The 72,089-nt window shown below is 35.0% G+C and overlaps 3 protein-coding genes across 13 annotated transcripts in view; all 3 read left to right on the top strand.

Annotated features, from left to right (window-relative positions):
• The window catches only part of LOC18445781 (Glycine cleavage T-protein family), a 13,671-nt gene extending 8,791 nt beyond the window's left edge, over positions 1-4,880 (top strand). For both annotated transcript variants that reach the window (XM_006855911.4, XM_011629325.3), the window contains one exon: positions 4,147-4,880. In XM_006855911.4, coding sequence (XP_006855973.2) covers positions 4,147-4,696 — 550 coding nt within the window. In that variant the 3' untranslated portion in view covers positions 4,697-4,880. The remainder of the gene's footprint in view (positions 1-4,146) is intronic.
• Positions 4,881-24,839: 19,959 nt separating this feature from the next.
• LOC18445783 (ATP-dependent helicase rhp16) lies at positions 24,840-43,472 on the top strand. Of its 9 annotated transcripts, none has more exons than XM_088858175.1 (18): positions 24,840-25,096; positions 25,199-25,237; positions 25,344-25,406; positions 25,612-26,540; positions 29,218-29,340; positions 29,441-29,514; positions 34,502-34,607; positions 35,921-35,999; positions 36,089-36,229; positions 36,371-36,456; positions 37,683-37,752; positions 38,510-38,626; positions 38,862-39,095; positions 41,136-41,240; positions 41,392-41,544; positions 42,572-42,660; positions 42,777-42,857; positions 42,948-43,472. In XM_088858175.1, the coding sequence occupies exons 1-7, from the start codon at positions 25,033-25,035 to the stop codon at positions 34,584-34,586; spliced, it is 1,377 nt and encodes a 458-aa protein (XP_088714301.1). In that variant the 5' UTR covers positions 24,840-25,032; the 3' UTR covers positions 34,587-34,607; positions 35,921-35,999; positions 36,089-36,229; positions 36,371-36,456; positions 37,683-37,752; positions 38,510-38,626; positions 38,862-39,095; positions 41,136-41,240; positions 41,392-41,544; positions 42,572-42,660; positions 42,777-42,857; positions 42,948-43,472. The 9 variants fall into 9 exon arrangements, with proteins under 9 accessions (XP_088714301.1, XP_088714302.1, XP_020530133.2 ...); XM_088858176.1 differs by having other exon boundaries at positions 37,678-37,752; XM_020674474.2 differs by lacking the exon at positions 34,502-34,607.
• Positions 43,473-64,173: 20,701 nt separating this feature from the next.
• LOC18445784 (DNA repair protein RAD16) overlaps positions 64,174-72,089 on the top strand; it is an 18,288-nt gene continuing 10,372 nt past the window's right edge. For both annotated transcript variants that reach the window (XM_006855914.4, XM_088858171.1), the window contains exons 1-5: positions 64,174-64,220; positions 64,442-64,540; positions 64,710-65,944; positions 69,414-69,536; positions 69,633-69,706. In XM_006855914.4, the coding sequence (XP_006855976.2) occupies positions 64,178-64,220; positions 64,442-64,540; positions 64,710-65,944; positions 69,414-69,536; positions 69,633-69,706 (1,574 nt within the window). In that variant the 5' untranslated portion in view covers positions 64,174-64,177. The remainder of the gene's footprint in view (positions 64,221-64,441; positions 64,541-64,709; positions 65,945-69,413; positions 69,537-69,632; positions 69,707-72,089) is intronic.

Raw genomic sequence — 72,089 nt, 5'->3', positions numbered from 1 at the left:
CTGTATAGAGATCGCATTACCTCAGTTGTTGATGCCCTGAGGTGACTATCTTCGTGTGCCACATACAGGCCCATAAACAACAATATCTTATTCTTTTGCTCGACTCTGATCTTCATGATTGCTCTTCATCCATCCTTTTGCTAATTCTTGCTGCAAACATAACGAACTTTTCTTGCCGACATGATTATCTTTGAGCAGCCTTCCAAATTGCTCCCAATGTGCCTGCCCAAGAGGTCAACTTTGAGAATGCAGCCCATGGAGAAGGCTTTCTTTTGTCTTCTTCCATGCATCACCATCTTTAGTACCTTCCACCACATGCTTCCTCTTGCTGCAACTGCAGATGACCTTCTCTTGATCTAGCCCAGAAGATGTCAACTTGTGGTCTTCCAACATGCCAACCCTAGAGTTATTGGAACTCCATGCAGTGCATGGACAATCAACTCTACCTTCTTTTCCATCATTCATCACGCATGGAGGACACTCTTATTCACGTGGTGATCACGTGAAACTTTACGTAGGCCCCACGGCCCTAAACATCTCACCCACAGTATGTATTTGTCTGATGAAATAGTTGGGCCAGCCCTTTATGTAAGCTTTTCTTGAGCTACAGTCTGAGTTGAATTTAGTCTTGTGCCTTTAATAGAAGATCTATGGGGTAAGAGAGGCATTAAAAAATCATATAGTTAGATTTCCCTGTATTTGCTTTTGAGATTTTTTTAATTTTATATATATATATATATATATATATATTAGAATAGTTAGATTTCCCTGTATTTTCCGATAAAAAGATTAATGATTCCAATTCAGTCCCTACTAAGAACAAAAATATATTTCCAAAAATACCCTTCTTTTTTTATATCACAAGGATACCCATTTGAGGTTGCTCTTTTCATAAAATATCAGCAAATTTATTCTTCTCAAGAAGGATCTTTAAAACATTGGGAAGATCTCTGGAAGACTGGGCATATGTCCTGGGTAGTGCACAAACTTATAAGTGGGCACTTCACAATAGCTAACCTTGCGGTCACTTTCCACCCTTCAAACTAATCCAACAAACCCATAACCTATTTGTCTCTTTGCAAGAGCTCATGATTGGTCTATCCAAGATAGCCAAGGTATAGAGCCGATTAGTCCTACATGGACCAATCTGTCCTCCCACTCAAAACTGGGATTGCTCCTTAATTACAAAAATAGCATGGGTGTTCTACATGGGGAAAGCAGGAGATATGTCCTTTGAAGAACACAATACCCAACATCTTTTCGGTTGAAAGTCACATGGGTTTATGGTTTTGGTTTCTTCCCAGAGTTGTAGAGACCAGAGTAATTATTTCCTAATTGGGTTCCATGATATCTGAATTTGGTTCTTTCTGACCATGGCTGGACGATTTGGACCCACCTGAGTCAATTGAACTTAGTACCTACCAAGTCTATCAAATCTCGACAAGACTTTGTGAGCTGTTGAGACTCGTTCATGCCTCAATGACCTTACTCAGATTGGGATTATGATGACCCCTGATCCAAGTCCATCTCTTTTAAATATGATAGTAACACCCATCATTCAGCTTATTATATTGTTTGTCCTTAATATCATCCTGAGAGGAAGTGGACGAGCAGAATTAAGTGGTAATCTTTATGTGTTTCAAGGAAGATTTTGACATCATCAGTGCTTTCAGTGGGACCTTTCAGCATACTTGGAGAGAGGCGACTGTGGAGGCTACTATGTTGGCCCAAAAGGGTGTGGGGAGACAAGTTCTTGCAATTACAAAGTTTTAGCTCCATCCATAAAATTGTTGTTCCATTTTGTATTAGGATATCTTAATTTTGTAAGCATACACGTGTATCCAATTTTTGTCTTTTGTATCAAGATATCTTAAATGTTTTAAGCACACACATGTATACCCAATTTTTGTCGGTGAGCCATATTATTTGTCATCAAATGTCAAGTTGGTGTTTCCCCTTTGGACAAGTACATTGACGGTACATCTCCTGAAGATTTCCTATTTTATCATGCTGCCATTGAGCAGCAAATTCCTGATTTAAACTGACCAAGTTGGGAAAAGAAAAAGTTGATATCCATCGTCTGGTACAACAATAGTTTTTTGATTTCATATTATTATTTTTGGCTAGGCGAGGATTTGTTGGTCGTGCTCCCTTATATTATTTCTAAAATGGTAGACTACACTGATTTAATGTCACAACTTTGGAGTCCGAGATGTACGCAAATCACTCAAAGCATAATAGTGCGACACAATACACATAATATAGTTTCCTACTATGCAATTCAAGTGCGGCATGTAGGGGCAAGAAAAGTTTGGTTGCTTGGATGCCTGCTGGGCTGCATGGTAGGGCATCCCATTTTCCTTTTATATCAATTCTTTGGGGATACCTTCCGTTCTATTAAAACCTGAACTGGAAGTTGAACCATTATGGGCTACCGTCTGTCTTGGACATGCTGATTCGTGTCACTTACTATGAAAAGATAGTAATATCATTATTGTTCTATAGGTATAAAGAGGTATATCTTTTTCTAAATCTGAACACCACGGGGGACCAGCACAGTTGGTAAGTGCCCTTTTATCATCTGAAGCATGGGTATGGATTCATGTCCAGCACTTGTCACTAATGCAAAATAATAGAAATATAATATCCCTAGGATCATATGACTTAGAAGGCTTGAAAAAGGCATGACAACTACACGAGCTGGCAATTTTTGCCTTACCTGGAAGATGTTGGGATTTCACCTCCCATCGGTTTTCTCTTTACTGAAAGAAGGCATGCTGATAGCCCTGATCTGTGGGAGAATGGGAGCTGACTGCTTAGCAGCTCAACTGGCAGCATCAGACCCAGTTCCACTCACTTTTTTGGTCTAATGCAGGACCACTAACAGACTCCAGACTCGTACGCTAAATGAGTTTTTGGTTGAGTTCGTAGGATATTTTTATGTATGATATGTGAAATTTTGAGATATTATATTACATTTAGGACAGTAGTATTTTTTTACAAGGTTTTTCAATAATAGCTTGAGTTTCCCAAGGTTTCTTAGAGAAACCACTTTTTATTTTGATGTTGCTGTTTCTATGAAAAACCAGTTTTACTTCACTCCAGTTTTGTTACTTCTATAATCTTATTTACTAGTGGTTCTATTGAGGTTTCTAAACTGATACCCCATTTCACTAAATTTTTTTTTTTTTATCTCCATTTTTTGTAGTTTTTAATCTTCATTGTGCATGTCGATCTACTTTACAATGGTGTCATACACACAGGCACCCAATGTCCTGAATGTCTAATGATGCATGAAAGTAATTGCGCACTGAGGACACATGAGTATCGCATAGAGGCATGTGTATTTGCTTATCTCTCTCACACACTCTCTCTCTCTGTGTTTGTGAGTGTGGTGCACGTGTGTGTGTGCAAGAGTGCGTGTGTGCATGTGTGTGACTTATTGATTGAAAACACATTCAAATATGGGCTATGTAACTTATTTAGTTCTCCTGATCTTTCTCGAAGTTTTTACGAGATTAAAGAAAAAAGTTGAGTGCTCATCTCTAGAGTAATGGCTGGATTATTTTTACATGACACTGAGCCAAACCAGACCTGGTTCTGGTTGAACCAGATCAGGTTTGAACTGGAAATTCCAGACTACTTTAATAATATTATCCTTTTATGACATGGAGCAGGCAATTTCCCCACATCATAGCAAATTTAATTTGGGAATATTGTGGAATATAACCTGTAATTTTCAAGAACAGAAACAGGTTTATAGCATATAGTTTCATTATAATACTATAGCTTGCTCTTCCTATCATCTAAACAACGGCTTGCTGAACTCTGGCTTCCATGTCTCCATTATTTTCCTCCAGGAAAAGTTGACCATGAAACTGTGAGATAGAGCACTTTGGGGTTAATGTCTCTAGATGTTTTTCCTCTGCTGGCACTAAAAATTGGTCAATGGAATGCTTACTGAGTTTTTCTTGGATCTCTTGCTGCTACATCTCAATCACTGGCTAATTGCATCCTCTTCCTTGTTTACACCCATCCATTTATTCTCTTGAAAGCAAAACAAATTTGATAATCACATCATATTGGTCTTATACAACTTTTTTGTTTATTTCGTAGTATAAAATAATAAGAAGAAAATTGGTGCAGGTACACTGGTGAAGATGGGTTTGAGATCTCAGTCCCCTCAGAGCATGCAGTTGACCTTGCAAAGGCCACCCTAGAGGGTTCCGGGGGCAAGGTTCGGCTCACAGGGCTAGGTGCACGAGATAGCCTTCGGCTTGAGGCCGGGCTCTGCCTCTACGGCAATGACATGGAGCAGCACACCACCCCCGTTGACGCTGGCCTCAACTGGGCCATTGGGAAGCGTCGTCGAGCTGAGGGGGGTTTCTTGGGGGCTGAAGTCATCCTCAAGCAGCTGGCAGAGGGCCCGCCTGTTCGGAGAGTGGGGTTCTTCTCAACTGGGCCACCAGCTAGGAGCCATAGTGAAATTTTGGAGAAGGAAGGTGGTGGGGCGCTTGGTGAAGTGACGAGTGGTGGCTTTAGCCCTTGCTTGAAGAAGAACATAGCCATGGGTTACGTGAAATCAGGGAGCCATAAGGCGGGGACTGAAGTGAAGATTGTGGTTCGAGGGAAGCCATATGATGGTGTTGTTACAAAGATGCCATTTGTGCCGACCAAGTACTACAAGCCATCATAGTTGATTGAACCAGGCTTCCCTAACTTCCCCCCTCTTCATCTTCTTTCTGATTGGCAACACTTTGTCTTCTATGTTTGCTACTTTCATCTTGTTTCTTAGACATTGTGATGGAAGTGAAAATTTATGTGGCAAGGTCTGGTGCATATTTGCATTTTTTATGACAATAATACCATAATTTTGCTAATTTATCTTGAACAGTCAGAAGGATGAATTTTACTGAATTGAAAAAAGTAACGCATATAGCTGCTATGTATCTTACACAAGTTTGTCCAAATGTATAGTTTTCCACCATTATTTTCTTCCCGAAGTCATGGTTGAAACAATTGTTAACCATTATTCATTCCTAAAATAACAGATAAATTATTGACTTTCCTATTGGCAAGGGTGGCTGAGGCTTGTGCTTTAAGCCACGAAGCTATTACTCTATTATAGGTAACTGGCAGTGGCCTCTCTTAGTTTGTCATCAAATGAAATTATCAGCTGCTATGAATTTGGCCTCTCTTGGTAACAATCAGTATTTAACGTAGAGCCATTGATTAACCATATTAAGAAAAAGAATCTTATCAGTCTATATTTAACAAAGAATGAAATAGATTTCTTTCATGAGCTTCATATTTCTGAACTGTGAAATACATTCTAATTATTAGGAGCTTCATAGAATTTGAATTTCCTGTCAATTATTTTCTGCCGATAACTACCACTATGCAATTATCTTATGTTGAGTCAATTCCTTACATTATTAATCGGCTCTTAAAATTTCAAACTTTCTTTAGGCTTTGTTTTCCAGTTACACATCGTAGGACTAGGTCTGCTATCAGGTTTTTACACGACGGTTTGCTAGCATTTGTCAAACATGAGTATGTTAATGGTTCTTGTGTTTATGGTCTTGAAATCACTTTTTCTTGATAAACGTTGTAAGAGAAAGGTCATCTAGTATATTTTGTTGATTATCCGATCTTTTATTATTTTGCAAAAATATCATTAAACGGCTTAAATTTATCTTACAATATCATTTAAGTGACTCAGATATCCAATTTATCAATGCATGGTTTGCTCCGCAATTCTCATTTTGTAAAACTACCTCAACTGAAAAATTGTTAAAACTTCTCAAAGTACCCACCCTTGTTCATGGTTTGGAATCGTGAACAATCAGGGCATTTTTTTGGGATTAGGCCTACTTAAATAGCTCGATCTAAATTGCAAAAATATTCGTGGTTGTTTATAATTGGTAAAATGAAACTAAAAATGATGAAAATACCCCTTGTGGTTTAGGATTAGTAATATGAAATAATAAGGAAAAATGAGGACAAATCGAGCTAGGCTGGCCATAGCCTAGTCCTCAGGTGGAGGTTGTTAGGCTTGGCCCAGCCCTCCCTCTAAATTCTATGGTCGCAGCCCTTATTTCTTGTCGGGGCAGGCGACCCCCTCCTATTGCCAGCCCTAACTATGATTTGAGGAAAATCTCTCTCTCTCTCTTGTTGATTAGCTGAGTCGCGGTTCATGACGATACTCTCACTCATTTTGTTAAAAACTTTCGAAGTACACTTCCTTGGGGGTTGTAATCTTGAACAATCAATGTATTTTTTTGTGATTTGGCCTACTTAAATAGCTCAATCTAAATTATAAAAATACCTATGGTTGTTCATGGTAAAATGAAACTGAAAATAATAAAAATTCCACGTTGTGACAATGCCTAATGGAACTAAAAGATAATAATAATGATAATATGGGAAACCAAGACAATTTCGGCTATACTGCCATAACTGCTACCTTGGGCCTAGCTTAGCCTAGTCCTCGGGTTGAGGTTGCTAGGCTTGGCCCCGCCCTTCCTCTAGATTCTATGGCCCCAGCCCTTTTTTCATGTCGGGGCAAGGCCAGGCCAGCCCCTTGCCATTGCCAGCACTAACTATGAATTGAGGAAAATCTCTCTCTCTCTCCCTCTCTTTTTCAAATCCAAGTAATTTACAATTGAACTCCTTAGGTTATCTGCTAAACATTCAATCAATTATTTCTTTGGAATGAGAAAAAAAGGGGTCACTTGGTTTTCTTTTTTTAGGCTATTCCTACATTTTCTTAAAATATCTCGGGCTTTATATTGAAACTCAATATTCGGATCAGCTATATATATATATATATATATATATATATATATATATATATATATATATATATATAGGTGCAGTTTATATAGAGCCACATGCTCTAAACAATCAAATTAGATCTTACCTTCAAATCGTGTCAAGAAATACGGTTTCAATACTAGAAATCCTTGTGATAGCCTTAAAATATATTTTCATCTTTATTTGTAAAGTTTATAGCTTCAAAAATAGTGTAGATCGATAGATATATGAAAACTTGAAAATCTTGAAAATTGACGGTCAAAAAATGCGTTACAAAATACACTATTTCCAAAATTTGTAATCCATGTTTTCTAATGTCCATGCATCTTGATGTCGAGATGATCAATTTGAGGATATTTGGGCATCAAAACAACCTCTTCTAGTAAAAGTTTTAAGGTAGGCTCTAATTTGATTGTTAAGAGTCTCGACTATATATATAACCTAGGCAAGTGTATATTGATTAAATTTTTATTTTTTTTCTTTATTTTTACCACTTGGATCACTTACAAGTGTCCAAACACATTATGAGAAACAATAAAAACATAAAGGATCTCATAGACTCTCACTTGCTGCCATTTTAATCATTCTGTTAAGGGTGTGATTTGTATAAGGCTTAGGCTTTAAAGAATCAAAGTAGGGCGCACTTCAAATTGTCGTAAGATGTTGTTTCAGTATTGGAATCTTTGTGCTTGCCCAAAAATTTATTTTCATCTCTAATTATAAAATTTGAAGTTTAAACATAGTGTAGATCGAGTAGATGAACACTTGAAAATCTTAAAAAATGACGATAAAAAAAATGCATTACAAATACACTATTTCCAAAACCCAAAGTCCATTTTTTCTCATGTCCATGCATCTTGAGGTTGAGATGTTCAATTTGAGGATTTTTGGGCATCAAAACAACCTCTTCTAGTGAAAATTTAGAGGTGCGCCTTAATTTGTTTGTTTAGAGCCTCGCACTTATATAGACTTTTTCCTTCTTTTATTGCACAAGAAAATTGCATAAACTTTATCTTTAGGAGCATAAAACATATAATTGTATAAACAAAAAATAAATTGCTAGAAGATTACCTCAACTGGACGTGGAAAACCTTATGCTACAACCCTTAATTAAAACAAAGAGCAATGGAACAAACTTTGAGCAAACCTAGACATTGAGATCTCAATGTTTAGTATAGGGCACGCTATTTCTTGACACCATAGGCTTGAGGCATGCCCCTTTTTTCAACCTCAATATTTTTTTAAGGGAAAGAGGGGATGGCGTGCCACCTAGAGAGAGATGAGAGATATTCAAAGTATAGAGAGTGAGCCACTATTTATAGACTTTCTATAGGGTTAGTCATCCTTGTGAAGATTAGATCAAGACCATTGATTATATGAACCCAGCGTTTTAAAAATCGCCGAGTCGAACCGGACTCGCCCGGTTCGACTCGAAATTCACGAAAATGGACCGGATCGGTTTAAAAAACGGGAATCGTCTGGTTCTAGAGAGAACCGGACGATTCCGCACAGTGACTCGCCGATTCACTGTGCGGAATCGGCGAGTCCGTGAAGAACACGGGTTGCACAATGTTCTTCACGGGATTCTTCGAAATTTGTCAGTTTTTGATCATTTTTCTTGTTTTTTTTGGCATGTGATCTGATTTTCAGGCTGTAAACAGCTTTATTCAGCTTTTTCAAGGATTAAATGGTGGAAAAATTGGTTGTTTTTGGATCACGAAAAAATCGGGGTTTAGGGTTTCCGCCTTTTCTGAAATTTCATGCCAAATAGGGCATGAATCTTTCAAAATTTGTAGGCATTTTGATCTTAAAGCTGTGAATCAAAACCTTTTGTTACTAATTTGTGATAATCGTTGAGAAAAACAGAGTTTTTTGGAGATTGAAGGCTTCGGTTCACAAAAACAGGTAAGAACTTTGGGTTTTTTCTTTTTTCCGCCATTTGATTTATTTCACGGCATATTTTGAACAAAATGAGTTCAACAATTAGGGTTTTTAATCTTTATTGTGTCTAGTATGATTTAAAATTTTCAATTTTACGTAATCTGGTCAATTACAGCAAGAAATTTGATATGAACAGTGACATGTCTGCGGAACCAAATTCCGCTGTTTTTTTTTTTTTTTTCCGCCTTTTGTTTTTGTTTTCATGATATATTAGAAATAATGTGTTAAAAATTCAGGTTTTTGATTCCTTATATTGTTGTTTATCAGAAAATATACTCAATTGGATGTAATTTATTCACTTAGAGGTGAATTTTTGAGTTAAAATCGCTTATGTAAAACGACTCTGTGAAGAACAAATTTTTTTTTTTTTTTTTTTTTGTAGCCCATGATAGAATTTTTTGTAATCCATGATCGAATTTTTTGTAATCCATGATCGAAATGTTTGTTTTTTTTTCTTGTAATCCATGATCGAATTTTATTTTTTATTTTTTATTTTTGTAACCCATGATAGAATTTTTTGTAATCCATGATCGAATGTTTTGTAATCCATGATCGAAATGTTTGTTTTTTTTTGTAATCCATGATCGAATTTTTTTTTTTTTGTTTTTTATGTAACCCATGATAGAGTTTTTTGTAATCTATGATTGAATTTTTTGTTATCCATGATGTAATTGTTTTTTTCTTTTTTTGTAATCCACGATCGAATTTTTTGTTTTTTTTTGTTTTTTTTTTTGTAATCCATGATCGAATTTTATGTAATCCATGATCGAATTTTTTGTAATCCATGATAGAATTTTCTGTAATCCATGATCGACTTTTTTGTAATCCATGATCGAAATGTTTGTTTTTTTTACTTGTAATCCATGATCGAATTTTTTGTAATCCATGATCGAAATGTTTGTTTTTTTTACTTGTAATCCATGATCGAATTGTTTTTTTCTGTTCTTGTAATCCACGAACGAATTTTTTGTTTTTTTATGTTTTTTTTTTGTTTGTAATCCATGATCGAATTTTATGTAATCCATGATCGAATTTTATGTAATCCATGATCGAATTTTATGTAATCCATGATCGAATTTTTTGTAATCCATGATCGAATTTTTTGTAATCCATGATTGAATTTTTTGTAATCCATGATCGAATTTTTAGAAAATTTGTGACTTTTTTTTTTTAATCCATGATCGAACTTTTTGAAAATTTGTTAATTTTTTTTTTTAATCCATGATCGAATTTTTTGAAAATTTGCTATACTTTTTTTTTTTTATTTCTTTTTATCCATGATCGAATTTTTTGAAAAATGATGATTTTTCGAAAAGATGTGAAAATCGTGATAAAGTTTTGATTATCATGATGTATTAAACCCAATTTTTAATTTTTATTGTTTGAGTTTGCCGTAAATTTTTTTTTTTTTTTCCCATGATCGAATTTTTTGAAAAATGATGATTTTCCGAAAAGATGTGAAAATCGTGACAAGGTTTTAATTATCATGAGGTATTAAACCATATTTTAAATTTTTATTGTTAAAGTTTTTGTTGAAAAAATTGTATGTTGATGGATTATTTAAGCAAAAAAATGCATGTTATTATATTTTCAATACAAAACTATATTTTTTTTATCTGTTGTTCATGGATTTTTTAGTTGGAATGACTGATGTTAGCCGGCTCTTTGAAGAATTATTTTTATTATTAATTTTTTAATGCAAAAAATGTATGTTCTTGATAATTGAGTTGTAGCCATGTTTGGAGCTTGCATTTTGTATTATTCTAAATGTTTGTAATTGATATGTACGAAAATATTATTGTCAAAAAAGGTATTTTGCAATAACAAATAACAACGAATATGACTACATGAACTACCGCAACATATTATCACTACATATGGTGATTATTTTTCTTTTTTAACTGTCAGGTTAATTTAAACTTTTTACATCTTAAAACAGTTGAATCATGTCAAGATCTACAGAAGACCCTGCATGGCAACATGGGGTCAGACTTGATCCCAACAAGAAAGACAAAATTATTTGTAATTACTGTCAAAGAGTGATAAGTAGTGGGGTACATAGGTTCAAGCAACACTTGGCAGGGGTTAAGGGAGAAGTTTCTGCATGCACTAGTGTCCCTAGTAATGTAAAAAAACAGATGGTGGCAATTCTTAATGCTAGCAAAGGTAAAAAAATTGCCAAACATAGGATGAATGAGGAGATAGCTAGTTTATATACACCATCAAGCAGGAATGATACAGAAAAGCAATATAATTATGACCTAGAAGAGCAATATAATAATGAGCTGAACATGGCCACAAGATTGAGTTTACATGAACAATATCAGAGGGAATGTGGGTTTAAAATGCCTGGTGGGCCTAGCTCCGATATGCATGGTGGGCCTAGTTCAGATATGCATGACGGGTCCAGCTCGAGCATGTATGGCGGGCCCAGCTCAAATATGTATGGAGGGGTTGGTGGCAATATGTATCAAGGAGAATCAGTTGTTGAAGAAATTGTTTCTAAGTTACCTAGGAGTGCCAGTATTGCAGGTCATGGTCGTAAGGACTCATTTCTCTCAAATCCTAAGTCACAACAGATGACCTTAAAAGGCATGGTTAAAGGTACAAGAAACATGTTAGGGACATATGTTGGTAAATGGTTCTACGATAAAGGGATTCCCTTTGATGCAGCCAATAGCCCATATTTTCCACATATGGTTAGTGCAATCCAGAGAGCCGGGCCCGGGGTAAAACCCCCGACGGCATATGAGCTCAGTGGGCCAATATTAGATGAAGAGGTAGAGGAAGTTAAAAAGTGGATTGAAGAATATAAACAGAGTTGGCCAAGGACAGGAATTACTCTCATGAGTGATGGTTGGTTGAATAAAGTTAGCAAAAAGGAGTTTTTAAACTTCTTGGCCTATTCCCCAAAAGGTACAGCTTTTTTGTCTAGCAAAGACGTATCAGGGACGAAGAAAGATGCAAACTTCCACGTACGACTATATGATCAGATAGTGGAGGAGGTGGGAGATAAGCATGTAGTCCAGTTTATTACGGACAATACGCGTGCATGTGTTTCTGCGGGCAGCAAGTTGATGGATAAGAGGAAGCATCTAGTATGGACCCCGTGTGCTGCACACAGCATCGATCTTATATTAGAGGAAATCGGTGAGATCAAAATTGTGAAGGAGACTCTAGATGAAGCAAGGTTGGTGTCGAGATTTATATACAACCACTCTAAAATATTATTTCTGTTTAGAGAACACTCTAAGAAAAAAGAGATAATCAGGCCTGCCATAACCCGCTTTGCGACCGATTACTTAGCTGTGGACTCCATTCGACAATCTGAAGGTGCATTAAAGAGATTGTTTACTTGTGAAGAGTGGTTAAATGACCGCCTCTCGAAGTCCAGTACCGGTATAAAAGTGGACAACATAATCTCAAATAGGCTGTTCTGGTCTCGATGTTCCAGTGTTGTAGAGGCCACTGCCCCTTTGGTCACGGTGTTAAGAATGGTGGATGCTGATAAGAAAGCTACCATGGGTATCCTTTATGAAGGTATTGAGAGGGCGAAATCAGCTATTGGGAAGAAGTGTAATTTTGCTAGCAAAGTGATCGAGATTATAGAAAAGAGGTGGAACACCAAATTCGGACGTCCAATTCATTATGCTGGTAAATATATATTTATATCATTACAATGTTTCAGTTTAAATCATTTTTTTATGAAATTGTAAATGACATTTTTCTACCTATATATTTTTTAGGTTACTACTTCAACCCAAAATTTTTCTATTTGACACCTGAACAATCCCACAAGATTATGGAAGGGGTCAGATACATTATTGCAAGGTTGGAGAGAAGCCATCGAAACCAAGTAGCAGCAATACAAGAGGTATTATTTAATATTTGGGTAAGAACTTCATTGAGTTGTTATATTTGTAAGGAATAATGCACTAAAACGTAATATATTTGTTTTAGCTTACTATGTATAAGGATGCTATAGGATCCTTCGGAACTAGACTTGCCAGAAATTCTCGAACTATGATGGATCCAGGTTATTCCCTCGCTAATATTTTGTTTATTCATATATTTAATCTTATGAATTGTTCTTGCCCTTACAATGCTTTTTACATTTTAATCCAGCTGAATGGTGGGAGATATATGGTACTGATGCACCTCACCTAAAGAGGATAGCAATCAAGGTGCTCTCCCAGACATGTTCTGCTACTGGCTGTGAGCGCAACTGGAGTACGTTCCAATGGTTGCACACTACTAGGAGGAATCGACTCGCTTCTGAGAAGCTTCATAAACTAGTTTACGTTCATTATAATTTAAACCTCAGAGAGCGATAACTAAGAAGGAAGCTTGAAGACTATGGGCCGATAGACTTAGACACAATATTTGTCACAGACACAGCAGACCGATGGGTAGTAGAAGAGGAGGAGCCAGTGTTGCACAAGAGAGCGTTCCTTGAGGCTATCGGTGATGAAGATATTGAAGAAAGTGATGAGCGGCATGAAAGAGGAAGCAGCCAGCCAATGTATCCACAATATGTCGGTGATATTGCATCTAATGAGGGAGAGTGGGAAGGGGGTCTAAGAGAAAATGAGAGAGATGATGATTCTGAGGCCACCCTATCCCAGCCATATTATTCACATATCGAGTCCCAACAGCAACAGTGTAGGGACAGTGCAGGTGAGCATGATGGATGGACAAGCTTCGGGGATTTTGGATTGGAAACACAATAAAACACTAACACTCAGGGATTGGGAATAGTCAGACGCCCGCTAATATCGATGATTCATTTTTAGATCGAATCAATGAATTGTCAAACGAATTCAATCAATGGCACCAGCGTGACCAAGAAGAACAACAACGTCGTCTATCATTTTATTTTTAGATCGTATGTTACTAATTTTATGCTTTATTGTAGTCCATGTATGTTGATATACTTATTCCATGATAATTCTATGTTTATCCTTTTGTGTGATGTAAATTAAATGTTGAATGGCGGTTCATGCAGGGAAAGAACATATCAATATTCGCATATTCATTCAAAAACATGAAAATTCTTAATGGAGTACCCTCATTTTTTATTGAATTCCTAAAAAATAATATTTATAATGAATTTTAATAATTTTTTCGGATTTTTTTGAAGCTTTATTCTGACCGATTCACCCGATTCTCGATCAGGATCGCCGATTCGCCGATCCGGATCGGTTTTTGGAAAGCCCGATCCGGGTCACCGATCCGGTTTTTAAACCATTGTATGAACCTGTAGGATGAGAGATCTGAGCTATACAATTTTTAAATCCACAATCATGATTCAAATGAAAGTGCTAGTACCTTATGCTTCAGCTTCCTCAACCCAATCTTATCAAATAAATAAAATACAAAAAATATAATATACTTATTTTTCTTTTTCATAATCTTCTTACACATACTTTAATTTAAAAATCAAATGACCCTAATTCTCGAGCCTTCCATTTTTATTTCAAGTAGATTGAGTGCTTTAGCAGACATCTCCACAAAATGGAAAGAAACCACACTAAGTGGGATGTGCCCGATGCATAGTTAGCAAGTTTTCGTTTAAAATGCGACGTTTTGAAATCCGTGTAGAACTCCGAGTTTTTCAAAATATCTTCAAAAAATCAAGTTTTTTTCATGGAACCATTGTGAACCAGTATTATATCTTTTTTCAAAAAAACTTCTTCTTTGTAATTTTATTTCTTCATTAACTTAATATTATTGAATTTTCATTTAAAGATAAGCAAATTAATAGTAGGAGTAAATTAAAAATCTTGATTTAAAGTAAAATTCCATAAAACGTTTCACCAATAATTTCCTTTAAAATTTTTTACAAAAATTACAAACAATATATTCCCCAAAAAATAAGATATCAGAACAATCTTATATCTCAAAATAATAGGCAGATTAGAAGACTAACCCAATGTTTTTGTTTTTTTCTTTAAACCCAATGCATCCTTATAAAGAGCATTTTATGTGCGATTCAAAATTGCTTAACGATTTTGTATACAAAAGATTTAAGCAACTAGAAATTTAGCGTGAGATTCGAATTGGCTTAAACAATTTGTTGCTTTTATATATATATATATATATGGAGAGAGAGAGAGAGAGAGAGAGAGAGAGAGAGAGAGAGAGAGAGAGAGAGAGAGAGAGAGATTGATTCATTTTATTTATTTTTATTTTATTGGTATATACAACATATCATTTTGGATGGACTACTATTTTACATATTTGGGTTTGTATTTTGTTTTAGTTAATTGTAATCCTATATTAAAGGTCTTTTTTTTGTTTTTTTTTTCTTCAAACAATAATCCTATATCTTAATTTACGGTTCTTATTATCTACTAATGTAGGTTATGTGTTAAATATTATTTATATTTTGATTTATGCTCCAAACAAATTTGTGATATGTTTCGTATTGTGACAATAAAGTAAGCATTGTTGTTGGACTTATTAAAATTTTAGATAATAAATTGTCAAGTATCACTCTAACAACACTAGGTAAGGTCATAAACTTATTATTCAATGGCTTAATATATCTATACAATAGCTGCAAATCATAATCCTATATTATGTCATCTTTACATATTCGATTTTTTCATTATGTTTTTTTGAAACAAATCAGAATTATTCACGACTTTACAACTTACCTAGTTTTTTGGCGATCCGTATTTTTACCCGATTTTTTCCATCGACTTTTTGAAACAAAACCGATTCATTACCGACGTTTTCATTTACCGATATATTATTATTCTCCTACTTGCTAACTATGGTCCCATGCACCATCAAGTCCAATTATGGTGGGGCCCCGAGCCCCATATATTATATGAATTATAAAAAATAGTAAATAATTTTTAGAAATTTTTTATTAATTTATTTTTCTCTTGGAATATTGAAAGTTCAATTTCTCTCTATTTATAAATCCATTTTGAGAAAATAAAATATCCAGATACTTCTAAAATTTCAAACTATCAATTTAAAAATCATTTAACATCAAAATGCTTAATTCTAAATAATTTTGATGGGATTCAAATCCAACTAGATAATGAATTATAAATATGCTGAAGCACTCCATCTTCTACTGCGGATTATAATTTACACTCACTTTCTCAAACTGGCTCAACAGTTCCTACGAGTCACAAACCATTGCAGGGTTTCATGATTGGATACTAAAGTTAGCTCATAGGTGAGGGGACACAATCCTAATCGATGTATAATAGGTTCTCTTCTAGGGACAAGTTTGAGGTCACACCGACTTGGTGCAACCACAACTCTATGGTGCATATGGTTCATCTCTCGCACATATATACATATCAACTTCAATGGTGACTTTATTTTCCAATACGACTATTATACGTACATGTCGTATAAGGGTGGCAATAGGTCGGGTCTTGCTGGACGTAGACCCAGACCCGATCAGTATTCAAGTCTAGGTTTTCGAGCCGAACCTGACCTGTCAAGTCCAAAATTGGACCCATACCCATACACATCAAGTCCCGGGCCTACACCGTCAGATCCTGGGTCTGGTCGATTCCATTGCCACCCTCATTATGTGGCTTCTTTTTTCTTTTCCTATTTTTTTACCATCATATACCCATGTTATTATTGGCAACAAGGTCACAATCGCCCGCCATTAGATTTCAAGCCGTATGATTTGTCGTTTAATATCTAATGATGACTACGAGTTCTTATTGTATACGATCTTTAATACACCCAAATGAATATGGCTTAAAGTAAAATATTTTATCTCCAATGGTTTACAGGTGCAGATCGGGTCTAACTGGATCCGGACCCGTGTTCGGGTCCAAGTTTTGGACCAGGACCCAACTTGTCGAGTTCGAATAGTTGATCCATACCCGGGCCTGTGTCGGGTATACCTGGCAGGTCTTGGGTCGAGTCCAGGTCCATTGCCACTCCTAATGCCGTATGATGATTCAATGATGAGGCTTTGGCCATGTCTTAATAGGCCTATAATCACATAAGAGTCACATAGTCCCTTGGCTCTCTACCCTATGCAACTCCGACCTTATCAAGGGATAACCTTGTTAACCCTTTTTGGTTGTACTCTATGCACAGGTAATTAAGGGTTTTTCAATTTGACTACCTTGATGCGTTAAACCTAGTCTGAGTCTCATCAAATAGCATTTGCCTATCTCAATCCAATTGGACCATAATCACTTGGTCTCTCTAGACCATATTCCCATTAGAGTTCTTTGTTCCATTATACCAAATATTGATTGCATGCTCTCATTCGGCCCTTAATGGCTACGTAAATCAACGTCTTCTACTTGGCATTTGTAGGCCTTACAATATCTCTTCTTCACATTCTCATCCTCCTAATTACAATCACTCTCTCAAGCATTTCTCACTTATTCTCTCTCATTATATTAACCCTGGTGAATTCTTTTGCCATCTATCCTTCCACTAAGGATTCATGAATATATCCTCTGTGAGAGTCTTGAAGCCTCTTTCTTTCTGCTGCTCGGTTCACATCCCGAACAGTGTTGTAGTCCATTTTTTCATACCCCTCAGTCTTAACATCATGAATCATGGACTCGTTGTCGTAAAAGATCATCACGTACCCTCATCTCATGGGGTCGTATCTTATTAGCTCAAGGGAGTCTCTTTTAATCATGTTGTTCCTTTTTGTAGCCATACAACTTGTACCACATATCTGAGTTCCTTGGTGGATAACATTATACTACGTTGTTCCAGCTGGCACATTATACACAAGTAGGTACTCCACTGGAATACCTATATATCCGAACATCTAAACAACTAAAACAATCGTTAGGTTGTAGCAGCTTCCACTCAAACGTAACACATAAAATATATTTTCGCTGCATGCTTATGCCTATATTAGCAAGTCTCATTCACGAATAACTCAATGCCCTTTGGTTTTAATATGCAAACCCTTTTCGAACCACATAAGTTCAACCACACTATTTTCTTGGTTGTAAATTCTTAAAAGCCAAGAGATCTTATCCACACAACATGTTTCAAGGGGGCCCAACAAGATGGCCATCTTTTGACATTTCCAATGTTCATGATCTTAGGTAATTGAGTATTCTAATTAATTAACTAACAAGTAAACAATTGGTTTTACAATAAAAAAAAATGAGTCAAGACGTTTAGGTATTTAAAACCAGTGCATAGATAAATTACGCTTTCCCATATTTATAAAATACCTTCAAGGATCATTATTTTTTCCTTTGACTCAAAGCTCTTGACTTGGTATATTTCCACAAGCAATAGATGGAAAATAACATGGTAGCTTAGAATGATTTTCAATCTAAGAATTAATGGACCTTGCAAGACTATGGGGTTTTTTAAACATACCTACTAACTTAGGTTTTTCATAAATGGTCCAATTTAATTTTTTAAAGTACATGCGTAGTCTTTGTAAATCATTTTACCTCATTCACCTTTAGTTGCTTACCAAGTAATGATATAACTACAAAATAAATTATAAAATTCATCCATGATTTTATCCAAAAACAAAACATGACTAAATAATGATTATCAAAACCTGACAAAAACTTCTTCTTAGCAAAATAGAGACCTTAATATGAGATCCTCATCACATGCAACTCACCATATCATTGGACATTATTGGGAGGACGGTCACCAAAGTTTGGTTCTATCGGAACATGCAAATGGGTGCAACACTCCTATTATGCTACATTTGAATGAGCCATACCCAAGTCTCGTGTTTGATACTTAGGCCATAGACCTTGATCAAAACACCAAAACTATACCTCTATGTGTTTTACTACCTTAAGTAGTTCACACAAGTTCAAGGAGTCACACACACACACACACACACACACATATATATATATATATATATATATATATATGGTACTAAAAAACTGACTGTTTCAAACTTGTTAGCACCTACAAACTAATGTCCTTACTCTCCATACATATGCACAAACAAATATAGCCAAAATACAATCAAAAGATGAGTAAAAAGGGAGGTAAGATACAAAAGAGCTAGAAGTCATTGAATCCTCTTTCCTTTTATGACCTAACCATGTAATATATGATAGATTTCATATCTCAAAACAATATAGTATGGTACTGGAGCTTTTTTTATCCTTGCTTTTGCTTGTTGCTAAACTTTTGTGATCTTAGAAGAGCATACAACTAATGGAGAATCATTAGGTCATCATTTTTACATGTCGATGAAGCATCTACCTCTTCGGCCTTTGGATTCTCCCTTACCTATACCATGAAAAATGCTCTTCTTCATTCCATCACTCCAAAAATCACAATTTTGATCTTCCCATTGATCTCAAGGTTTCTATGCTGCCACCAAAGTTCTCTTCACATCACTTCATTTCGAATAAAAACCAAGATGCTTTCACATGTATTGTGTTTCTTCTTCGTTATGTAATTCTTGGATTGAGCACTCTTCACATGGAGTGTCATATCTCCCCAATATTACATTATCTCTCTCTGAAGTTTTAATATTTATAAATCATACTCATGACACACAATAAATAAAAAATCGACGGGTCGACACAGGAATCGGCCGTACAATATTGGAAATTGGGAGAGTCTAGACCGCTGAACTGAGGGTAATTGGGATATTGTTTTTCAAAACGGGGTTTAATCACCACGACCATCAAGAGGCCCCATGCCCATGTATTTGTTATTGATAAGAGCGTCCTCAGGTCTTTTATACCCATTAACAGTCATTGAATTTTTTGATGTGGGACAATTCCCACTACCAATTTGAAAAGGTAATATATACTTTTATTATGAATACTATCACATTAAGTGGTGTTGTGACATGGTGGTTATCATGTCCTCTTTGATGGTAGAGGTCTCCAGTTCTAATTCTCTCGGGCATCATTTTGTTTAAAAAAAAAAAAAATTTAAAATGTACCATCTTCTTATTGTTCTTGTCAAAAACAAATTTTTTTATCAAAAAATAAAATAAAAAGTACCATTTTCTTATTTTTCTTGTCAAAAACATATTCTTTTTGTCAAAAAATAAAATAAAGGTATCTAGGCAACATCATATTCTTATTTTTCCTGTAAAAAAAAACGAAAAAGTAATACAACAAGTATTTCTTGTCGATAAATAAATAAGAAGTAATACAACAAGTATCATGTTTTTCAGACACGCATTTGAGCTACGATTATCGTAAGCTTAAATTAGATATATAAGGTTAATACAATATAGGCTTGAAGCATGTTAGCTCTTTTTTTCCTCTCATATATGAATGACTATTATTAGATTTTTTTTTTACTTAGGAATAAATGGTCTAGTTATATTTTTTATTTGTATAACATGGTGGTCCCTAACATAAATTTAGGAATATTAATTTAAAGATAGGGTTCATATACTGAGGCTATTTGAAATATCTATATCTCTATCTCTACTAACAATCTCTTCCACTAAATTTGTTTTAGAAATCTAAAAAATTAGATTTTTGGAAAAAAATTGCTTTATAAATTATGCAAAGTACTATTTTTTCTTATAGTTGTCAATAATATATTTTAAATTAGATGATATTATAAGATATTTTGGATTTTTTATTATTTGTATAGTAAAATAATTATGAAATGTAGGCCAACAATTTCAAGTTAAGTATATAATATTATAATTAGTTAGGTTGTAATAATTTTGGATTATAGTTAGTTAGGTTGTAATAATTTGGATTTTTTTAGTGAAATAGGGTTTTCTGCCAATTCAAGATTTTGGTTGCCATTTTTACATCGATTTAATCCATTCTTTATTGTAGTTCATATATGATGATATACTTCATCCATGATAATTCTATGCTTATCCTTTTGTGTGATGTAAATTTAATTGTTAACAGTAGTTCATACAGGGAAAAAACATCTCAATATTCACATATTGATGCAAAAAAAATGAAATTTCTTAATGGAGTACCCCCATTTTTTATTGGATTCCTAAAAAAAATATTTATACTAAATTTTAATAATTTTTTCGGATTTTTTTTTAAGACTAAATCAGACCGATTCTCGATCCGAATCGCCAATTTACCGATCCGGATGGGTTTTTGGGGTGCCCGATTCAGGGCACCGATTTGTTTTTTAAACCACTGCTATAAACCTTTGAATGAACCTACAAAAGGCTTTCATAAAGAGTGCAAAGATGTGTCTTAACCTATTTCAATTTATTGCAGAATAGAAGATGAGCGTCCTACGATAAAAATGTGATATCTCTCAACTCACAAAGAGTTTATTTCTAAAACCTTTTTGAGTATTAAGATAAACTCAGAAATACAAAACAGTGCTTAGTGCCATCTCCAAATCACACCATTTAGAGAGTCTACGATTTAGTAACATTTACGTCACAATACAATTTTCATAACAGAAAATTAGGATGCACACCCCTCTATAAATTCATTGTTTCTCTCAATCCACAAAGGATTTCTTCCTCAACCTTTCTTGTTGAAAACTAGACTCATAACCAAAACTTAACGTTATGGTGTGAATTCCAAATGATATTTTTTTACATGAAAATAAATAAGTGACATTTATGTCAAAATATAGCTAATTCTACAAAATTCCATGATGAATACTATTCAATAAAATTACCTTTTTTTTTTACCCACATAGAGTGTTCCTTTCAAACCCTTTTTGTTTGAAAGCTGATATAAAATGGCAACAAATATCTTTCTGTAGGCTGTATATCAATCTGTTACGTAGGTGTAATAAATATAGATATTCACATCTCAATAAAACACATCAAATTGTAAAAATTCAGGATGATCCATCTCCAATAGTTTTTCTTGTTTATTTCCCACATATTTTCTCTCTCAAATAATTTTTGTTAGAAAATAGACTCAAAATAGCAGCTTAACAACTCAATATTGGCCTTAAAATATTTTATTAAAAATAGAAATAAAATCATGACATTCTTGTCACAGAAATGATCATTTTTGCAAAAAATAGTATTTGAGTACCTTTCAATAAAATCACCATACCTTTTAAACCAAAAGGGTATTCTTCATAAATTTTTTTTTGTTTGGAAGTAGACTCAATTTCATGAGTTATAGTAAAATATTATCTAGAAATAAAATTATTTTCTTGGTGAAAAAAATCATGAAACTGAGTATATTGTTCTTGGATTTTGCAAAGTCAGAACTGACACTCTTCAATGATGAGTCCATAACTCTCAATTTTTCCTTGATCTCCTATTGAAATTTTGCAGGGATATACTAATATAAAAAACACAAAATATTAGTCAGTATGCGTAAATAAAAATATTCATCATTTGCTTCATATTAGTGCGCCAAAACAACACGAATACCTTAATTTGCAGATTACCTCTTAGTGTTGGAATCACGCCAATAATCCTTCCCGAGGTGTATCGCTCAACCACAAAGCCATTGGCTCTCAAATCTATAGTTTCTAAAACTCACCAAAACAGTGAAATAAAAGGAATAGAGCAATAAGAGATCTAGCTTTGATACCAATGAAGGTGAACTATTGTAATCAGGGCAAGTGTATACCAATTAAAATTTTTCTTTCATTTTCTTTATTTTTACCGTACAGATCACTTACAAGTGTCCAAACACATTATGAAAAATAATAAAAACACAAAGAATCCCATGGACTCTCACTTGCTTTCATTTTAATTATTCTTTTTTTGCACGAAAAATAATTGCATGGACTTGATCTTTGGGAGCATGAAACACGTAACTGCATAAACAGAAAATAAATTGCCTCAAAATTACTTCAACATGACTTATACACCCCACTCCAAGTTTCATCCTTCGATGGCGCACATGATCAATGGTCTATCTCAAATCTTTGAAGCATATGAAAAAGTTAGTCTACGACCCTTAATTAAATCAGAGTGCAATGGAACAAACTTGGAGCAAGCCTAGACCTCAATGTCTAATATAGGGCATTCTAATTCTGGGCACCATAGGCTTGGGGCATGTCCCTTATTTCTACCTCAATATTTTTCTAAGGTAGAGAAGAGAGACAGCTTAGAGAGATGAGAGAGAGGGTGGCATGCCACCTAGAGAGAGAAGAGATGTTAAAAATGTAGAAAATGAGTCTTTATTTGTTGACTTTCTCTAGGGTTTCTTAGGGTTAGTTATCTTTATGGAGATTAGACCCTGACCCATTATCATAAGAGACCTGTGGGGTGAAAGATCTGAATCATATAATCATTAGATAAATCATCATGATTCAAAGGAATGTGTTAGAACTTTATCCTTCAACTTCTTTAACCTAATCTAATCAACTAAATAAAATATGAAAAGGTAATATACTTGCCTTTCTTTTCTATAATCTTATTACACATGCTTTAATTTGAAAATTAAATCACCTTAAATCTCAAATCTTCTATTTTTATTTCAATTAGATTGAGTGCCTTAGATGACCTCTCCACAAAAATGGAAAAAAACCCCACTAAGTGGGGCGTGCAACAGATGGGGCCTCTAGTGGGTCCCACGCACCATCAAATCCAATTATGGTGAGGGCCCTCATATATTATATAAATTATAAAACTCGTAAAATATTTTTTTTTAAAATTATTATTTTATTTTTCTCTCTGAATATTGGAAATTCATTTTCTCTCTATTTATAATCTATTTTTTGAGAAAATAAAATATCCAGAGACTTCTAAAATTCAAACTATTAGTCTAAAAATCATTTAACATCAAAATACTTAATTCTAATTTTTTTTAATGTGATATGGATTCAACTTGGTCAAGAATTATAGATATGCTGAAGCATTCCATCTTTTACTGCGGACTATAATCCACACTCACTTTTGTAGACTAATCAAGTTTCCATTACCGATAGACCATCGAAGGGCTGCATGATTAGGCAACCAAAGTCAGCCAATAGGTATGGGGATAAAATGCCAGTATTTGGATTACAGGTTCTCCCCAAGGGACAAGTCCGAGGCCACAGGGATCTGGTGCAACCATAACTCTATGGTGGATAGGGTGTTCTCTCGCATATATACACGCATCACCTTCAATAGTGATTTTCTTTTCAAATACAACTATCATATATATATATATATATATATATATATATATATATATATGTCATATAATGGTTCACAGATTAGGCTTTGGCATTCGTTCCAACAGACCTACCATTACACAAGGGTCACATTGTCCCTTGATTCTCTATCCTAGGCAAATTCGATCTCATTTAGGGATAACTGTGCTAATTCTCATTGGTTGTGCTCTATGGCCAGATAATTAAGGGTTTTCTAACTCGGTTGTCCTAGCACGTTAAGCTTAGTCTTAGTATCGACAAATAACGTTTACCTATCTCGGTCAATTGAACCATGATCTCTTGGTCCCTGTTGAGACTATTCTTACTGGAGTTCTTTATTCCACTATAACAAATATTGATTATATGCTCTTGTAAGGCCTTTAATGGCCACATAAACCCAACACACGCACAAACACACATATATGTGGTATTTATGTGATCCAAAAAATTACCTATACTCTCTTCATGCCAATAGAAATAAAATTCAATTTGCACCATTGATAGTCAAAGTGGATTCCCTCTAAGAATGAATCTCGACCATCTATTTGATGAATTTTAAGATCTAAGCCTTTACAGACTCAAAATTATTATTTTTAATTTTTACCACTATCATCTAATGATCATAAAACATTCTAAAATTTTGGAAAGGGAAAAGTTTGTTCTAAGGCCTAGATTTAAGCAATTCCTAAAGTGGATGGCAATGTTAATTGGCTAAAACAAATACTTTCTAAATAGTGCTTTCAAAAATTATTTTTTTCAAATGTTTATTGGAATGAAAAGCATGTATATTTAAAAATTCAGGTAAAAGTACTTGATGTTTAAATATTGTTTCATTATATTACTGTACAAACATTACATGAAATCATTCCCAATATATCCATATGCTTCTCCTATGTATATATTTCTCTTTGTATTCTTTTCCTCTATATACGTGCGTGAATTTAAAAATAAAAAATAATATTTTGTGATTTATGTTTTTAGACCGTTAATTTATCGGTGGTAGTGGCACCACCAAGCCTCAGGGGACCAAAATGTAGACGTGCGTCCGATCCTTTTTTCATTTCATAATGCACCTGTCTCTTTTCCCGCCGTTTCAAGAATGCACTGGCGGAGGAAGCCTTCTTCTTTCTTGCTCTAAATTCTCCCTCTTCCTCATTTTCCCTTTGCAATTCTCCCTTCTCTCTCTACCTTTCTCATTTCTCTCTCCTCCTCCCCTTCTCTCTCCTATTCTCTCTCTGCAGTTTTCTCTGAACAACTATGGTGCGAAGGAAAGCAATTCCAGTGCGAAGGGAAGCAATTCCGGTGGGAAGCTCAACGGGAGGTCAGTTTCTTCCCCTTCTGAAAACAGTTTCATTTACCCATTTTAATTCCTCTCAGAATATATGGCTTATCTTTGCTGCTTCTCTCTTTTCCCTCTAATAAGGAGCGACTGATTTCTCTGTGTCATTCACCGAAGAAAGAGGTGATCATTTCTTCCAATCATCTGGTCTAACTTTCTTTAAACTATTTCTAAATTATGGTTCCTGATGGAGAGTCTTTCTTTTCAATCTTTAATTTTTTTCCGGTAGCTAGAAGGCAAAGAAATGCACGCACTTCTGATTCAGAAGAATCTTGGTCATCTGATTCGAGTGGTAAGCCCTCTGTTTCATTTGGTTTTAGCTGCTCAAGTGAACAATATTTCTTTTCTTCATCACACATTGTTCGTTTTTCTCTTTTTATCCATAATCTTGGTTCTTCGTCCATTTGTATAGAATTTCTTTGAATTAATTTTCTTTGAAATAATTGATTTGCCGTATGAAGATTGTCATTTTGACTTATGGATTCCATGGAATTCAGAATCGGATGAGTCCTTGGAGCCAAAGGTTCAATCTCAGAGACAAACCAGGCCCCAGGTGAATGCCGCAGTCAAAGAAGAAGCTGGTGATGCACCTGAAGTGAATGATGTGATTGATTCTTTGAGAGTACCAAAACCTAGTGAGACTGAGGAAGATTTGAACATGAATAGAAGCCCAATTCGTGATGTCGTTGATGCAGATATGATACAGAAAAACCCTGGTGTCGCAGCCCTAAGGAATATGAGGAAGATATACAGGCCAACATGGAACTTCCCACATAAATACCATTTCCCGCGATTGCCATGGGAAAAATGGGAGGAAGAGAACATTGACTGGTTAAATGATTCTGGAAAAAAAGATATTGAATTGGATCCTTTGGCCCCCTCTAATGGTGGAACCCCTGATTCAATTGACCCATCTCCTGAGATATTGGTTCCTCTATTTCAGTTTCAGAGAGAATGGTTATCTTGGAGCATGAAGCAAGAGGAGTCGGAGATGAGGGGTGGTATTCTTGCCGATGAAATGGGAATGGGAAAGACCCTTCAAGCCATATCCCTTGTTCTTAAAGCCCGAAAACTTCCAAACCCTTTCGTTAAACCCAAAATGCCCATTGATGGTGGTTTGCCTAGAGTGAAAGGAACCCTTGTGGTTTGCCCTCTTGTTGCTATCAATCAATGGAAATATGAGATCTATAGGTTTACAGCTCAAGGAAGCAACACAGTTCTTATATATCACGGCACCAAACGATTTAAGGATGCTTTGCAGTTCTCAGAGTATGATTTCATTCTAACCACCTACTCCATGGTTGTGGCAGACTACAGGAAGAATGTTATTAGTCCAAAGCCAAAGAAGCAAACCAAAAAGCTGTTTCCAGCCTCGGGGCCATTTCATTTGCATTCGGTAAAATGGGAGCGCATCATCTTGGATGAGGTAAACTTTGTTCAATGATTCCATTGAAAAATTTCTCAATTTTGATCAAGTCTTTGTCATGGGTTTATGATGTGCTTGATTGTTATGTGTGGAAACTTGTCTGACTGCCATTTTCTGATTCAAACTTGTTGGATTTATTCATGTTTTCTAGCCTTGCTTAGAGTTTTGACAATAGCCTGATCATGTTGAAATCGTAATATTCTGCTTTCTATAAGCATCTAAATAATATGTATCGGAATGTTCATGGTTACAAAAATCTCTTAAATTTGATTTTATTCTTCTGACTTCGAGTTGCGTTGGATTCAACCCAAACCCTACTGCCTACGAAGTTAAGAAATAATGGTTCTCTAGTAAATTACCTGGAAAGAACGACGGTTTGCATGGAATTAAAAACTCTATGTTATGTTTCCTCACAAAGTCGTTAACGCCTCTGATCTGTACACTTCCAGACTATTTCTTCTTCAGTAAGTTATATTCTCAATATTATCTTGATAGTCTACTGCTCTTTAGCTTCATGTACCTTCTACCCAACTCAAAATGTAGTCTATAATTGTAATAATCTGCTTATGATTATGTTGACTTGTGCTTTAGATTCCAAACATTGTCATTTTTATTGGTCTGTGTTTTGCAATTATCTAGACCTCATCTTTACTGTTTTATGAAGTGATCACTGTATAAATTTTATGGATCCCTGATTCATTCAAAAAGATTAAACCTTGTACATTCTGATTCTTTTTCTTTTTTTGATCGATCCAAGGTAGGTTACTAAGTTGTGATAGTTCAACTTATAACAGTAACAGAGACCCCTGTTTCCACAGAGAAACAGGTTTCACAAATCTGGGAGTTATTTTGAAATCAGGAAAATTTGAGCCTAAAACTGTTTCGCATCCTAGATACGTGACAATTTGGATTAACTCAAATTGTGAAGCTGATGAGACAGATATCATATACTTAGGTTCTTTGTTGTAATGAAAGCATCTAGGACACTACTGATGGTTGTCCGTTCATAGAGTTTGGAAATTTATTTTCTTATCTTGCAAGGGGGTTTCTTTCCACTTCTTATCAGTTGAAATCCTTTTGGATTGAAGTTTTTGTATTTGTGATGCCAAGCATTTCTTGCATGCTAAATTTTCGTTGGTTTCTTTCTCTTTGTATTTGTTATGCCAATCCTTCTAGACACAGGTACTAGGTGATGGATTCTTTGAGCCTCCAAAAGTAGGATTTGGGGACTGGTGTATATTTATATATCTATATATCTCGTTGTTTGCTTTTGTCTGTGTGTTCTGTGTAGTGTGTGGGTGAGTGTGTGTGTTGTGCAACCCTGTCTGAAAATTTTTCCTAAATTTACTTGAGGGCTAATAATGGTAATATGCATATCCTGCAAATGAAGTTTGAATTTCCTGAGTCTCTTGCCCATGATACTCTTCTACTCTCAAAGATGGGTTTTAATTTTTAAAATTACCTCTGATGTTCTATCTTCATGATAACAGCAAATAAGTCTTTTTTTTTTTTTTTTTAAAGTGAATGAGATATTGGCTTTCCAAAGAGAGAACGTAAGGTTTTAAAGAGTGATAGGGTTTTTAGAGAGACAATGTTAGAGATAATACGAATGATTCAGATTTGAGAACGAGATTGGGTTTTTAGAGATAGAATAATTTTTTTTAGAGAGAGAAAGAAAGATTGAGTTTCTAGATAGAATGGTTTTAGAGAAATTGTCTTTTTAGGGAGAATAGGTTTTTAGTTAGAGAGAGTTTGGGCTTCCAGGTTTAGAAAGATACAAAGAGAGAGATCGTGTTTATGAGAATGGGCTTTTAGAAATGTAAAGAGAGATCGGGTTTTTAGAAAAATAAAGAGATATTGAGTTTTTAGATAGAGAACATAAATTTGTATAGAGAAAAAAAGATTTTGGGTTTAGAGAAATTGCGTTTTTAGGGTGAGAGATTTTTTAGAGAGTTTGAGAGAGAGGAGAGAATGGTTTTTAGAGAAAAAGAAAGAATTAGAGTTTTTAGAGAGAGAATGTGTTTTAAATATTTTAAAAAATATTTTTAGCATGGATTTATTTTTTTATTGTTTTCTTACTACAAACAACGAAAAATTCTGAAGAGTGACGATTTAAAAAAAGAAAAGAAAAAGGCATATTAAATGGGCCAGACCGGGCGTTATTTGGGCTGGGGCAAGTCATTTTTAGCCTTACTACACCGGCCGCCTGCGGCAAAAAATTCTGGGCCAGCCTGGCCCCATAAACACTGGTGCACGGACCCAGCCTGATAGAGGCCCAGAAGCCGGAGGCCCTGCCGGGTTCATTAGCAGGCCTAACTCCTCCACAAAAATTGCAAAAATTCAAGAGTCCTGCCAAGTTATGGTGAGAAACCCACAAAGTATTGGACAGGGTGTGGTTTAGGGTTTACTAGATTTAAGTTAGATGCGTACCCCTTCTCTTTGTTCATGGTTTAAATATAGAAAATTAATTAAACTGAGTCACCATCATCCGAGTCTAAATTAATTAATTAAAATTAACAAAAGCATAAAATATAATATCATATTCATGATGTGTCAGATTTCAGGTCTCCACCTGTCTTGAGCATCCAACCTTGTACACAGGTATCATCATGAGTCAGATTTCCTAATCAATTTTCTAATTCTAAATTCTAACTATTTGAGTTCGCTGTTAAACAAGGCACACTGTATAAAAGACAGCCGAAGGAACACTGCGAAGGCTGTTTTTGCTTTGGAATCTTCTTATAAATGGGCTCTAAGTGGCACCCCTTTTCAGAAAAGTGTTGAAGAGTTGTATTCATTGGTCAGTACAGAGATTTCTTGACCTTCAATGGATTGTTCTTTTGGATTAATACTACACTATTCACTTTATTGGCTCATATAAATTATTTAATTTTCTACAGATACGCTTTCTGCAGATAGAACCTTATGCATATCACTATTGCAAGTATTGTTCCTGCAAATTACTCGATCATAGGTCTGCTATCTGATCTTCAGTTTGATGCCCTTTTGTTTTTCTTTCATTTTGCTTTGGCTAATTGGAATTTAATGCTGATCTCCCTTAGCGTTCAGTGTTGCAGTTGAGATTTTAAAAGTACATATGTCAGTTCATTATTCATTGATAGAATTTCCATTTCCTTTAACTTCTAAAGTCCTGTAAAGCATATGGGCATCCCTTTGTGACATCCCACAACATAGTGAACAAATCTACATCTTTTGAAAATTGTTAGTTCACTGAACTATATATACTCCAAAGATATATCTGGTAATATGATACACATCCGAAGGGTACTGTTGTGTGTTGCCATTCTTTTGCATTTTGAATACATTAAGGATTGTGTGCGAACATGGGGTGGAGTGTATTCTTGTGGTGCACAGATGATTCGTTTGGAAGTAGGTCTCTCCTCATTCCGAGCAGATTGTAATACATGGAAAAATGAAAATGTGCTTTGGCTGCGAGGTTGCCATCCAAATATACCTAAAATAAGTTCCGTTCCTAATTTCCTTTATGATCACAGAGCTTCCATACAGGTTGCTACCAGAAGGCACCTAAATGAGCTCCATTTCCTTTGATGGTCTCTAGAGTGGTCAAAATTGTGAAACTGTCACAGCTTAGCTGGCTATCTAATCATGCTGTAAACATCTCTATTTCATAATTGTGTTTAAGAATAATATAAAACGGTGCGAAATGATAAAAAAGGATTTAGGTAACCTTGGCTTGGAGTGGGTAATGCTTTTCTTTGCTTGCTTTAATGAATAACTTATTTATATAGATTAATTACGCAAGAATATGATATTGATTCTGTGTTTGGCACTTGCTAGGTACAAACAATTAAAACATTGTAATATGGCTGTTGCTTTAAGGTGCAAATAAATACTTATGGTCTCCATTATAAGCAGGATGTCATGTAGATCCTCATGCCATTTTGGTTTGTCTGTCTATTAGTTAACATGATGAAACCTTGTGTGTGTGTGTGTACTTGTGCGTGTGCGCACGCGCAGGGGGAGTTGTGTGGGTATGGGTGTGTTTGTGTTTTCTTTTGAGTAACATTGTGTTAATCATTTTTGGCTCAAGAACACATGCAAAGTGAGAAGTATACCACACAAAAAGAAACTAAAAGATGGGGATAAGAAATGAGATGAATAACTCATCCAAGAGGATGTCTTTGGCCAAGCAAACTTGTGTGTTTAGTGAAATAAGGTCGTATTGCTAATGATTGCTGCTATATAGGAAAGTAACTTGGGAGTTCTGTTTTATTTAATGTTTTCTTGTATCAATGGGGTATCTATCCTTTTCTTAGTTGTGTCTAAAAGTGAGTCATTTGATCAATGAAGGGAGTTCAAAGGCATTTTTACTGCAATCATTGTAGCTAAGTTTTGAAGCATACAGGGGGACTATCAGTCTAAATGTCCGGGATATGGCATGGAACATTTAATCATCATAGTAAAGGGGGTTTAGTAAGTAGTCCATATAGGTCTTGCCAACTGTATGGCTCAAACCAATTCCGATACTTCCAGCAAGCTGATTCAACTTGCAGAGATGACAGTTGCTAGCCGTGATGCGTAGGTTTAAACTTTTACTATATGATCTGTTCATGGATTTGTTTTTGAAAAGTTGCAAAATTTTATATATGTCACAATAGTCTTGATGGATTTGTGTTACAAGAGATAAATCTGTAGTTTAGGTGTGACCAAATGAGATTTTTGTGGCTCCTTGGTTAATGTGTTTCCATTTATCTTTCTATTTCGGTGTCTTTTGGGTATTTGGGTCTTTGTCTTGATGGTTCCTGTAGAATGTTCACCATTTCACTCAATTATTTTGGGATTTTACTTTATTCACTTTATGTTCTCTATTAACTTATTGAAGTTTTGTGTGGAACTGTTATTTCTCAGTTGTGGTAGGTTCTGCTTTGAGCGTTTCCATTTCGGACATGTACGGTTGGATGTTACCTTGGTTCATTCTTTTGTGGCTATGGAGCTCTACTACTCTTTTCCTTTGTATAGTTATAGGGTCCAACCATTTACATGCATAAGAATTCTACTGACACAGCTGACTTATTAGCTATTCCCTTAATGAGTGCCATGTATTGTGCTTCTAAATAAAGTTTTTGTGTTTTAGCCTATACACATGCATATAAAAGTTTTGCTTAGCAAGTGCCACCAAGTCAGAATATATTGGTTGAATTATTAGTTACAAATTCTTAGGGATTACTGCATGCTAGGGTGAACTTTGCGAGGAAGGTGCTATGGAGACAGGCAGCTAGACTAATGTTATCAAATGTGTGATGCAGACTCGATGTGATTGGCTGTCCGATTTGGGGTACTGTCCGTACGGCTCGATGTGGTCCCATAGTGGGGGCAGCATTGCATATGATGCAGTCAATGAATTAAAAGAAAAAGGAAAATCATAAAATATAAGAATGCATTGAAAAACGCATGTTTGATTTATGTGATAGTAGAAATTTAAATTTAGTACTTCTCTCAAATACATTAGCTATCTGAGTCGCTTGGTAACCTGATTATCTGATGAAGAATAAAAGAGTTTGTTGTCTTAAATGTTGTATAAAGTAATCACTTCACCGAATAGTAATGACAACTTAACAATTTAACGTAATATCCAACGACAAAAAAGTACTTCACAATCACAAGTTTATGGCCACAACCTCGCAGCCACAGCCTTAACATAACTTTCAAACTCTAACGACCAAAAGTTCATAACATATAAAGTATAAAAGATAATGAATACACTCGAGCTCAATGAGTCAATAAGACAACTCTCAGTTCTCAAGTCTTAGTCATCTAAGTCATATGATGATCCATGATGTGCATCTCCCCCATCCAAACCCGTGATTGAATAGTCGTCATTGTCAGTATCAGTGCCCACCACATACACTTCTTCCTCCTCTTTCTCCTCCAAGTCAGCCTCCACCTCTATGTCTGGAACAAATGTCAATATGGACCTGACTCTCTTCCTTGGAATCTTGTGCTATGCCTTGTTTCTTTCCAAACCGTGTAGCTTGCTCAACATCCAACCAAGCAAGGTCCTCACGCTTGAACACCTGATCTAATTGTGGATCTACTATCTGCTCATGCCTTTGAGTTCATCCAACACAATTGGGTCCACATTCATTTGCTTTAAGAACCTCTTCCTTAGAACAATGGAAGTACGGTTCAAGGGGTTTTGGGAGGTTTATACTTTTTTTATACCATTCCCCCCCTTTTCGGGGTGTGGATTTATTCATGTGCAGCAACATTGCCCTTAATGCAATGCAGTGCATACACATTATGCCGCATATGTGAGCGCAACACAAATTCCTGCATGTGGAGGTGGAGGGTTTGCTCCTAAGGCTGCATTGTTGGGGTATGTGGCCTTTCGAGGCTTTGAGAGCATATAAGAAAACTCATGATTATAGTGATAGTGTACTCTAGTGAGAGTGTGGTCCATGTGGAACAAGAGGGACATACTTCGTAATGCCCATTTACTCACTGGGGTTGGGGGGTGTAAGATTGAGAAAGGAGTCCAAAAATCCTAAGCATGGGGTATAAGGCACAACCACGTATTTTTTGCAGGTTAGCCCTTGTTGAGGTCAGAGAGATGCTCAGGGTGGTTTTAACTAAGAGGTAGCATCTCTCCTATGTGTGATTGGAAGCTTATGAGGGCTACGGCAAATCTTCAACACTACCACCACATGGCATATACACATGATGGCCACATCTATGAGAAGCGATCTGTGAGGTTAAAACATATACATGTGCTGAAGAGAGGGCCCCTCCTGCACTATTGCAATAACGAACATATGTCCATTCAAGATATTGTCTTTAGGAGGAATGTGGAATCCACACACTAGGCTCATGTTCCCATTATTTATTGGCTGGCTTTGATGGTCCAATCGTGAGCACATGTGATGGACTGTAGATTATGGATTCTATTAGGTTAGTTTGAGGAGATAATCCGTGAAACATGGGAACCAACGGAGGTGGAGTGCCCTAGACACTTGCATATTCTTGACCGAATGGATCCATATCTCTTCTAGTTTTGTTTAAAAGCATTTTAGCAAATTCCTTGATTGAAAAATAAAATTTTGGAGTGTGCCCAAAATATTTTATTTTTGCATCACAATTTTTAATATAACACGATTTTTCAGAATTAAAATTTTGTAGGATTTTTAAAAATACTTGTTTGAATTTTAAAATTTGTCTTAGTACATCAAAAATCGTAGACCCACGTGGGGCCTATATGGAGAAGTCCCACACGTGGGTGACTTTTGAAGTGTTGTGGGGGTCCTACGGGTCTCCTATAAGGTTTAGGAAACCATGGAAGTCCCATGGGAACAAGTAGTTTATTCTTGTTCCATTTGAAAAATATTTTCTAGTGTTTTGACAAATTAGGAAAAGTTGAGGATGATTTCTAGAAGGATTAGAAGCTTCTTGGTGGAGTTCGGATGGAATTGGAATTGTTCTTACAAAAAGAAATACAATCCTAATTGGATTTAAAGAGATAGAAATTCCTTGACTCAATTCTAAGGGATAATGGTTCTATATCCACCCTTCACTATGATGGCTGATTTAGGGAATAAATTAAAAGTCTCTCTTCGTCCCACAAATCACCTTAGATTAATGGTCTAGATTGGGTCTTCCTTGGATCTTGTTGAAGAGGATTCAGCAAGGATAAGGATCAGTTTAATGAAGTCCTTTTGAGATGGTCAATGCAAATTACACTCTATTTGGGTAATGGCTTCCTATTGTTCCCACTTGAATTGTTAATTGTATTTTTCGTTTTTTAAATGAATAAAAAGAGTTATTTCTTAGTATCAAGATAGGATGTTTTTCCTTTATTTTATTGGAATGTTTGTTGTATGTGGCACTCATAAATAGACTCATCGGTGTAGTTAATAAAAATTATGAATTTACATACACTACGTGGGATCTATATAGTCACCTTTCACGTGTAACTCATGATGCAGTTGCATAATGCATCAAGCGGCCGCACTTGATAACATTGGCAAGGAAGCAGTCGTTTCTAGCTGGATGCAATTGTCATCGCTCTGATAAGTGGTTTTGCAACTTTAGGTTCCATCTTATGACTCTAACATTGAATGTTATATAATTTGCATATACTGATTCCTGATCTCTTTTAAGGGTAAACCTTCTAGGATTTTGCATCTGTTAGTTAATATAATTATCCAAAAATTCAAAGTGATAGGTTTATATCCAATTGTTAGCAGACATCTGTTCTTTTCTCTCTCTTTTTTTTTTTAAAAAATGCATATCATGCCACTGCTTCTTTAATACTCATTTATTTTTAAAGAGCTCTCCAAATATGATGTCATTCTTTTAGACAGCTGTATCTGACTGACTCTCAAATGGTATTTCGGTTTCTTAATAAAGCCATACAGTTCAAAGTACCAAATGGAAGTGTGTCTATATATTTTAAAGGGAAACTTATCGATACCCCCCCCGCCCCCAACTTGAACTTTCTTAGCAACCTCCCCCCAACCAACTTTTTTATTGCAACTTTTATCCCAAAACATACTTTTCTAGCAAATACCCCCCAAGTAAAAAATTCATAGTTATTTGGGCCAAAATTCCTTTGTCTGTACAAGCTCGCGTCACATCTCCATAGCATGTGCAATGACCAAAGGTTAACTGCCGGACTGGTACAATAAAACCACTGTTGGACCCCAATGCGTAGCTGCCAGACCTTGTGAACAATATGCTGAACCGTAGTAAACGACTATCGGACCAAGTTAAAACAATGTCGGACCGATGTAACCTTGTGGTGGACTGAGGTAAAATAACTGCCGAACCACGTTGCATATTTGTCGGACCGATGGCACCTTATGCCTAATCACACGCACACTATGCCGACAGAGAGTACAATGCTAGATTGGCAGTTGGATGTGCCTAACCGCGTGCACCTCATGCCGGACCGCCTTTACTGTTGCCGGAGAGGAAAGAGGAGAGAGAGGCGTTTTAATTAAAGAGAGGGCATTTTGGTCTTTATTTGACTTTTTTTACTTGGGCGGGTATTTGCTAGAAAAGTATATTTTGAGGTAAAAGTTGTGATAAAAAAGTTGGTTGGGGGGAGGTTGTTAAGAAAGTTCATGTTGGGGGGGTTATCTGCAATTTTCCCTATTTTAAATTCTCCCCAATGATTTCCTATTTTCTAAGGCTGCAAAGTTATCTTTCTAGGAGCAAATAGTGTATGCTATCTTTACTGCATGCTGTTTTTCTGTCCCTGCAAATTAAATGCATGATATCTTTCTCTGTTGGAACTGTTTTTTTCATTGCTGATGCAATTTTAATGCACCTATTTGGGTGCTTGAGATACCCTCTCTTCATTTACTATACCTCTTGATTATATAGTTATTTTGCAAGTACAGATGCCATGAAAGTGGATTTCATTGTGAGAACGAGAACTGTGGCCATTCAACTTCAAAGCATTTCCGTTGGTGGAATAAGGTGACTTGTATTCATTGGTAAACTTACTGATGATTTGTTGTTTAATAATACTTTCTGTGCTTATGATATATAATATCCTTATTCTCTAGTATGTGGCAAAACCGGCATCCTTTCCTACTAGTGACGGCAGACAAGCCATGTTTCTTCTTAAATACAAAATTTTGAAAAGCACCTTTCTTCGTCGTACCAAGAAAGAGAGAGCTGCAGATCTTGCACTTCCTCCAAAGAATGTAAGTTTTTCTATCGTATAATTTCCACAAGAATGAGACCACAAAATGATGGCCGGATTGTTGGTTACTTTAGTGGACCTTCACATTGTTTATATACTATATTAAAGTCTCTGAGCTTGCTACTCTTATATTTGTTGCCAGACTATTTTGAAGGAGTATAATTTGGATAACAGAGAGGAGGAATTCTATCAACCACTGTATTCTCAAATCCACTCTCAATTTAACACGTATGTTCCACCCATTGTCTGATTTCTGCTAAGTTGTGAGTGTGATCATGTCTTTCTTGTGCATATTGAATAATGTTGTAGTCATTAACAGCCTTCGATCTGATTCCTTTAGCGATGTTTTTAAAGGATGGTCATTTAGCATGTTGCTGGAAATATTTTTTTACTTTTTCTTGCTTGCGTGGGAGTTGATTGGAACTTGGGAGGCAGTTGTTACCACACTGTCTGAAAAGTTTTGAGGAAGGAATTTGCCTGCGATGGCTTATCTGAAATTCTGTACTAAGCAATGTTGATTTCTGCGAAAGTAAAAACGCTGCACTTAGGGCTAGCTTCGCCTACAAAACTGGGGGATCATGCATTCCAATTCTGCAGTCTAGGGCCCCGTCAATCGCCTCAGATTATTGTCCTTGTTTTTTGAGCATGGGGCCTGTTTGTCGGTAATTTTGATGGGGAGATGGGAAAGAGAGATAGAGAGCAGGTTGGCAAAACTGTGTTTATTGGGAATAAGTTTTTTCTGATTCCAAGAAACCATGAACCACTTCTCCATGGGAATGGACATGCTGCAGGGGCGTGCCAAACTCCTTTTCTTCAGAGGCATATTGTTTTCTGTTTTTGTACAATCATGCATGCCCTAGATTGCAGAAATAATGTAATCTGGAGGTCATCAAAACTTCTTGTTGCGTAGTTTTTTATTTGCATTACTTTTTGGACAGGATGTTCTGTAATTTGCTGGCAAGTTGGCCTTTCAAGTTTACCTCTCCGATGAATTTGTGCTTATAAATTGGATAATAATTCTCAACACATCACTTTTCTTTTGTTGTTTTAACTCATAGTTGGGAAGCTTTGCTACCAGTTGAATCTCTAGTTTTTTGACAAGTTCTCTTCCTTTTTACATGTGATATTCTGAGAATTTACTCTTAATTGGCTGTTACATTTATAAGAAAAAGATAGATTCTCCATTGGATTCCTTTTGTGGACTGTTCTTTCTTCACAATCTTGAGATCATGTTCATCCAGTGTGCACACATGGGCTTGTATTTTAATTACATGTGCAGCGTACAGTTTTTAGCTCATAGTTTAGTCCCTTTCAGATTCAATGTTAGTAATTACATATTGGGGTGTTTAGCATGCAACAAAATTATAAGTTATTTTATTTATTTTTTACAGATTTATCTTAATCACTGCTTGTAATTTCCTTGAGATTTGAGATGTTTCTGACTTGAAGTGCAGTTACATCACTGAAGGAACTTTAATGAACAACTATGCCCACATTTTTTATCTCCTCACACGGTTACGGCAGGTAGCCTTCTCACCTTTTCTCTTTAGCCTGATTTTGCTGCTGATTTTTGGCTGTGGGATAGATTGTAAATGGTGCATGTCATTGCCTTCTCCTGGCTTCAATCTATGTATTAAGAGGTCATGATGGTGTAGCTTGTGCTCTTGAAAATGTATTAAGCATTAATATTCATCATGAAAAGCATTGCATTCATTCTTAAATGTATTATTTTGGGGAGATTTTGCTAAGAGTAGTGAAAGAAAAGTTTAACCTTCCAAGGCAAAAGAGGAAGTGCTTGTGCTACTAAATGAGAGTTGACCATTACAAGTCAAATTTGAACTTGTTTGAGATTTTAATCTAGAATAATAATCATCACTTTCTGGTTGTGCTTAATTGCTATGCGGTAAGAACATTTTTTATAAAAGGGAATAAATGTCCATCTTTTTTGTTTAAATAAAAGTTGAGCTCCAAGTCAAAACAACCATTTTAGAGTTTTATTTTTTTTTACATACTTGTCATGAATCGTCAGAGTTCTGATTGAATTCTAATACTATTATATAGATTTCTAAAACTATATATATGCATCTACTATCTGTTGTGTTTAATTAGTCTTTCCTCGAACTGATATCTGATTATCAGGATTATAGTTCTACTAGTCTTGAAATGTACCTTGAGCAGGTTTGAACTTGCAAATATGATGGATTTTCTGCTTCTCTGATCAGTGTCTTTACTCATTTATTGATATACTTATAACTGACTCATCTTGGGTAATGAACTTCAGGCAATTGATCATCAATATTTAGTGGTATTCTTTGATTCATCACAATCAAATCAGATTGGCCCTGCTGATGCAGATCAGTTATGTGGAATCTGTCATGATCCAGTGGAGGATTCCGTGGTCAGTTGTTATCTTTTTCTGAGTATTGATGTCAAATGTGTATTCTTTATAATCATTTAATTTATTTCTTGTAATAATTGTTCATGTCTTTTGTATCGTTCTAATATAGTTCCATCTTCTGTGTCGTTGTCTTTGTCCTTGGATTCTTTCATAAATTGGCATGTATCCAATGCACCATCTGATTTATTGTATATAATCCTTGCTATCCTTCTCTTTTAATTGCAATCATTTTCAGGTCACTTCTGGTGGGCATACCTTTTGCCAGGCATGTTTCCTTGATTTTACTAAAACTCCAGGGCAAGTCAAGTGGCCTTCTTGCTCAGAGTCCCTCACTATCGACTTAACTACAAAAGAGAACTCAAAATATGGGAGTAGCAAAATGGCTGTCAGAGGATTTAAACGTTCGGGAGTTATTGATCAGATTAAGAATCTTGACAATTTTCAAACGAGTACAAAAATAGAAGCTTTGGTATATATTTTGATTCTGTTTCTTCATCTATTAATGTGATTCTTTGTTCTTTTTCTTCAGTATAATTTGGTAAAGTTTTCATTGATGGCTCCTATTTATTGTCTTTCCTTGTTCAAGAAGTTTTACGTATGCACCTTCCTTATATGTAAGCATGTTGCCTATTTTCTAATTTTATCATACTATCATTATATTAGATGCTATGGACCAGATGTTTTCATTGTTTTACTTGTGGGAAAGTTCAATTTTGTATTGTGGTATTTAGTTTAGGAGGACAATTTTTTTTCTTTTTTTTATTTAATTATTGTTCTTCAAGTTTCGAAGTTCTAGTCTGAATTGTAGGACCATAGGTTCATCTCTTGCTTTTCAATTTGTGGAACTCAAAGTGCACTCATGTATATTCTCCTCAAGGGATTTTTGTTATTAATATAATTCATTTCCTTCTTTCCATCTTACCAAAACAAAATTTTTACTGGCATATACGAATTTTTTATATTTTACATCTATTAGGCTGAGTGTTACTAGCCTACAAGTGTTGTGTTTGAGAGTGCTGTTAATAAAGTGGAACCTGTGTATAAAAAAATTCATAGTTTCTCACCTTGTGCTAGAAGTGTGATGATCACCTAGACATTGACAAAAAGTTGGTATCTGGCTTTAAAGAGTCATAGTAGATTTATCTTGAGGCGTTTGTACCACTAATCTCATAGCTCTTATAACATTTTTCATTGCTGGTAAATCACCACAATAGGTAGCAGGTTGCACTAGGTGCACAAGAGAATCTGGTTGTACACAGAATTATGATTCTCAAATTTGGATCCAAGTCAAACCTGATAAATGATAGATGTTTACTGAAAATTATCTTTCACATAACCTGCAATATGCAGCATAAGAAAAAACTATGTCTTCTTTCCAAACCTCCAACAAAAAATTTTCATTGTAGATGCCCCCATTGGGAGAAATGTAAGCAGACGTACCTCCTTGTGATCTGATTACTTCCAAATTAAACACCTTAGAACATACCTATATTTTCCGTCGGATTTTGTCATTCTTTCATATCAAGTCCCAAGCTTCGTTTGAAGAAGAAGCTCTAATTGAGAAGCCTTACCTTCATGTGATCCGACTACTTCCAAATTGTGCACTTCATAACACACTTGTAACTTTGCATCGAATTTTATCTTTCTTTCATGTCAAATTCCAAACTTCATTTGAAGAAATAATTCTAACAAAGAATTTCTCTCATTCTTCCTTTTTGTCAAAACCTTGCATTGCCCCTTTTTTTGGGGCTCTCTCTCTTTCAGTATCTCTCATTTTTTCTGAACCTATTAATGGTCTCTTTTTTATCAAAATTTTAGATTGCCTCTTTCTTCTTTGGGGCCTCTCTCTTTCATTCTCTCATATTTTTTCTAACTATTAATGGCATACTTGGATATTGCTTCTGTTTTTGGGACTAATTAGTCAGTTCCCATGTAATCCATGATTTCTCTCCCCGCACAAATGAATTTCTTGTCTTGTCCTGTGTCACACAACCCTATCTGAAGTAATATATATATTAGCATAGAAAACATATCTGAAGTTGCTTCTTTAAAGTTGAGTCAGGAAAATTTCAAATTGTGACTCTATTCCCTAAGGCTCTCAATTTTTTTGTGGACTGCTGTTTAGTCTGAGGTGGAAGTTAGGTTAAACTTTCAGTAGCTCTGGATATGTGTATCCCTTAGGGATGGTGTTCATGGAACTCATACATGTGTGTGTGTGCTGCATGTGAATGCTTCTACATGCAGGTTAGTGAAATGCATAAATATGCAGTCTCTTGAACTTTGCTTGGAACTTATGGAATGTGTTAAATTATCTCTACTAATGAAACCTGTTAAATTTCCTTGAAAACAAAACAAAAGACCTATCTCACATGATTATCTTATTATGTTAATTTATTTGAGTTTAGAAAATTTTGTCTGCTATGATTTTGAGTTATGTCCCTATCTGGAGCTCTTTCTTTGTTAAGTTACTTCTTTGTTAGAGATGAATTGAACTATGGTATTTTTGCAGAAAGAAGAGATTTTCCTTATGTATGAAAGGGATGCAGCTGCAAAGGCAATAGTGTTCAGTCAGTTCAGTTCATTTTTGGATCTGATAAGCTTCGCTCTTGATAAGGTATTTTATATGTTTCAAGTTGTAAAAATGGCTAAAATGGAATCTTGATGGGCACGATAAACTTATCAACCGTAAGAGATATTGATTGTATGATCGTCATTATTGAAAGAAAGTATCTTTTCACAACAATGGTTTGATTTTTTTATTACAGGAAGGTGTAAGATGCATTCAGTTGGTGGGGAGCATGAGTTTGGCAGCTAGGGATGAGGCAATAAAGACTTTCACTGATGACCCAGACTGCAGGGTCTTCCTTATGAGCTTAAAAGCAGGAGGCATGGCTCTCAATCTCACTGTCGCTTCCCATGTAAGTAAATTATCATAAATTTTCCTGGTAAAATTCTTTGTTTTGCATAAATATTAATGAATTTTCACTTCTCATCATCAAGGATTTCCTGTTGGGGTAAATAATTTTGTTCGAGTGTTTTGTTTAAATGTGGTTCATAAATTATGTTCCTTTAAACATGAGAATAAATGCTTATAAGTTCAGAAACAAGAATTTCATTTAAAATGTGACTTGGACACCATTGGCTTTCCAGCAAATGACCTAGATACATTGTTTCTTCTTCTCTGGTTATCTTCCAAATCTTTTACCTATGTTGTGATCCATCCTGAAGCAATATGTTATTACATCTTTCCTTTGGGCCCATTTTTTTGTAATCATTTTACTTAAAACGATGCAATCCATGGTCCTTTCCAATCTTCAAGAGTTAGTGCATTACCTTTTACATGGATGAGGGCTAGGGGTTAACTATTTATGAGAAAAGATATGCCTCTCTTTTGCAAAATTGCCGAGGAGGAGTTGGATTTTCATCATGTTACAATCATTGTTGCATTATTGGGTGTATGTCAATGAATTATAATGGCCTTATATTAAGTGATATGCTGGAAACGGCTTTACTTTGGAAATTCCACTTTATATCAAGGAAAAAGTTTATATATAGAAAATAAGGTGCGCCTCAAAAACTCAAATGGAAAAGGCTGTTCTGACGCCGAAAAGCCTCCAATCGATCATCTTGACCCTGTGATGTATAGGTGTGAAAAAAAATTATTGATTTCAAGTTTTGGTATTAGTGTATCTTGAAACGTGTCATCTAGACCATCCCATTTCCATGATTTTCAAGTGTTTGTATATCTGTTTGATCTACGCTATTTTTAAAGCTTTAAATTTCATAATGAGATATAAAAGTAGATTTGAGGACCATCACTGGGATTTTAGGCACTTGAATGGCATCTTTCGGCATCAATTTGAGATGCACCTCACTTTGATTGTTTAAGGCGCCAACCTTATACCAACCTCACCCTATGGGCGATCATATGGACATTGTGCACAGGTTTTCTTGATGGATCCATGGTGGAATCCAGCTGTGGAGCAACAGGCCCAAGATTGAATTCACCGAATTGGACAATATAAACCAGTTTGGTAAGATCTGCTCTAGAGCTCCATACTTAGTTTCTTACTTTACTTCCTAAGATTGTGTCAGTTCCTTCTATTTAGTTCACTTTGTATTTTTTTTTTCCTTTTTTGTTCCATAATAGGATCGTCAGATTTGTAATTGCAAACACAATCGAGGAGAGGATTTTGCAGCTGCAGGAGAAAAAGAAATCAGTATCTGCAGGGTATTGCTCTTATTCAACAAGGCTTTCCATTAACTAAATCTGTTATTTTTACTCTTCAATCTTGATCAAATGTGCTTATATGAACAATAGGATTGTGGGTGGATCTTCAGAGGCACTGGGAAGATTAACCCAAGAAGATATACGATTCTTGTTCCAAATTTAGTTTTATCAGAGGAAGTTGTGCTCTTTCAGCTCTCCCAGACACAAGAAACTCAACAATTTTGGGTGATGTCTTGGATTTTGGTGTACATATGGGATCATTGGGTTTTGGTGCATTTCCCAGTATAGAAGAAACGAATTTTGTACACATGTAGTTTCAATCATTCAATGTTTGCTCAAAAATAATCTGCTCAGCTCTGTGACCAACTTTTGGCCAAAAATTGAGTCATGGGGAGAAACAAAGGGAAAAGAAGAAGAGATAGGAAGGAGTTGCTGAACTCAATTCTTGTTGTTGGTTTGATTCAAGGACCCTTCCCATACAAAATGAATCAATTCATATGGAAAGCCTGTGGAACCCCTCCCATTCTTGTTCATGGGACATGAATTCCCTACTTGTACAATTTACTGTAGTGCCCCTTATCTTATATTCAATTCCAAGTTCTTTTATTGGACATATATCTCATCTCTCTGCCCCTCCCTCCCTTCCCTGCCTTCTCTCTATGTTGAAAACTGCCAAATCAGACTATAGTCAGCAAGTCTCCTATTAAACCTCCTTTTTTTTTCCTCTTAAAAAATACTCCCAATTTTGTAATGGAAAAAACTTATATAAGGTGCCAACCTTATATTGTAAAAGTAAGGTGCACATAAAAATTCATTGAAAAAAGTTGTTTCGTCACTAAAAAATTCTCCAATTGATCATCTTGGCCTCGATATGGATATGAAAGAAAAAATGAATTTCAAATCCTAAAATTAGTTCATCTTATAACATATTATTTAGACCATCCATTTTCAATATTTTTAAGTCTTCATAGATTTGTTAGATTTGCACCATTTTTGGAACTTTCAATTTCATAAAATACGTTTTTTAATGAGATTTTGAGATGCATCTTACTGTGATTGTTTAAAGATGTCACCTTATGCGGATCTCACCCTTTTTTTAAATCCTTGAAGTACTTCAAGGTTTTTCAAAAGATCATAATAAAATTTTTTTTTTTAATGGAATTGATACAAATTCGTACTTTTTCTTTTTCTAAAAAAATTCTTTTGAGAATAAAGTCTTCCTCATAACTTTTATTTAACAAAAAAGTCCATTAGAAATTGTCATCACCAAGTTCTCTTAAAAAATTGTATTAGAAGAACATGATGTATGTATTCCTAGAAAAATAATCTCTCAAAATAATTGTATATCTCAATATAACAAATATAGTTACACATCTTAACCTAATGAAATCTTTTTTTGTAAACCAAGAGCATCATTATAAAGAACATGAAAGATTCAACCATAGCCAAAGATCTGACAACTGGGAATTCAAAATGACGATCGAATACTTGGGTTTTCTTGCCTCTATTTTTTTTTGGTATTACTAAGTATTTTGTTGTTTCCTTTTCGTATACTGGATGGACCATTATTTTATATTTTAAAGTTTTTGTATTTTGTTAACTGCAAACCTATACTGAGGGTTTTTGTTTTTTTTGTTTTTTCAATTAGTAATCCTATTACAGTTATTTTTATTTGTTATTGTATTATTATGTTGAGTATTGTTGATGTTTCATTGTGCGCTCTCAATTAATCCATCATATGATTTGTGTACTGATAATAGAGCATTGTTGTTGTATTTAGTGAAAAATTAGACAAATCTTCTCAAGTATTACCCCAAATGATACCAGGTAAGGGCATAAAAACTATTCCTCAATAACTTTAATGTATCCATATAGTAAATGTAACTCATGGTTTTATCTTGTCATCTTTACATATCAAATTATTTCACTTCGCTTTTTCAGGCCAAATCCGAAATATTCATGAGTTGTTTAGTTACACTAAGTTTTAACATTAAATATTGTTTACCGGATTTTGTGCCTCCAACTTTTTAGGACAAACCTGATTTGGTATATTGATTGTCCACTATAGTTTTTATTCTACGAAGTCCTAACTAAGAATCAGACCGCAAAGAACCAGAGTGGGACAATACCCATCAAGAAAAAACAAAAGAGACAATAAAAAACAACCAGCAAGTTTTATCCTGGTGAGAGAAATACCACATTCTCATGGATCAATTAAGGTGGACAGCCATCGGAGACGAGAGACGATACTCGAGGAGTAGGGTCCTCACCATTCTCAATCTAGTAATTGGAAGGCCCATTTACATCAATTTTGTTCATTTTAATGGTTGTTTTATGTGCCCTAGTAATTTTTTGAGTTCTCATGTTCTTACCACTAACCTTTAAGTTTTCTAGAGCGGTTTATGACATATCATGGGCGAGTAGCCAAGTGGAGGATGCTCCTGAGTGAATTTGACATTGAATGCAGGCTCCTCGTGTGTACTTGATAGCTCTTTGAGATTTAAAGGGAGCTGACAAATTCTGCTTGTGCACTTCAGGATTCTAGCGTTGATTTTGTGGTATAGGGTCAAGGCTTGTAGAGTTGGATCCATATTACAGGACTGGTTTATGATTTGATCCGAAGATTTTCCTAGAGTGGGTTCATGTAAATTCAGTCAATGTCAACTGTGCCTAGTGGTGGTTAAAGTTTAGTTGCCATTATTTGTACAAGTCAATGTGCAAATGTGCAAATATGAGTTCTGTAAGGACATCCTGGTATTTTATATTGCCTTAATATTGACACTTCATTCTCCATAGCATACATGCATGACTTCCTCATCAACCTGGTATTTTCTAGAATTTTGGGTATAGCGTGTGTATGTGCTTGACAGAAACCCTTCACTACATGTATTAGTACCTGAAATAGGTTAAAAAGTCATCGCAAAAATTAATAAGCTAGATATGACTTGTATTTTAAAGGCGCCCTTGCAATCCTAGGTGAACTTGTAATCTTTTCTATTTCTAGGTTGAGTTCGATGGACCAATCATAAGTCCCTCGCATAATAGTATTCTTGAGTCATTGGTTCATTGGGTTAGTTTGAGGGTAGGTAGTGATTATCGGTGTTATCTAAGAGTGTCTAGTGGAAAAAGAATTTTTTTTGCCCCTGGGCATGTTTAATCATCGAATGATATCTTTCCTATATATTAAAAAAAAAAACCATTCCTAGATTTTCTTTCATGTTTTTGAGAGAAAGGAAACTAGTTTTGGTCACCTCAATCTTATGTTATGGTTTATTTAAATAGAAAATGATTTTTCTGAAAAAATATAAATTTGTTCTAAAGAAAAGACTTTTCTTGTATAATGTTTTTGTTTTGGAGCTCTATTTGGAAATTACAAAAAAAAAAAAAAAGTGGGGCAAGATTATAAACATCTGATGTGTGTTATGTGGGAGCACATGTGGGAGCCACACATGCGTAGCATGGGATCACGTGGGGTCCACTCCAATGGGTGCCACATGGGGCCTACATATGGGAACCTTATGTAGCACACTCTATGCCCTTTTGAGTCTCTTAATTCTTTTGGATGGTATGATTTAAAGAGACCTATGTGGATTCTAGATTTCCCTGGATTTAAAAGACTATAGGAGGATATAAAAATATTTTCTAAAAAGGAATTGGTTAGTTATGACAAGGGTACATGGATTTTTAGAAAGGTGCAACCCTCGTTCAAATGGAAGGTTGTTTGGAAGGTTCCTACTAGGGATAAGTGTGCGATTCTAGACTTTGAATCATGTTGGTAGGGGGTTAAGATTTAATCTCTTGCCTCTTGAGTTTCCCACTTCTAGTTTAAAACTATGCACATGTAAAGGCATCTCCTCCTCTCTGGTAACATATTTTAGCTTGACAACCCAAAATTGTGAGGTAACCGAAAGATATAATGCTTAAGTTAGTGAAAATAAAAGAGTGTTAGAGGGATGGTTATTTATGGGAAAGGCTAGTGTTTGATGCTGGTTTTGAGAGTTGTGTTTGTGCATATTTTTGACATACTAACTCCTTACGTCAAATAATATTGACTTTTGAGCAATTTTGAGAAGATGTCGTCTTGGCCCCAAAAAGCATGAGAGGGTGGCATTCGATGTTCTAATAATGCCTGATAAGTTTAGTCCTAATCCGATAAAGATAAACCAGATCAGGATGAAATTTTACATTTCGCAATATCGCTTTCTAACATGCTGAAAATTACCTTATAACTAGAGTTATACTTCCAAGGTTTTAGATGAGTACCTGACCACCACTATTGGATTCAAAAGCCCCAAAACCTCCAAATATCAATTTTCAACTCATTTGGATGCTTTTAGAACATTCTAAGACAACCTTACCCAAAACGGGAAGTTTTACACTATTCATGTGTTTCTTGAAAACGAGAATTCTTTGGGAGGTCATAACTTCTTCATCTTGAGGCCAATTAAGTTTGTGCGTCTCATCAAGATGCAATATATAGCACCGCCCGAGATCTCAAAATGGAAGAAATCTTAAAGAGAAGTTTGACAAAAATGCACAGATTGTAGAATTTTTAAAGAGAAACATCCATTCACTCTTGTAGCCATATCTTGAAGCCTCGACATCGGATAGCTTCAAGTGCAGGTCTATGGTAACTACAACTCAGAGGGCTTCGATTTGAGGTAAATTTTGTTCAAGATTAAGGGTGGGAATATACCTTATTTTAGTTTGAAACAAGGCATGATTTTCCAATACCCGAATCCCATTTTCTTGCAACTACCCAAATAAAGAAAATGATCAATCAACATTCAAATCGGGGGGTTTTCATTTCAAAATGATCACAACGATCTTCCCTTCGATTTGTGATAACGAAAAGGACCAAAAACATGGTGAATCGAGCTACATCAAGGATTGAAGTTCTCAAGAATATGGGTTTGACCAGATTTTGGGATCAACGTCAAAAATTCGATTCAAGCTTCATAATGGATACCAAATTGATCGTCTCGAGACAAGCATCATTTCTACGGTACTGGATCGCTCGAAATAGTATCGTACAACATTTAAAAATGCCCTGAGGCATGGCTATGGCAAGAGGCCCCTTTAAGAGGAATGGTTTTGTCATTTTTAAAATTCTAGCCAATTTTAATATTTTTTTAGCAATTTTGTTGTATTTTGGTCATCCCCCTTCTTTTGTGGTGATCATATATAAGTTATTTTTACTCATTTGTAACCTATGTTGGAAAGATGAGATAAAAATCCTAGGATTTGCTTCTTTGAGCTTGGGTTTGTGCTTCTTTCTTACTTCAAAAGAGCGGAAAGAGTATAGCATTGAGAGGAATACCCTTGGACTCTCAAACCTCCATAACCTAAACTTCCAAACCCCCCACTTCCTACTCCCATACTCCATACTTCCTGCACCTCAATATACCCTACACCCTAGACCACCCATCTCAACCCACTTAACCCTACTCCCTACACCAATCCTTACTATACAACCTAATCTACCTATACCTCACCTATCCACTTATACTCCTTAGATCACCATAACCTATACACCACACCCTACCCATGCACTATACACCATATTCCTCTTTAGGGCCATCTTAGCCCATTCCTATTAAGTTCCACACAACCTAACCCCTCTAAGCTCATCTACTTAACCTTACACCCTAACCCACCATTCAAAGACCCAAATCCCTCTCAAGAGCCTTCAAGGGACCGTGGGGGAATACACCTAACCGTGGGGTTCAAGCCACCACCCTACTTGCTAGGTATCTGTCACTTTCTCTCTCCTCTTCTGTTCTTCTTTGTTCTTCTCCCTTCTTCTCCTTCCTTCTTCTTTCTTCTTCTTTTTTTCTCTTCTTCTTTTTCTCCCGTCTTCTCTCTCTCTTTCTCCCTCCCTTTTTTTTTTTTTTTGACAATCTTACATGTTTATTAAAAAAATAGGGAAAGAGTACAAAAAGTTCAACAAGGAAAGGCATCAAAGGTTTGCAACACATGCATCCCCACTCCCATTTTAGCGACGCCATCAGCCTCAGAATTTGTGTCTCGATATACGTGTTGAAAGGTGATCTGCAAGGCCAAACAAGAATCCAAAATATTCATCATCTTGGTCCTTAAATGCCATGGGGGTCTTGCAATGGAACTACACCAGTTAATTATGTTTAGAGAATCGCCCTCTAAAATGTAAGCCCCTGATGGCCCCCTTTGAGCAATCAGTTGCACCCCTCTATCTAAAGCCTCTACTTCTACGTCATTAATCGACAAAAAACCACCTGGACTTGCATAGCAAAACACGATTGCTTCTTCAGAATCCCAAAGGATGCCTCCATATCCATCCGGTTCTGGATTACCGACCGAGCTGCCATCAAAGTTCGATTTGAAGCAACCCATTGGAGGAGGCAGGCAACATCCGTTGGGTCTTATTTTCACAAACTTTTGCATCATCAAAATTGATAAATTAACCTCCATATAAATTCTTGATGTACCACAACCCTCTTTAGTTACTGAGAACCATCTCCACATCATATTAATATCTTGTTTCTCTACCATAGCTCATTCCAACACTTGACCTTCAAGAGTTCACATGTTTCTTCCCAACCAAATCTCCACAACACTGCAGCCCTTCCAATTTCTAAAATCATGCACCCAATCTTTGGTAGAAAATCCATGCTTAAATGATAAAACATATTCTTATGACTATTTGGGAAAGTTAACATAACCCCCATCTTGTGAAACAACCAATACCAAATATCAGAAGTGTATGGGCAGTGAAGGAACAAATGATCTCCAAACTCATTGCTTTCTTTGCACAATGCACAAATATTAAAACTGACAATTTCACAAAACCTGGCATAGTAGAGAAATCATTACAATTAACTTTCACACGAATGTATGATGCATCATTACTATTAACCATGTTCCAATCTACCTTTAAAAAATCACCACATAGATTACCTAATATTTGAAAAAACACTTAAATTCTAGACACGCAGAGGCACTCCAAAGAACTTAATCCAGGAGGCAACCTTTGGAACATCAGAGATATGATGAGAAAAAATCCATAAAGAAATGGTATGCAACCTAGCTCTCACTCTCCATATCAAGATTTGAACAACATTCTTAGTCTCCTCCTTTAAATATAGAAAAAAAACCACACCTATTGTCATGAAGTTTTTTCACCACCAGGAGATACGAAAGCCCTCAAGCCCACCTTTGCAAGCTGAAAAGATCATTCGATGGTGGGCTGAAGGAACCAACAACCACGGAAGAGGTTATTGCAATGTTTCTTCCAATCCATCCTCCTGGATCTTCAAATGCATCAGAAAGCAATCTGCATGATCTACTACCCTGCTCGACCTCTTTCATCCTTCAATCCCATACTCTCTCTCTTAAAGTGATCGTTCCATTGTCTGGTTTGTTCTACATATCCATCTTTCAATCCCATTATCTCTCTACCAACCAAAAACCATCACTCTCTCTCTTCAGTAGCCAAAAACCATCTCTCACACACACACTCTCTTTATGTGTTTTTTCAACCATCACTCTACCAGCCAAAAACCATCACTCTTCCTCTTAAGACTTTTATCACGAGTTGTTATCATCTTCCTCTTGAGAGAGAAATAATGAGGAAATAATGCATATATAAGTACAAGAGCACATGACAGAAGGAAAGAGATATGAGATAGAAACTAGAAGCACAGATCAAGCAGAGGGGCGAGTAGAGAGAGAAGGGAGAAGTACTTAAAATCAGAAAGCAAATGAAAATGGATGACATGCCATGGTCTTCCATCATTGAGAGGCGGCTAGCCCCCCCTCCCCTTTCTCTCTCTCTCTCTTTCTATCTCTCTCGTTCCCTCTCCCACTTTACTTGACTTTCTCATTCTCTTGCACTCTCTCTTCATACACACTTGGGAGGTGGCAAAACCCCCTCTCATTTTCTCTCCCTTTTTCCTCTCCCTCCCTCATTTTTCATTCTCTCTCCATACTTGGGAGGCAATTGGGCTGCTCCTTTCTCTCTCTAACTCTTTTCTTTCTCTCTCATCCTCATTTGGGAAGCAGCTGAGACGTCCCCTTTCTCTCCCTCTCTTTTCACTCTCTCTCTCTCTCTCCATACTTGGGAGGCAGTTGGGCCATCCCCTTTCTCTCTCTCTCTCCCTCTCTTTTCACTCTCTCTCTCACCTCACAAGGGAGGAAGTTATTTTGAACCATAAGTGCAAGAACCTAATATAGAGAGAGAAATTATAGTACCTAGACCCACTTGAAGCTCGATCTCAAAGAAAAACAGGTCATACTACAATACCCTTCTTTTAAGCTCAGATATGAGGCTTATATGCCCATGGTATTGTTTCTATTTATATATGACTACATGTTTTTTTCCTAAAATCGAATGTATAGGTTTCAAGGTCCAAATCATTAGTATTCGGCCAAAGTCTGGCTGATGTAAATTGTAACAGAGGATTAAACCTCTGGAACTTGTCTGTTCCCAACATATGATATAAAAACTTGTGTTTTTATGATATGGAATGCATAGGCGAATTTGACCCCAAATGTATTGTCCTCTGGTTATTCATTTGGAGTCATGTGTTTCTTTAAACATCTTAATTGATTAATTCAGCAATGCACTTTTCAGAGCATCCAAGGGCTTTCAAAAAATTATCTAAGAGGGCCCACAAGGGCCCGGGTGCGACTACGAACCCAACCCACGACGAGGTATGCTCTTAAACCCCTTGCCATGCAAAATCCCTCTCACACATTGATACACCTATCCGCACCCACACATGGTTGCGTGCCACGTACACTCACGCAAGCGATGCACCACAATATTTCGATAGGGCAATCCCAGATCGGGACCCACAGCAGGTCCCAAGCCACGATGAGATCGAGGCCCAACCAATATGAGACAAATTTGTTTTTTTAACATATGCTCTCAACTTAATCTCAAAAGACCTTGAGTAAGAATCTTTGTCTTCAAACTAGGGAGGGGATGACCTTAGGTAAGAAGTTTTCTCATGAAACCTGAACCGTTAGATTCGTCAGTCAGTGTCCTATTAGTAGTGGACGAGCTATACTTTATGGATATCCCATATGGATGCAGTTGAAACTGCAACTGTAGTCATAAAACTGTGCAAAATCTTCACCGATGCTCCGCCATATCTCTTGACATATATGAAGGGAAGAAAAACATATTTAAACAATTATAGGTTGATCGTAATCAGCAATATCTTTGCAAAGATTTTGAGACCTATCATGGAATCCAAAATTAGTATATACATAGAGGAAAAATATTACGAGAGATTTCTCAAGTAGGTTCCAACAACATCATTCTACGATAAATCATCTCATCACCTTGATGAGATCAAGCTAAATGCCAAAACAAGAAAACTTTCATATGTTTTGTGGACTTCTCTAAAGCATATGACTCTGTCAATAGAAAAACTCTATGTAAAAAACTACAAAATATCGGGGTCCCAATGCCATTAATATTAGCAATCCAAATATTCTATTCAGAGGTATGTATCCAACTCAAAGATAATAATTCTCATGACAGTATGATATTTCATAGCTTTGTTGGTGTTAAAAAAGGTTGCCCTCTTTCATCCACACTATTTGGTATTTCCATATATCAACTAGAGACATGGATGAATAAGACTCCTACCGCTCATTCTATTCTATTAGGCCAATCTCATGTTCATCTCTTGCTCTTTGCAGATGATGTGGCTTTGATTTCCAAGTCAAATCAATATCTGCAGCAAATGCTTCACATTTTGGATGAATTTTGTCAGTATTCTGGAAATGTCAAAAAAAACTAAAATTATGATATGTGGTACACGAAATATTGAGTTCGTTTTTCAGATAGGAACTGAGCAGGTTGAGATTATTTTATCATATAAGTATTTGGGTTTAGAATACTCCAAAAATTATAAATGAGAGAAATTCGTTTTACAAAGAGTCACAAAAGGTATGAAAGTCTTCTTTGCATTGAATAGCCGATGCAAAAAGGAAGCCATCTTATGTTGGGATGTTCAGAGATAGCTTTTTCTCGCTATTTTACAACCAACTGTCCTTTATGATTGTATAGTTTGGGGCCCTGGATTAGCAGGCAAATATTGGAAGAAAATAGAAGAAGTTAAAAAACAAATTTTGTTGGAAAAGTTCAAGGTAAAACAATATACCCAATATGATATTATGCTCGTAGAAGCTGAGTTGATGCCCCAAGAAGTTGAGGCAATTTGTCCGTTTGTTACTTTTGCCCAACACCTCACAACTTCTATGATTGATAAAATTTCAAAAGAAGCTATCCATGCTACTCAGAATAAGGGTTGGTTATACCAGGGGAAGTTTTGGTTAAAGAAATGGAACATTGATGACCAAATCTTCTATTGGGACAGTAAGAAAATTCAAAAAATTATTTGGCAAAAAGCAACCCAAAGGATTTGGGAGGGAGTAGAAGGAAAAAAACAATTTTATTTGAGTAGTATCAGGGATGAATTTAAGTAAAGACAACTTATTTGAATGATCCTATCCCTTTTCATCTAGGGATTCAGATCAGTACAGTGAGAATGAGATCTCATTACTTTTGTATAGAAACAGGAAGATGGCTACAAATTCCTAAAGAAGAGCGCACATGTCAGCTTTGTAGCAAAGATAGTATTGAGGACTAGTATCATATATTTATGCAGTGTGCCACTACCTCAACGAGCCGAAAAAAGTGAAACATCAATGTTTATAATTTGATTGATTTTGTTCCATATACCATCCAGTTGGGGAGAATTTTCAAACTCATGCCACGTACACTTCTGTCTAATAGATCATGAGGGTCTTATATGGACATAATAAAAGTTCAATTTCGGTCTCAGTTTCAGTTTCATATGAAGTTTTTATATCACGTTCTATGGAGGTATTCCCCATAAACCCCCCTGCAAGATTATCAAACTTTTACGTTTATGATTTCTTGAGTTGAAAGTGGTTGGGCCTGCAATGGTCTAATCAGATGTCGAAATCTACAACATAAATGGGTCAAATTTGATGGGACACGTGCGTTGCACGTAGATATGCAATAAGTGGTCGTATAAATATCCGTAAGAGACACATCTAATATTGTACCTAAGTAAACCTAATCTTTTATACTTTAAATTATGTTTCCTATTTTTTTTGGCTTTCAAACATTCCTCTTAATTTACATTAGTATATCTAAAACATTTATAATACGAAACAAACCTAAGATACTACATCTCTTTTCCTCTCGTATTTTTATGGCTTCAAAAACATCTCCACCATTTAAAGTCATTGTATTCTAGAGATTTATATTAGGGCACATAGTCTACCTTTGAGATATATATTAGGAAACATAGTGGTAAAAAAGATAACACATTATAAATGAAATAATATATGAATAGTACTAATACAATAATTCATAATTAATAACATTTATTAGTATATTGGTTTTAGTAGAGGGATGATGGGGTACGTGGATATCTCTTCCTATGTTATCTCGTATATACATGAACTTTTTAGGAAACTCTATCTCATATTTAATACAAAAGAATTTAATTATATGGATGGATATCAATAATTGTACATATTAATATAAGAGATGTATAACATTCTAGATTTATACTCAGTTCATATTTTACCATTATGTCTTTTAATATAATAATAATAATAATATAAATAATAATGCTTTTTTAATTTATCAATTTTACATAGGAACTGAGACGAGTCCAAGTAGACTTGACCAAGTCCTTGAACACTTTTCTTGTTCGCGGTAAATTTCTTCTTAAACCATTTAGAAGCATAGTTGTCCTTTGTGCTATCAGCAACTACAAGTGTTTGTTTTGTGTTTTATGAAAATAACTATTTGGAGGCACCAAACTTTCGAATTTTAAACCCATGAATTCTCTATCTAGTTCTACCAAATCAAATTCAAGAGGGTGATATGTTGCAACATGTAACTAATATAAAGCTCATCTAAGCTTCCATGATTCATATAAAAATGGGTGAGATAGTTTTGCATGAAGGCATGAGAAAAGTAAGATCACAAACTCTCAAGGGTTTCTTGGGGTGAAAAATACAGGATGATTATATAGGACAATTACAATGTGCATTTCACTTTGAGAGGAGTGAGGGACCGATCCTCTAACACAACGAGATATAGATATGTGAAGAGATTTTACAAACAAAATTTTAGAAAGTATATATTTTCTTAAGAAAAGGGAACACCAAGTCTGTTTTTCTATAAATTTGCTCACTCTACGTGGATCTTCTTCTCTCTTTACACTTTTTTAATTTAGAAGTTATGTGCCCTACATACACTATAGAATTATGACCCCTTCTTATTTTCACGACATGTGTCCACCCTTAACCCAGGCTTTAGTATAGATATAGATATCTCCTTCGTTATTAATTCATCTAAGATGATACTTGGACCATTGATTCATCTCTGAGTCCTCCAACATCATGAAATAATTTAATTTTAAGACGATTTGTTAAAGTGACATTAATTGGAAGCATGAGTGCTCATCTATGCACTTTGGTTTGACTGCCAATGGCTGTGGATAGCGTGACAGTTTGGCATCTAAATTCAAATTTCAAGTAGGTTTAGAGACAAAATAGAGTAAATATTATCTTTTATAACCATGTGAAGGTGGCTTGAATTCAAATTTGATGATGATTATCTCGGGCAACCATTATGCGAGAGAAGTGGTTTCAACCATTTGATTTTGGATAAGTCTGAAGATATTCATGTTTATCACTTAGGAGTTTCTATAATACCCAATTAATGTAGTGGGGTGGGTGATTGATCACAAACCAAAAAAGGTGATATTATGTACAGAGGAGAGAGAGAGATTACCTATCAATTTGTAATATATATTCATGCTTAAGTAAAAGATTAAGGTACACTATATTGCTTTGTACTTTTCTACAATGTATGGAAAGCTAGTGGCATAATTGAGAGATGCAAGGCAAAACTAGTTGCAAAGGAATTCATCCAAAAACTATGGTGTTTGATTAATAACTAGATGTAAACAATACCTTATTGCATGGAGATTTTGATGAAGAAGTTTACATGATACTTTGTCCTGATCATCCTCAAGAAAAAACTCTGGTCTGCAGGCTTAGGAAAACAATCTCTGAGCTTAAACAGTCTCCCAGGGTGTGGTTTGTAAAGTTAAGTCGAACTCTTATTGATATAGATTTCTCTTAGATTAATGTTGATTCATACATATTTGTAAAAAGAAGGCAATTCGGGAATATTATTGTCTTTATCTATGTTGATAATATTGTGATAACAAGAAGTGATTTAAATGTTATAACAAAATTAAAAGATTGTTTTCATACGATATTTGATAATAAAGATTTTGGAAAACTCAAATATTTTCTTGGAACTGAGGTTACTTACTCTCACAAGGATATTTTTATTTCCCAAAGAAAATGTGGTTTAGACCTTTTGCGCGAAATTGGGAAGTTAGGATGTAAACCACTTGATACTCCAATTAAGACAAATTATAAAATCATCATAGACTCGAGCAAAGTTTTGGAAGGTATTAGGATGTTTCAACATTTGGTTCGTCGACTTATATATCTCACTGTCACTAGACCTGATTTTATGCAGTTAGTACGGTAAGTCAATTCATACATTCTCGCGATTACTATGGCAAGTCAATTCATGCATTCTCGCAGGGTAAGTCAATTCATACATTTTCCAAAACTGCTCATCTTGAAGCTGCCAATCTGATTTTAAGGTATCTTAAGGCATCACCTGGAAAATGAATTGTAATGAAAAAGAATGAACACTGATATTATTGCATTTTTTTGCGGCAAATTGTACAGGAAATCGTACATATAGAAGATCCACAACATAATATTTTTTACATTTGTAGGGGGTAACATTGTAACTTGAAAAAGTAAAAAACTATCGGTGGTTACTCAATCTAGTGTCGAGGTCGAATACAAAGCCATGAAAAATATAACCTGTGAATTAATTAGGCTAAAATGACTTCTCAAAGATATGGGTTTCAACGTTTTGTGTCCAATAGCTATGAACTACGACAACCAAGTTGCTACATATTCCATTAAATCCGGTATTTCATAAACAAACTAAGCAAATAAAACAAATTGTCATTTTATGAGAGAGAAAGCTCAAGCCAAGGAAATTATTACTCCCTTTGTCAGAAACAAAAATCAGCTTGGTGATATCTTTACCAAAGCTACAAGCAAAGTACAGTTTTAAGAAATATCGAGCAAGTTAGGTTTGATATATATCAGCGCATCAACTTGATGGGGAGTATTGAAAACGTGTACAACTCATATACAAATCCCTTACATTGTAGACAACCATATGCAATCCCTTATTTTGGGTAACTAATTATGTAGAATATATGTGTGATATACCTTGAGGGAATTAGTTTATATTTTATTGAGACCTTGCATCATCTATATAATACTTGGTGAATGGAATAATGAACACAAGAGAAAAGCCCTTCAACTGTAGATGTAGGCCTAAGAGATCGAACCACGTAAAATAATGTCTTCTTCTCCTTCTTCTTCTCTCCTTGAATCTTCTTCTCAATTTCTAGTTTCTCTTTATAATTCTTCAATATAAAGTGTTTTGGCTATGAAGACTTATTTTAATATTTTTTTCTTTTTGAATTATTTCTAAAATAACCTAGGTTACAAATTGAGTATTCAAAATTAATTTTTACTACATTTTTAACCTCATTAAGATGTGTTTTGCTTAATTTTACTTTAAACATATTTTTTAGATTTTTTTAACACTTTTTGGCCACATACTTGGTTGGGATCGGGATACTTGGACCCAATCTAGCTTACTCGGCCGGGGCCACGGTCTAGGTTCCTTTCTCGATTCATGCATTCCTATATTGTTTGAGACAGAGAAGGTTGTTTTCATCAATGGTTGTCTCAGAGATGGGGCAAGCCCCTAGAGAGAGAGAGAGAGAGAGAGAAAGAGAGAGAGAGAGAGAGAGAGAGACAACAGTTGGTGTTATGCTCAAAGGAATGCTTGGAACATGAAAGTCCCTTTTGTCAAATGATTATGAGAAGTAGAGAGAAGAGGGGATGGATTATACGTTCGGATAAAAGAATGGTGCTTTTGGTTTTAGAGAGGCTTTGCTGGTAATGGTCATTGCTACTGAATAACCCTATTGTGAAATTGCTTTTCATGTATTAGCATGCATTATATGTCTTTATGAAATTCTTATTCATGTAATTATTATATGACATTAAATATTTACAAGATTATTTATGTGCGTGCAACTCATAATCCAACTAGTGAAGAAAAAAAGAATTTCAAATCCTAAAGTAATGCATATTGTAACAATTATCTAGATTGTCTATTTTAAAAAAAAATTAAGTGTTTTTTGGACATGGTTTCCATGTGGCTAGCCCGCATATTGTAGAAATGCGAGCTTGGCAATAAATAAATTTTTAAAATATAATTTGATCCTAAGTTTTGGAGAATATGTAATCTTTAACATGGAGATCCTTTCTATTATTTTTTTTATGAAAACTAAAAATAATAATTATATTAAGAAAATACTTGGAACGTTAGTTACATTTGTTTTTAGATGGACCACCTATTTGTGTCCATCTTTAAGATGGATGCTTTATACCTTTGGGCCGCATATTGGAGAAATGCAGTCCAACCCGCATGGAACAATTTTCTTTACATATTTGCTCAATATTTACCATTATTTGAATTTTATATTTTATAACTAGAGAAAAAAAATGATATTTTTAAGCCATCATAAGGTTTTAGACATTGAAACAACATTTAGTTAGGATTTAGTAGGTGCACCTTACTTCTAAAGTATAAAGACAACTTCATATAAACCTTACCCATTTTAAAAGGAAAAAGTTTATATGAGGTGTCATTCTTAGATAATACTGAGGTAAGACACACTTCAAAAACCTATGGAAAAAGGCTCTTTAGACCAATGTTCGCAAAATCGGCCGGTCCGAACCGGAACCGACCGGTCAGATCGGTACCGACAAGGTACCGATTCCTGTTAAGGCCGGTTTTGGGGTACTAGTAAAAATTCAAGGACCTTCAAAACAAATGAGCACCAAAACCAGCCGGTTCAAGTTCGAACCAGCAGTTTTACTTCAAAACCGGCCGATTTCTACTAACCGGTCCGGTTTTCTGATATAACAGGTGATATATCGGACATAACGGTATTATATTAAATAACAGTTGTTATTTCATATAGAGGCCGTTATTTTAAACATAGCCTACAATTCACGTTTTGCAACCTTTTTTTATTCGATTTTCTGGTTTTGTTTTTTGTTTTTTTAGTGAATTATTGCACTTACACACCTGAAATTTTCTATAATTAACTGTTTATTGAATAAAAAATCGAAGAAGAACAATTTTTTGGTGGATTGAAATGGCGGATTTATGAAATTGTGAAATTTCCGTCATTTTGTCAATATAAGCTTCAATAACCTATGAATATGCATGGAAATGGAGGGCTTTGATTCATTACTGAATCCTTAAACTTTTTTCTATTTTGATTTGTCGAAAAAGATGAATTTTGGAGGTTGATTTCAACCGAAAATGCTGCTGCTCGAAGAACTGTGTTCGATGAAAAAAAAAAGATTTTTGATCCGTGTATTGATCGTTTTTTATTGAATTGATCAATTAATTTTGATCATCAAGGCTTCATAAATCGAATACATCAGGTATGTTGATTTATCATTCAGTATATTTATTTATATGAATTTGTTTTTGGTGCGTGTTTATTTTGAAAATTGCGTGAAGTGAAATATCCACCATTTTTTGAAGAATGAACTCAATTGTGAATTGATCTTCGTGATATTTGGGGTATTTTAATTGTGAATGAAGTATCTATCATATCCCCCTGTCAATTTGTTCAAAAAATGAAAGATTTGGGGCTGATTTTGACTCTAATGAATATGTGTTCTTTGGCTCGATTTTAGGGTTCTTAAAAAAAAAAATTTGTTTCTTAATAAAATTATGTTTTTTTTTTTATAAAAAATTATTTGTGATGAATATGAGAAAAATTAGATTCTTTCTTTTTAATTTTATATATTTTTGGTGAGCTTGTTGGATTGTTTTTAATGTTATATTTTTTTTTTTACAAAATGATGTTTTTTTTTTATGAATATGAGAAAAAAATATTTCTTTCTTTTAAATGTTATATATTTTTGGTGAGCTTGTTGAATTGTTTTTAATGATATATATATATATATATATATATATATATATATATATATATATATATATATATATATATATATATATATATATATATATATATATATATATATATATATATATATATATATATATATATATATATATGTTTTTGGTGATGAATATGAGAAAAATATTTCTTTCTTTTTAATGTTACATATTTTTGATGAGCTTCTTAGATTGTTTTTAATGTTATATTTTTTTTGACAAAAATATGTTTTTTTTTTGTGATGAATATGCGAAAAAATATATTTCTTTCCTTTTAATGTTATATATTTTTGGTGAGCTTGTTGGATTGCTTGTAATGTTATATATATTTTTTATAAAAGTATGTTTTTTTGTTCTACTTTCTTCTTCAGTGTGGAAATGTGGAATGAGTTTGTGTTGATAGAATAATATCAAAACATTCACGTTTCTTGGTTAAGTTTACAATAAATTCCTTGGGCTTTTAGATAGGAAATCATAGGACGTGGTAAATGTACTCCATTCTTTGCTACATTTTTTCTTTCAAATCGTATCCTTTTGTAGGTTGGCATGAGTACATTCGTCACAAATTTCCAACCACATCTAGTTTGGACTTTGGAACAGTTACGTCAGTGATAATCTATGGAATTATAGCAGAAGTCTTATGAATTTGCAAGAATTTTCTATTACTCTATTGAAGCCATGAATTGTTTGCACTTGATGCAACTTGATCCAAATGACTAATATATGGGCAGTCTAGAAGATGAAAAGAAAAAATAAAAAAGACTTACGTATAGTCTAATCTTTTAAATATTTTAGGGGTTTCTGATCCATTTTTTTTGAAAAAAAAAACTACTTGACCGGTTAGTCCAGTTAGCCGCCCGGTTAGTCCGGTTCAGGTTCGAACAGCTCCTAGGCTCATGACCGGTTAACCATTCCGGTTCGATTTTGCGAACACTGCTTTAGACTCTAGAAAAACATTCAACTTAGATCATCTCAATTTCGAGATAGAGTATATAAAAAATTATATTTTAAGTCGTGAAAATAGTACATCTTGTAATAGACTATATGAACTATAATGTGATGACCCTAAATTTTTGGCATTGAATAATAATAATAATAATACAAAATTCCTATATAAAGTTATAATTTTGAATGAAAGTCCATTGTGTTATGAAAAACACCATGGGACCATCTTTTTACAAAACTTTTCATTTACACGTTTTTTACACAAAAAAATTTAATAAATTAAAAATAATTATAAGCATGAGGTGATGTGTCAATCATGAAGTGTTCGTTTTGATGAGGTGACATAAACAATTAAGGAGTCAACAAAAATAAAAAGACATATAATTAAACATGTGTCACATAAAAAATAGTTCTATCTCACTTTAAATACTTATCATATCCAATCATGTGGATATTCTCTCTCTTCTTGTAAATTCTTTTTTATCTCTCTCATAACGAAATTTTTATTCTCTCTCTCTACTCTCACCCTCTCATAAAGTTCCCATAATGAATAGTTTTTCTATAATATTATTTTCCCATAACATTGTTTTTATAATAATATCATGAAGATATTATTATTCTTGTAATGATAGTATTCTTCTCATAATGATAGTATCATTATTCTCATAATAATAATTTTTATAAAAATAGTATTTTTTTCTCTCTCATAATATTATCATGAAGACAATATTATTCTCATAATGATAGTAAAATAATATTCTCATAATGATATTGTTCTCATAAAAATAATGTTTTCTTATCTCTCATAATATTATAATGAAGATAATATTATTTTCATAATGATATTATTATTCTCATAATGATAATAAGATAATATTCTCATAATAATAGTATCATTATTATCATAATGATAATGTTCTAATAAAAATAGTATTTTTTTTTATCTCATAATATCCTCATGAAGATAATATTCTTCTCATAATGAGAGTAAAATAATATTATCATAATGATAATATCATTATTCTCATAATGATAATGTTCTCATAAAAATAGTACTTTCCTCTCTCTCATTCTCATAAAAAATAATATTGTTCTCATAATAATGTATTTTTAGCATGTTCAGCTCTCTCTCATAATATACTCTCTTTTTCTGGAATGTTCTCATAAAAGCAATTCTATACAAATTTTCTCTCTTCATAACGGTTATTCTCTCTCTCTCTCATATGAACATATTTTTATATAAACTCATTTGGTCTCTCTTCACATACGCTTAGTTGAACGTCATTAATCCTAGTTTTACTCTAGCAACAGTAGTAACATACCCATATCGTGACATATAAAGCTAACTTATCTCATTTCCTGTAAAATAGTTATATAAAAACTGATATTTCATATTTAATTGTAATATTTCCTTCTATCATTATGAATTTTAGATATTATAAGTATTATGTGCAAGTGGCCTTATTTTCTTGTAAAACAGTTATTTAAAAATTTGTATTTCTGTGTTTAATTAAATTGTAATATTTATGTCTATGAATTTCAGCTGCTATAAGTTTTATGAGTTTCTGTAACATGATTATTTGAAAAATTATATTGCCGTATCTAATAAATTTGTGATATTTCCATCTATTGTTAAGGATTTTAGATAGTTGAATATTCAATATTTAACTATAGATTTCCATAAGAGTTTTTCTATTGTTAATAAATTGCCTATCATGTTAAATTTCAATAATGTCTCTCAGATCTGCTACCTTTCTGAAAACCATAATCTTAATAATCGACTGGTTATTTATGGAAATGTTAGTGAAAATGATTGATATAAATTGTTTAATGTGAATTCATGTTAATGATTTCAAAGATATTTTGAATATACGATACTATTGTTTCTTTATATTTAGTGATAACGAGTTTTAGAGATATTTTAAGTACACAAATGGACCTATCCGATACGCCGTTAGAGATTAAGTGGACTTATCCGATATGCCGATGAGATATATGTGGACTATTCGATACGTCGGTAGATATTAAGTTGACTCATTTGGTATGATGGTGAGATATAAGTGGACCTAACTGATACATCGGTTGAGATTAAGTGGACTCATCTAGTACACTAATGAGATATAAGTGGATCTGTCCGGTATGCAAGTAGGGATTAAATGAACCCTTCCAGCACGCTAGTGGGGTATATAGATGACCTACACTGGTGGGGTATATAGGTAACCTACTTGTGACGTTGGTAGGGTATTTTGACATCTTTTGAATTATGTTAAACTATGTATTTTTGCTCTTCCTCATGTGGTTTTAAATGCATTCAAAACTGTATAAGAATTTTGAATGGTTATCCATATATGATCTTCTACTTATTGTTTCAATATATATTTTTTTAGAAAATATTTTCATTTTTCTACTATGATTTTTAAGGATTATAATGTCACTTACTGAGTAGTCAAACTCATAAAACTATTGTGAATTCTTTTCAGAGTAATTGTAGCCTTATTGTTTGAGTGTACAACATGAGTAGCATGAAAGAAGTTCGCAATCATTGTTAAAATTTGTTTTTGTAACTTTTGTTCTATCAAAATTGTATATACATATAAACATTCATGTTAATATGACATTTGAGTAGATTTTGTACAAATTTGAAAAAATTTGACTAAAAAAACCAATTTTGGTACAATATATAGTGCAAATTTTGAATTTGTTATGTTTATAGTATAAGAATAGATTGCCGCACCTTAGAAGTGTTAGAGTTATAAAATTTGGGGTAAGACATGGACATCCTTAAAAATTTTAATTGCTTATAGATCTACTAGAATTACGTTATTTTTGTAGGTTGAAATTTTGTAATTAGAGATGACTTATGGATTTTCGTGCCAGCCAAAGGTTTTCTAGCACAAAACTTCTGCATGGTGCGGTATGGTTTGAGGTGCGCCTCACATAAATAGTATACGGTTGACGCCTCAGGCAAACCTCACCCATTTTATAATGCACCGAACGGTTTTCCCGCCGTTTCGAGATTGGGAAAGGAAAGGGCGCGGCAGGGGAAGGAATCATTCTTCTTTCTTGCCCTAATTCTTCCTGTCTCTCTCTCTCTCTACCTTTCGGATTTCTCTCTCCTCTCCCCCTCTCTCTCTCTCTTATTCTCTTTCTCTGCAGATTTCCCTGATCAACTATGGTGCGAAGGAAAGCAACGACAGTACGAAGGTCAAACCGAGGTCAGCTTCAAACAGTTCCTTCTACCCTTCCTCAAATTATATTTTTTGTCATAGATGCTTCTCTTTCTTCTAGCTAGCAAGGAATGACTGGTTTCTTTCTGTCATTTACTGAAGAAAGAGGCTATCAATTCTTCCAGTCATCTGGTCTGGTTTTCTTTACATGCTTTTTAACTTATGATTCCTGATAGAGAGATTTTTCTTTTCAATTGTTTATGTGGTAGCTAAAAGGCAAAGAAATGCACCTACTTCTGATTCAGAAGATTCATGGCAATCTGATTCGGGTGGTGATCCCACTGTTTCATCTGATTTTAGCAGCTCAGGTGAACAATATTTCTTTTCTTCATCAACACATTTTTCATTTTCTCTCTTTCTGTCCATAGTCTGAGTTCTTCATCCATTGTATATAATTTATTTGAACTAATTTTCTATGAAATAGTTGATTTACCAAATGAAAATTGTCATTTTGTCAATGGATTCCATGGAATTCAGAATCAGATGAATCCTCTGTGCCAAAGGTTCAAGTTCGGAGACGAACCAGGTCCCATGTGAGTGCCTCAGTCCAAGAAGAAGCCAGTGATCCACCTGAAGTGAATGGTGTGATTGTTGATGCTTTGAGAGATCTAAACCATGGTGACATTGATGATGCTTTGGGAGGCTTAAATCATGATGGAGGTTTAAATCATGATGGAGTTAATGAAGATATGATACAGCGAAACCATGGTGTCGCAGCCCCAAGAAAAAGGAGAAAGAGAAATTACAGGCAAACATGGAACTTCCCACATAAATACCATTTCCCGCGATTGCCCTGGGAAAAATGGGAAGAAGAGAACATTGAATGGTTAGTTGATTCTGGAAAAGAAGATATTGAATTGGATTCTGTCGCCCCCTTTTATGGTGGAACCCCTGATTCAATTGACCCATCTTCTGAGATATTGGTACCCTTATTACAGTTTCAAAGAGAATGGTTAGCTTGGAGCATGAAACAAGAGGAATCGGTGATGAGGGGTGGTATTCTTGCTGATGAAATGGGAATGGGAAAGACCCTTCAAGCCATATCCCTTGTTCTTAAAGCCCGAGAACTTCGAAAACCAAGTTTGGCTAAGTCCCAAATACCCATCGATGGTGCTTTGCCTAGAGTGAAAGGAACTCTTGTGGTTTGTCCTGTTGTTGCTATCATTCAATGGGCGAATGAGATCTCCAGGTTTACAGCTCAAGGAAGCGCCAGGGTTCTTATCTATCATGGCGCCAAACGATTCAAGGATGCTTTGCAGTTCTCAGAGTATGATTTCATTCTGACCACCTACTCCATAGTTGAGGCAGAGTATAGGAAGAATGTCATGAGCCCAAAGGCTAAGTGTCAGTGGTGTGGTAAATCCTTTTATCCGAAGAAATTGGTTATTCATCAGAAGTATTTTTGTGGTCCTTCTGCTATGAAGACAGAGAAGCAGTCCAAGCAAGTAAAGAAAAAGACGAAGATCAAGGTTAAGGCAAAAAATAAATCATTTGAGAAAGATAACGAGATCGAAACTGAAATTGTGGTTGGTAAGGAGAAAGGGAAGGACAAAGCTATGGAGCGAACTCGTCAAAAAACAGTGCGTATGCAAACTTCAGATGAAACACGAATTCCCCATGGAACAAGTGAGGCCTCGAGTGCCACTGGTGGTTCAGCCTTGGGGTCATCTCTTTTGCATTCTGTGAAATGGGAGCGCATAATATTGGATGAGGTAAACTTTGTTCAGAGTTCCATTGCAAAATTTCTCAATTTAATCAGCTCTCTATCATGGGTTTATGATGTACTTGATATTTATGTGTGGAAACTTGTATGACTTCCATTTTCTGATTCCAACTTGTTCGATTTATTCATGTTTTTATTCTTGCTTAGAGGTTTGACAATACCAGATCATGGTGAAATCTTAATTTTCTGCTTTCTATAAGCTTCTAAATAATGTACCTGAATGTTCATGGTTACAAAACTCTCTTAAATTTGATTTTATTCTTCTGACTTTGAGTTGTGTTGGATTCAACACAAACATCATTGCCTAAGAAGTTTTGAATTAATGGTTCTCTAGTCCTATGGTGTATTGGTGTTTGCTGGAAATGCACTATCATTGCATGGAATAAAAAGGTCTATGTTATGTTTTCTCACAAAGTGGTCGACACCTCCGATCTCTAAAATTCTAGACTGTTTATTCTTCCTTAAGTTGTATTGTCAAAATTATCTTGACGGTCTATAGCTCTTGAACTTCATGTCCCTTCCACCGCTAATCAAAAGGTAGTTCATAATTCATAATAATCTTTTTGTAATATGTAAAGTTGTACTTTAGATTCTAAACATCATCATTTTTATTGGTATACGTATAGATCAAATTACCACACTGTACTTTGCAATTATCTAGACCTTTATATATTATTAAACATCTTTACTGTTTTGTGAAGTGATCATTGTATCAACTTTCAATGAAGCTTATGGATCCCTGAATCATTCAAAAAGGTTAATCCTTTGTAGATTCTGATTCTTTTTCTTTTTTTGTTTGATCCAAGTTAATAAATTGTGATACTTCAACTTATAAAAGTAACGGAGACCTCTGTTTCTTAAGAATCTTAAGAGAAGCAGGGTTTACAAATCTGAGGATTATTTTGACATTAGGAAAGTTTGATCCTAAACCTATTCGTATCCCAGACATAGAGATCATATTCTTAGGTTCTTTGTTGTACTGAAAGCATCTAGGACACTAGTGGTAGATGTCCATTTATAGAGCTTGCAATTTTTTTTTCTTATCTTGCAAAGGGGTTTCTTTCCACTTCTTATTAGATCTGTTCCTTTTAGATTGAAGTTTTTGTATTTTTGATACCAGTGATTTCTTGCGTGCCAATTTTTCTATGGTTTCTTTTCTCTATGTTGCAATGGATACGAGTATGTGTATCAAAGTTAGATGCATGTACGATGTATTGGATTCTTTGAGCCTCCAAAAGTCGGATACTGAGACACTATGGCATATATGTTTATATATCTATATATCTATATCTGTGTGTGTGTGCGCCCACGTGTGTGTGTGTACCCTCTTAAAATTTTGACCATACATATTCCTAAATTGTATTATTCCTAATTTTAGGAGACGATTAATATGAATAATGTTCATATCCTACAAATGAATTTTGAATTTTTATTGAGAGTCTTACCCATGGAACTCTTCTACTATCAAGGATGGCTTTTAAAATTACCTCAGATATTCTGTCTTCAGAATAAAAGCAATAAAAATAACAGGTAGTTTATGGTCAAAAGTTTGGGAGTAGGGTTTTCCAACATCACCATTAGTGTGTTTGTGTGTGTGTGTGTGCGTGCGTGCATGCGTATGACAAGCATCATTGATTGAGGAATAGCAACATAGGTGTACCACTGAACAGAAATTACAAGAATCCAAGAGTCCTACAAAGTTATGGTGAGGAACCCACAAGTATTAACATGGTATAGGTAGTAGGTATTAAGGTTTATTGGCTTAAAGTTAGATGTGTTCCCCTTCTCTATGTTTATAGTTTAGATATAGAAAATTAATTAAAATGAATAGAAGTTTAAAATGTAACAAGGTTTGAAAAATCGACAATCCGGATTGAAATAGCCTGATTTAGATCGGATCCCGTAATATATCGAGATCTGGCCGAGCCCCCCAGAACTGGCTGGTTTGGATCGGTCCATACGGCTCAACCAGTTCCCACTTTTTCAATTTTTAGATTTGCTGTTTCTAACTTTTTCAATTAAAAAAGTAAGTGGTGGCCCACCTATAAGCTGTTCTCATGTTGAGTTATCTCCATCATTGAATGTCAAACCTCCCACGTGGTCCTTGGCTGGCCAATCAGGCACCGATATCAAAGCACTGGGTTTAAGTCCTTTTATAGGGGCTTTCTCTTCCACATTTCTTCGATGTGGGACAATTCCTTTTTTTTTTAGACAAGCTCAACCCTCTCTATCATTCTCTTCCTCGCATGTCTTTCCTTAACATCCAAACTTTGGGACCAACATGTATGTTTGTGCTTGCACAATTATTGAGATGCATTTACTTAACACTTTCTAAAATTTAATTACTGTCCATGGTTTGTCTTGCTTCTTCTTTTGAAGGGGGAATTTTGGGTTTGCTCCAATGACTTCGAAGTGGGACAATTATTCGTTGTCCCTTCTCTCGAACATGTCATTGCGTGGGGGTGAATAAACTCCGTCTAATAAATAGGTGAATAATATTAGGCTATTAGCTAATCGAGATTACAAAGGAAAAATAATATTAGCTCATGGGATATTAAAATGGTAAAAAATAATACTAATACTAGTTTATTGAATATTTTAAATAGAAAAATACTAGCTTATGGGATATTTTAAAAGAAAAAAATAACACTAGCTCATAGCACTTCAGAACCTATTTACAAGTTGCTATATCAATTATTCCACATTGCAAGTATGAATTTGTTTTACTTATTTTTGTAATTTTATTAAAACATGATTGCAAATATATGATTTTAGATTCTATATTTTTGTCCATACTAATTATTACACATTAGATTTGATGGTCATGCCCTTGTTTCTCTTTATTAAATAAAAAAGTCCAAAACTATTATGCGCTTTTTTTTTTTTTTTCACTATAAATTTGAGTCAGAGAGATCCTGTTTTCTGCAATTAGTTGCATTTTAAATTTCATTTGACTATAAAATGATAACATGAGAGAGGTTCTCAGTACTTATGTATTTTCAATAAAATAATAAAAAATTATGATGCAATGCCACATTTTTTTGAAAACCTAAAAAAATAGATTTTTAAGAAATTTTTGTAATTTTTTTAACTCCGGATCTTGCCGATCCGGATCGCTGATTTGCCAATCCGACCCAGTTTTCAGGATGGACAATCCAGGTCACCAATCTGTTTTTCAAACCTTGAAATATAACATTATGTTACATGATTCTTTTGGGAGAAGAATCCAAGACATCATGATACGAATCTAGATGCCTCAGATTCCATGTGTCCATTTGTCTTGAGAATCCCCCCTTCAGGATTATTTGGAAAGAGAATCCACCTGTGTCATGCTGTTATCCCTACCTTGTCAGCAGTCTTCGGCACATGTACGGAGCCTAGGGTGAAGAATCCGTGCAACATGGCCTTTTTTCCTAACAATTCTCAATACTAACTATTTGAGTTTGTTGTTAAACTAGGCACACTTTATAAAAGACAGACGATGCAACACTGCGAAGGCTGTTTTTGCTTTGGAATCTTCCTATAAATGGGCTCTAAGTGGCACCCCTCTTCAGAATCGTGTTGGAGAGTTGTATTCATTGGTCAGTACAGAGATTTGTTGACCTTTAATGGAATATTTTTTGGATTAATACTTCACTATCACTTCATTGGCTGATATAAATTTTCATTTTCTACAGATACGCTTTCTGCAGATAGAACCTTATTCATATTACTATTGCAAGGATTGTGACTGCAAATCACTCGATCACAGGTCTACTATCTGATGTTCAGTTTGACGCCCTTTTATTTTTCTTTCATTTTGCTTTGGCTAAACGGAATTTAATACTGATCCGCGCTTACCTTCCCGTAGTGTTCACTGTTGCAGTTAAAATTTTGAAAGTATATATGTCAGTTCATTATTTGTTGATAGAATTCCATTTCTTTTAACTTCGATGGTCTTGTAAGGCATATGGGCATCCCTTTGTGACATCCCACAACATAGTAAACAACTTTCCATCTGTTTGTTCTGTTTCAACATGCTTCCTACACCTTCTTTGACTTAATGTTTGCAATGAAAATATCCTGGTTTTTGAAATTAGAAATTCTTAAATGAGGTATGCTGTTTGGCAACTTCACATAGAAAACTGTTGGTTCCGTATACTATAGGTACCCGAAGTTATATCAGGTATCCCAGGGGCACTCTTGTGTGTTGCCATTCTTTTGCATTTTGAATGTGTCAAGGATTGGATGCGAATGAAGTGTATTCTAGTGGTACACAGATGACTTCCTTCCCTATACTATAACAGGTTTGGAATTAGGTCCTTCCTCATTCCAAGCAGATTGTAAAACATGGAAATATGATGGTCTGTATTGGTCGCGAGGTTCCATCCAAATGTTCCTAGAATGAGTTCCATTCCTTTATGATCACAAAGCTGCCATATAGGTTGCTACCAAAAGGTGCCTAAATGAGCTCCATTTCCATCTATGGCTCTAGAGTGGTTAAAATTGTGAAACTGTGGCAGTTTAGCTGGCTATGTAATCCTGCTGTAGTATGTTTAATTATATTATAACGGTGTGAAATGACAAAAAAAGGGACCACATAACCTTGACTTTAAGTGGGTAATAGGCTACTCTATCAGACAAATGCTTTTTATTGCTTTGCTTTAATGAATAATTTTCTTTGTATAGATCAATTGCTCAAGAATATGGTATTGATTCTGTGTTTGGCACTTGCTAGGTATAAACACTTGAAAACTTGTGATATGGCTGTTGTTTTAAGATGCAAATAACTAATTATGACTTCCATTATGAGTAGAATGTCATGTAGATCCTCGTGCCTTTTTGCTGAGTTTGTCTATTTGTTAACATGGTGAAACCTTTTTTTTTTTTTGTGTGTGTGTGTGTGGCAGGGTGCGGATGTTTTTGTCTTTTCTTTTGTGTAACATTGCGTTAATCATTTTGCATGCATCAAGTTGGCTCAAGAGCACAGAAAAAGTGAGAAGCATAGTTGTTGGGATCAGGAGCTGGAACAGTATTGGCATCAGGATCGGGATCGGAAGCGAGGGATCGTGAAATGCTAGAAGATCCCTATGATTGGGAACACCGTTTGTACAATGCAGATGTTAGGGATTGAGATCCCCAAATGTTAGGGATCGAGATTACAACCTTTTGGGGATCTTGATCCTGACCTTTTGGGATCTTGATTCCAACTTTTTTGGGGATTTTGTTACCAACCTTAAAGTGTATGATAATCTAGGATTATGTACTCTTTAAAGTAGGGATTTCATTATTTATAGCAAGCAAGCAATAGTTGGGTTGCCAGTTGGCTATAAACAAAGAAAATCATCAGTTTGATTGTTGTCTTGGTCTTTTAGGTTATCATCGAGATCCCTAACAGCAAGAATCGAGATCCCTATCAATGGGGTTTGAGATCCCAAAATTTAGAAATCGAGATCCCCGAGAGATCCGTTTCCGGAGCGACAGAATCGAGATCCTAGAAGGGATCGCCTACCAAAGTAGGAGATCCTAATAACTATGGTGAGAAGTATATGCCACAAAAAGAATATATGAAAGATGGGGAAAAGAAATGAGACGAATAACTCAACTAAGAGGATGTCTTTGGCCAAACAAACTTGCGTCTTTAGTGAAAATAAGCTCGTATTGCTAATGATTGCTGCTATCTAGGAACGTAACTTGGAAGATGTATTTAGTTAATGTTATCTCATATCCGTGGTTATCTATCCTTTTCTTAGTAGTGTCTAAAAGTGAATCATTTGATGAATGGAGGGAGTTCAAAGGTATTTTTACTGCAACCATTGTATTCAAGTTTCAAGCACACAGGGGGACTAGCGGTCCAAATGTCCTGTATATGGTGTGAAACCTTTAACTCTCGTAGTAAAGGGGGTTTAGTACATCCCCAGTCTAGCTCTTGCCATTTGTGTGCCTCGAACCATTCCAATACTTCCAACAAGCTGATTCAACTTGCAGAGATGACAGTTCCTGGCCGTGATGCATAGGTCTAAACATTTACTATATGATTTTTTCATGGATTTGTTTTTGACAAGACTACAATTTTTTATATATGCCACTAATAATCTTTGATAGATTTGGGTTAGGAGAGAAAAATGTGTAGTTTGAGTGTGATCACAATGAGA

Source organism: Amborella trichopoda, chromosome 2 (genome assembly GCF_054954075.1).
Source record: "Amborella trichopoda isolate Santa Cruz 75 chromosome 2, AtrichopodaSantaCruz75HAP2 v2.0, whole genome shotgun sequence".
In the NCBI taxonomy this organism is placed as follows: Eukaryota; Viridiplantae; Streptophyta; class Magnoliopsida; order Amborellales; family Amborellaceae; genus Amborella; species Amborella trichopoda.
Note: the sequence above shows the minus strand (reverse complement) of the source record. Positions and strands in the feature narration are given on the sequence as shown.

Coding starts and splice junctions, on each gene's coding strand:
- LOC18445783 (XM_020674474.2), top strand. CDS start 25,033: ATGGTGCGAAGGAAAGCAATTCCAGTGCGAAGGGAAGCAATTCCGGTG. Junction 26,541..29,217: donor AGCGCATCATCTTGGATGAG/GTAAACTTTGTT, acceptor CTGTTAAACAAG/GCACACTGTATAAAAGACAG. Junction 36,000..36,088: donor ATTTCCGTTGGTGGAATAAG/GTGACTTGTATT, acceptor CTTATTCTCTAG/TATGTGGCAAAACCGGCATC.